This window comes from Protopterus annectens, chromosome 4.part1 (assembly GCF_019279795.1).
Source record: "Protopterus annectens isolate FY-2018-M chromosome 4.part1, PAN1.0, whole genome shotgun sequence".
Taxonomy (NCBI): Eukaryota; Metazoa; Chordata; order Ceratodontiformes; family Protopteridae; genus Protopterus; species Protopterus annectens.
In genome coordinates this window covers 119,720,148-119,792,236 of record NC_056734.1, presented here as the reverse complement: position 1 = coordinate 119,792,236, position 72,089 = coordinate 119,720,148, and positions in this window count along the sequence as shown.

The following is a 72,089-nucleotide window of genomic DNA, read 5'->3' as shown; positions in this document are numbered from 1 at the left end:
CTTCCACAAGAAAGGCATATTCAGCAAAATGGAAAAGATTTCGAACCTGGAGCACCACAAAGGGTCAGGATCGGACAGTGATGAGCATTCCACATATCCTTGAATACTTGGCTGAAATGCTCCATAATGGCCTTTCTTATTCATCCATAAAAATTCATGCTTCAGCTATTTCAGCAGAGTACAACACTGATCCACCTGTATTTTCTCATCCTCTGCTAAGGCAGATGTCCTTCAAGAATGCAACTGCAGTCATAACATGTGGGTTGTCCTGCCTCAGGCAGCCCTCGGTCGGCCGGATTCCAAAGTCTGGGTCCGACATCGGCTGATGTCGCATTTCTCTCCGTCAGAGCGGCTGGAGTACATAAGCATCAGCCGACGCCATTTTCTTCAGTCTTTCTTGCTGCGCGGTGCCCGAAGCAGAAGCAGTTCGCAAGTGCCAGTCGGTCAGCTCCTGTATTCTACGATACCGAAGTCATCAAAAAAGCTAAGTACCCCGTTGGGGACCTTTTCTTGCCTCAGCCGATGTCAGAAATTACTGAAAAAGTTAACAGTTGTCTTTCTTGTGGTAAACAAATACCTCATAAGGATTTCCACTCTTACTGCCTCCCTTGCCTGGGCCCAGACCACGACGTCTCGGCCTGTGTAGCCTGTGCTCGCTTCAACAAGCGCACTCAGGCGCCGGGCGGAGTTCGCTGAAGATTATTTCGGCGATAATTTTGCTTACACCATGCCGTCGGATCTTCCGACATCGCAAACTCCCAAAAAGCGAAAAGACTGGGACCGACATCCTCGGCCTGCGTCTACCACAGACTCCACGCCAAAACCTAGCGCGAGTGCTCCGGTTACCTCTGAGATGGTCTCTCCACCGCTCCGAACCGAAGACACCGCATTACCGACGTCTCCGATTCCAGACATTACTCCGACGCCAGTTATAGATTTTCCTCCGGATACCGAAACCGAGGAAATGCCCGAGACCATTGCTGTAGACAAGGTCACTCCTGCACCTGGAGCTGCCAGGCCCCCTATGGCCATGTCTATTAAGGCCTACACTAGGGCTAAGGCAGCCAGCAAAACAAAGCATATTACTTCTAAATCCTTACCTCAGCCGACTCCAGAGACACAAATTATGTCCATGGCTGCTGATTTGATTTCCATGATTAGAGGTTCACAGGCCCATCCTGACAGAGGATCCCAGCCTCCTCCTGATAAAAGGCCCCGGGTTGAACCCTCTGATCCTACTCCTTCAGATGAAGATTCTGAGGGCTCTGTCCACTCACATAGCCAGGAAGAGCTCTTCCAGACCTATGAGGACTCGAATGCAGAAGATTCCATCCCATCGGCCTCCCCTCCTGAGGATATTTCTTTTGGGGAAGTTCTGCACACCATGAGGGAACATTTCAAGTGGCAAGGTCAGGAATATTCTGATTCTAGAAAGCTTAGGACTTTCCTTAAGAAGCCTCAGCACAGGCCCTTAGCTATTCCTCCTGTACTTGATGTTCTGGATGATTTGTATTCTGACTCTAGTGCTACCCCTGATTCTCTTCCTCCTGCTCCAGCCAAGCCAGACAGGTATTACAGGGTCCCAGAAACTCATTCAAATTTATTCAGGGCCCATACTGCTGATTTGGAAACTATTTCACAGGGGCCTAAAGGAGTTTCAGCCTCCACCTCAAAAAATCCTTTGCCCTCCAACAGGGAAGCTAGGTCATTAGAGAGATGGGGCAAAAAGGTTTACACATCCACTACCTTATCTATGAGAGCTTTAAATTGCCTTTTTCATATGTTACAATATCAGGATTATCTGTTAGAAGATTTACAAAAAACATTAGCCACTCCTGATCCTTTAGACAGGAAGACTTTGCAGGAAGCTGTACATAACACTCAGCAAGTTAAGCAATCACTTCCTGCAGTGTGGATATGATGCACTGGAAGCTTCATGTAGGGCAGCTATGACAGGGGCAGTGATTCGTAGACATGCTTGGTTAAAAGATCAACCTCTACCAGATCATGTAAAAGCAAAACTTCTGGATGCACCTTTGGAAAAGAACAAGCTCTTTGGTGCAAATGCTAAGGATGTGTTAAAGACCATCGAAGAAAAAGCAAAATCAGTTCAGACTGTGAAAGATTTCCTCCAGGTTCAACCGCCCAGATACAGTAAGAATTGGCCTTCAAAAAACTGGCCCGTTCCTACTCCAGAAAAGTTTCAAAGGGGTAAGAACAGGCGTGGCGAGGAAGAGGCCAATACAGAGGCCCTTACAGGGGATGACAATGGCAGCCAGGAAACCAAAGAAGTGGCCTTGGGGTTTCACCTGCCCCACAACCACAATCTCAATGACTTTCCTCTACTACACTACCAGGGAACAACTAGAAGCTCCCTTGGGTGGGAAATTAGCTCTGTTTGCAGAAAACTGGCACAGACTGACAAAGGACAAATGGATTTTGGACATTATAGACCGAGGGTACAGGTTTCATTTTCATACCTTACCAAGAAAACAAGGCATGCCAAACCTACCACAAAATCAGAGGGCAGAGGCTATCAAGCAAATCACTCTGCTGACTCGAATGAAAGCAATAGAAAGAGTTCCACAACAAGAACAAGACCAGGGGTTTTACTCAAGACTGTTCCTTGTTCCAAGAAAAGAATCTCAATGGAGACCAATACTGGACTTGTCCTCATTAAACACCTTTCTCATAGTATCAAAGTTCAAAATGCTGACTCTACAGCAACTCCTTCCCATGCTGGGCAAGGGGTCGTGGCTGATTACTCTGGACCTCAAGGAGGCATACTTGCATGTCCCTATCAGACACAGCTGCAGAGGATACCTCAGATTTCTTGCAGGGCCAGAGCATTACCAATTTTCAGCATTGCCATTTGGCTTATCTACTGCGCCCAGAGTATTTACAAAATGCCCGGCTTCAGTAATTGCTCATTGCAGGCTCCAGGGTATACAAATTTACCCGTACCTGGACGACTGCCTCATACAAGCGGATGACAAATTGATGTTGACAAAAAACCTGGATTATGTCATACGACTACTTCAAGCTCTGGGATACACAGTCAACTTCCAAAAGTCAAGACTGCAGCCATCCCAGCAAATAATCTTCTTAGGAGCCAAACTAGACACAGCCTCTCAGATGGCTTACCTGACAGAAGACAAGCAAGAGAAGTTAACTCATTACTTCAAAGGTTTAGCAAAACTCACCCAGATGACTGCAAGGAGATTCCTACAGGCCCTGGGTTACATGGCATCCTGCATTCTCCTGGTTCCATTAGCAAGACTACACATGAGAAAGCTTCAATGGTACCTAAAAAGCATTTGGTCTCAACACAGCAACAACTTGGAGACAATTATACTACTCATTCCATGCCTACAAAAGGAATTCCTATGGTGGGCCTCGGTGAGCCAGGCAAACACAGGTATGTCATTCAAAAAACCACAGATAACACAGACCATGACTACAGATGCCTCAGACCTTGGATGGGGGGCGCACATGGAAGGCAGGTGTATACAAGGACAATGGTCTCCAAAGAAACACATCTGCATATAAACCAAAAGGAGATGCTGGCAGTAATGCATGCCATCGAGGCTTTATAACACCAACTCCAGCAAGGCCATTTAATGATATGGACAGACAACACCACTGTGATGTGGTACATAAACAAGCAGGGGGCACCCACTCTTACCCCCTTTGCAGACTGACAATGCAGCTTTGGGAGAAATCACTGAGCCTAAACATCCAGTTACGATCCCAGTTTGTTCCAGGAAAAGACAATGTGTTGGCGGACAGCCTAAGCAGGAATTTCACAGATCCTCACGAGTGGAGGTTACATCCGAAGGCCTTCAGACAACTCACTTCGACATGGGGCAAGCCAGAAGTGGACCTATTTGCCTCTCACCTCAACCATCTTCTACCAAAATTTTGCACAAGGACATACCATCCAAAAGCTTGGAAAATAGATGCCCTCTCATTCAACTGGAACTCCCTAGCAATCTATGCATTCCCACCTCTGCCACTGATGACCTCAGTATTACTAAAGATCAAAGCAGAGAAGCCCAAGGGAATCATAATAGCTCCGGACTGGCCAAGACAACACTGGTACCCACTACTACGGATCATATGCCACACCAGGACGTGGGCCCTCCCCCAGTGGCCTCTACTTTTGACTCAACACAATTTCGAAACACTGCATCCAAATCTTCTGACACTGCAGCTAACAGCCTGGGAGATCCCATAAATAACTTCAGCTTATCTCTCTCCAAGGAAGTTCAGCGGATACTAACAGAGGCTCGAAGACCATCCACCAGAAAGGTTTACTTAGCAAAGTGGAAAAGATTCCGCAATTGGAATACCAGCAAGGGACATGATGCATCATTGTTGAACATCCCACTCATCTTGGAATATTTGGCAGATATGTTAAAGAACGGCCTCTCATATTCTTCCATAAAGATACATGCATCTGCTATTTCAGCTAGATACAACACTGATCCTCCTGTTTTTTCTCACCCCTTACTAAGGCAATTCCTCAGGGGAATCAAGAACATTAAGCCGCCAAGAAAGGCCCCAGTGCCAGCCTGGGACCTCAATTTTGTCTTAGAAAAACTGACTTTACCTCCATTTATGCCAGCAGCTTCAGTTGACTTTCAATTTCTCTCATGGAAGACAGCTTTCCTGTTGGCAATTACCTCAGCAAGAAGGGTTTCGGAGCTACAGGCCCTAATGGCAATACCACCCTTTATCATTTTTCAGAGAGACAGGGTTTCATTAAGGACCAACCCTACTTTTATGCCAAAGGTGGTTTCTAGGGTTTCTTTAAATCAAGCCATTCATCTGCCTGCTTTCTTCCCCAATCCTGAGAATAAGGGGGAAAGACTGTTGCATACCTTGGACATTCACAGACAACTTCGATACTACCTGGACAGAACAAAGGCCAGTAGGAAGTCTGAACAACTTTTTGTAGCTTACGCCCTGCAGTCCAAGGAAAAGCAATTTCAAAACAGACTATTTCTAAATGGATTGGACATTGCATCAGATTCTGTTATTCCTTTCATGGAAAGACTGTTCCAGCTAATGTCAGACCACATTCCACCAGAGCTACAGCCACCTCTACAGCATTCTTAAGGGGTGCCTACCAAGGACATTCTAGAAGCTGCTACATGGAGCTCCGTGCATACATTCTCCAAACACTACAATCTCCCTCTATACTCCAGATCCAGAGCAGGCTTTGCTTCGGCAGTCCTGCAGGGTTTGATTGCCACACCATCTTTTTCCTAGAGCATTCCTCCTCCCCCAGCTAAGCTATGGTATTCTACCCACATGTTATGACTGCAGTTGCATTCTTGAAGGACATAGTACAGTTTTGTACCTACCATAAATGTAGATGTCCGATAGACATGCAACTGCAGTCAGATTTTCCCTCCCTCCATAACCCTCTATGCCTAGGATCCACTCCTATCCCTGTTACTCTTAGCTGGGGATATCTGTTATGGTGTATTTGTTTTATTGCTCATTTACTTGTTTGGAATCCTGTTTTTGTCTTACAATTTGTTTACAGCCTTCCTTGGAGGGCACCTGGCGTCTGGGGCAAGAAACACTGAAGAAAATGGTGTCGGCTGATGCTTATGTACTCCAGCCGCTCTGACGTCGGAGAGAAATGCGACATCAGCCGGACCCAGACTTTGGAATCCGGCTGACCGAGGGCTGCCTGAGGCAGGACAACCCACATGTTATGACTGCAGTTGCATGTCTATCGGACATCTACATTTATGGTAGGTACAAAACTGTACTTTTCTAAGAGGGATAAAAAACATCAACCCTCCAAGGAAACCACCAGTGCCTACATGGGACCTTAACTTCATGTTGGAAAAAACTCTACCTCCCTTTGAACCAGCAGCATCTTCAGAACTACAATTCCTGTCTTGGAAGACTGCCTTCCTTCTGGCCATAACCTCAGCAAGAAGAGTATCTGAGTTACAGGCCCTCATGGCAGTACAACCATTTCTCATTTTCCATCAGGACAGAGTCTCTTTGAGAACCAATCCTTCATTCATGCCAAAGGTGGTATCCGGGGTCTCACTGAACCAAGCTATCCACCTGCCTACTTTCTTTCCAAATCCACAAAATAAAGGAGAGAAACTTCTGCATACCCTGGACATTCACAGACAGTTGCGCTACTACTTGGACAGAACTAAGACTTGCAGGAAAACTGACCAGCTGTTTGTAGCATATGCTACTGGTGTACAAGGAAAAGCAATTTCCAAACAAACAATTTCAAAATGGATAGGAAATTGCATTCGATTCTGTTACTCTTTTCATGGAAAAGCTGTGCCAGCTAACATCAGACCTCATTCCACCAGAGCAACAGCCACCTCCACAGCCTTCTTAAGAGGGGTGGCTACAAAGGACATTTTAGAAGCTGCTACATGGAGCTCTGTGCATACATTTTCCAAGCATTACAACTTGCCTTTATATTCCAGAGCCAGAGCAGGCTTTGCTACTGCAGTCCTGCAGGGCATGTTAGCTACACCATCCTTTTCTTAGGTCCTACCACCCCTAGCTTGGCTATGGTATTCTACCCATATGTAAGGACTGCAGATGCATCCTTGAAGGACATAGTACAGTTTTGTACCTACCATAAATTTAGATGTCCGATAGGTATGCATCTGCAGTCAGGTTTTCCCTCCCTCCTACCCCTCTGTGGTATTCTTTGGGTACCTATCCGTCATTTTAGCTAGCCAGGGTTATCTTTTATGGTGTATTTGTTTTTTATTGCTGTGCATGATTGGAATTTATTCATTTCTCCAAAGTTTAGCCTTCTTTAGAGGGCACCTGGCATCTGGGGCAAGAAAAACTGAGGAAGATGGCGCCGACTGACGCTTTTATACCCCAGGCGCTCTGACGTCGGGGAAAGGGGTGACATCAGCCGACGCCGGACCCAGACTTTGGAATCCGTCCGACCGAAGGGCTGCCTGAGGCAGGACAACCCATATGTAAGGACTGCAGATGCATACCTATCGGACATCTACATTTATGGTAGGTACAAAACTGTACTTTTCTCCATTCACACTCATATTTATTAGGAATCCATCAAGACTTTGGGATATAAGGCATCAAGAATCTTCATTCTTCCCCAAATGATACTTTACATAAGGAAAATACAGTGATGCTCCAGATAAGTCTGGATGTGCAGCATCTACACCCTTTGTCCTTTCAGATTCCAGTTCTGATATTTGCAAAGTAGGACATACTATGGTAGGTAGACCAGTTCTTTTGCAATCCATATTCTTTATTCTGCTATCCACACACCCCCTTTACAGTCTGCTACTATGTGTCAGATATGGATTTTGTGGGGGACATTTTCCAGTTGGGTCAAAGTGTGAGCTTGTGGAATCCTTAAGATAGGCAATAACACTTTTCAGTAATATGGACATGTTTGCAGTGATCATGTTTAGAAAATCTAAAATCATCTCTGGTCCCCAGGAACTCTACAAATTTACGCAGACTGTATCAAATTGATGTAGTACTTAAACTAAGAAGGGGTACCAGATATTTGCTTTCTTTGCAGACTTGCTATGATAGCTTGGGGGATAGCAACTCGGCTCATTGACACTTCAGGCTTTATACATTCCATCAGAGCAAACTTGATTGCACATGAGCTTAGTAGCCCCAGGACAGCCCCCTTTGCCACTTAAAATTCTTCACCCTGTTGTCTTCCAAGAATTGTTCCAACTGTGGAGAACACCTCAAGTAGATGCATTTGCCTCCTTTCAGAGCAGACAGCCAAAGAAATTCTGTACCAGGACACTCTGTTAACAGGCTTGGAAGATGGATATTTTTCCCCTTTCCTATGCAGAAGTAGTTTTTGTACGTTTTCCTCCATTCTACTGATATTTGTGTCTTTTTCTAAAGATCCAGAAAGACTCTCCAAAAAAGGGTGGTTGTGACTCCATTTTGAAGCAAGAAACAGTGGTTCTGCCTTCTTTTCAATCTGGCCATGGGCAGTTTCCATAGGCTTCACGAGAGACTGGAATTTCTCACACAAGACAGGGGTTGTTTGAACCACCCCAGCCTGGAAACTCTTCATCTCTTTACCTGAATGATAGATTTTTAATACCCATTAGCACCTTTTTTCTGGGGATGTGCAGCAGGTACTAAAAGAGGCAAAACAAAAATCTGCTACTAGAAAATCCTATATATGTATATATATATGTGTGTGTGTGTATAATAATATGGTTTCCCTTCAGAAGGTCGAATTGCTGAAATCTCGAAATGCATATGGTCGAGACCCATATGCTCGACATTTCAGAAGCTCGACCTTCTGAATGGGGATCGGCATACAGCACAGAACAGGAGATTTCCCTTTCTGCGCTGTAGTATGATCTCAGAGTTGGAATAAATAAGTAGCGGGGGGTGTGGGGGTGAAGTAAAAAACAAAACACAAAATGTTTCTGAGCCCCCCTGCAGAAACATTTTGTGTTTTGTTTTTTACTTCCCTTTCAGAAGGTCGAGCTTCTGAAATCGGAGCAAATGTCTTTGGCCATATGCATTTCGAGATTTCAGCCGTTCGGGGAAAGGGGAAATATATATATATACATACATACACACACACACACACACACACACACACACACACACACACACACACACAAGCATCTATATAATGTATACAATATGCAAGTGGAAAAGATTTTCTAGATGGTGCCAGTCCGAAAAACATGACCCTCATTAGACCTGGCTGTTTTCTGGTTTGTAATTATTTGTGCTAGCTAATGTTCTCTGGCATTTCTTATTTCTCCTTCAAGGTTCGTTTGTCTGACATCTTTGCCTGTCTGCCCTCAAATCCCAGCCCCTTTAACTCTCTTCAAGGTAAACAGTTTTTGAAAGGGATGTTGTATATGCGTCCACCTAGTAAACAGGTGTCTCTACCTTGGGATCTTAACTTTGTGATTGTAAAGCTTAATCATTATCCATTTAAACAGGTCATCAGGCTGAATTGAGGATGTTCTTCGTGTTTCACTGTTGCAGTCGTCACACTTGAGTTATCTTCCTGCAGGTAGCCCACAGTTGTCCCGAATACCAGAGTCTTGGGATTTCTGCGTCTGATGCTGTCGCCTTTTCCATGACGTCAGGTCGTCAGGGGGTATAAAACATGCAGCCGATGCCATTACATAATTTTTCCTGCCATGTGGGAGCCCGAAGCAGAAACAGTTTGCAAGTGCCGGTCGACAGCTACCTGAAATATTCATTTTTCGAAGTTTCAAACCTGAAGTTTTCTAAAGCTCTAAGTACCCCGTTGGGGATCCTTTTTTCTTGCTCTAACTGATGTCCGAAAAAGTTAACAATTGTCTTGCCTGTGGAAAGCAAATACCTCACAGACATTTTCATTCTTACTGTGTTACCTGTTTAGGCCCAGTCCACGACGTCCCTCGCTGTCAGTTTTGTGCCTTGGTCAACCCCCAAACTATTTGTCGTCGGGCTATTTTTGCAGCAAATCATTTTGGTACTCTGTATCAGTACTCCGAAATGGCTTCATTAAGCCATCCGACTACCGATCTTCCTAAAAAACATAAAGATAAAGACAGAGACAGACTGCATAGGTCCAAAACTGCCGACGACACTTCCGTTAAACTAGTCACCAGTCTGCCGGTACTCAGTGAGGTGCTTTCGCAGCCACTGTTACCCGCTTCTACAGATTCGCAAGCCTCTGCTGAGACCCATTCAGAGTCGGGTATGCAGCGAGATGCTTCTTCGACTATGGAACCTGCGGATGTCTCTACCTTGGATCGGTTCGGAGTCACTGTGCAGGCACTGGCTTCTGAGGGTGTATTCAGACCTTCCGATGTTCATATTAAACCAACTACTTCGTTAATGACTAAAACTACTGAATTCCTCAGGCCCAGAGTTTGCACTACGCCTAGGAAACCGATGACCAAAGCGCATTTTCAAGCTTCCATGCCACAGAAAGAAATGCTTAGAATGGCTGAAGACCTTATTACTTTAATTAGGGGAAGCCAGCCTTCCACCTCTAAAAGACAAAGAATTGATTTTCCTTCTGATTCTTCAGACCATGAGTCCAATGATTCTGACCCCTGCGATTACCAGGACATACCCTTATCTACCTGTGAGGATTCAGATGCAGAGGATTCCATTCCCTCTGCCCCCCCCCCCCAAAGGACTTTTCTTTCGGTGAAACCTTGCATACCCTTCTTCTTCCGGCTTTTCCCGGTTAGGGGTCGCCACAACGGATCACCTGTCTGCTCATGATTGGCAGCGGAGTTTTACAGTGTCGAGTTGCCAGCCCGGCACCCAACCTTCCACAAAAGGCATACACTCATGTCTAGTGCCAATTTAGTGTGTCCAGTCCACCTACAGCATGTCTTTGGGATGTGGGAGGAAACCGGAGAACCTGGAGGAAACCGACATGACCACAGGGAGGACATGCAGACTCCGCACAGAAGGCACCCCAGCTGAGGATCGAACCGGAGAACCTCTTGCTGTGAGGCTGCAACGCTAACCACTGCACCACCGAAACTTTGCATACTGTAAGAGACCATTTCTGCTGGGAATGCCAGGACTACCCACAGTCCAAAAAGAGACTGAGGGAATTTTTAGACCTGCCTCAGCATAGGTCTCTAGCTATACCCCCTGTTCTGGATATTGTAGATGATGTCTTCATGGAATCCAGCCTTACCTCTGATACTTTACCACCAGCTCCTAGAAAGCCTGACCGGTACTACAGAGTACCTGACACTCACAAATTTCTCTCTAAAAATCCCACTGCAGATCCAGAGACCATTTCCCAGGGACCTAAAGGTATTAAGGCTTCCACAGCCCAAAACCCTACCCCTTCGGACAGGGATTCTAGGGCTGTAGACAGATGGGGTAAGAAGGTATATACCTCTGCAACCCTTCCATCAGCGCTTTAAAATTGCCAGTTTCACATGCTGAAGTACCAGCAGCATCTTCTGGATCTAATTAAACAAAAAATGTTGTTGATTCCTGATTGTGCAGAAAATAGACTTACAAGACTTAATGCATTCTGCAAAGCAAGTTGATAAACATACTTTGCAGTGTGGTTTTGATGCCTTAGAAGCATCTTGCAGGGCTGCTGTCACTAGGTCTGTTCTGAGAAGGCATGCTTGCCTGAAGGAACAAATCTTGCCAGACCATATCAAGGCAAAATTACTAGATGCTCCCTTAAACCAAGAATGTTTGTTTGGCTCTAAAGCAGAAGTTGTTCTTAAAAAGATGGAGGAAAAAGGTAAATCTATGCAAACTGTTAAAGATATCTTACAGGTACAGCCACCTAGATTCAGTAGGCATTGGCCCTAAACCAATTACTGAACCAATACTCAGCAAACTGTCTGCTCCGCTCATCCAACAAAACCCTTTTCTGTATAACTAATGCCAACAACAGTGCAGGAAAAGCTCTTTTCTCTCATACCATAGCAAAAATGTGGAATAACCTCCCCCAGAATATTTCCTCAGCACCATCTATCTCACTCTTCAAAAAATCACTTAAATCACACCTCTTGCATTCCTGGCTCTGCCCTTGTGTCACACAAATGCTTTCCTGCTCTCCTCAAATACTTCCTACCTTCCTCTCTACTGTGCTTACTGTCTCTGTATTACAGTACTAAGAACTCCTCAAATACTGCCATATACAGGGCCTACCTCTGGATACATTAAACTTGCTTAGTACAAAATATTGTCAATTTAAACTGGCTTATGTGATGTCTCTGCTGACTGTATTGGTACTGTGGAGTTTTTTTTTCTCCCAAGGCTTATAAAACTACCATTCAGGGCCTAATATGTATAAATTAAGCTTGCTTGAACAAACCATTGTAAATGTGCTCTTCTATGAAATATCTTGGATTGTATAAATACCATTGTACATATTGTTTAATTGTGGAGCTTTTCTCCCCGGGACTCTGCTGTAAATGGACCTCGTTCCAGTCAGACTTTCCCGGTCAAAAAATTTAAAATAAAATAATAAAAAAAAAAAACTGGTCCTTTCCAGTCCCTCCCAGACCTTCTCAGCTTGGCAAGCCCAGGGGCAACAGACCACAAATACTACGGTCTCAGGTTATGCACAGATCTAAACAATGGAGTGCTCCCTCCTCAAAAACAGGGAGTGGTAAGCCACCCCCTATGGAAAAACTTCACAATGACTTGTCCTTGATCCTTCCCAGCCATGCCAAAGTACTTGCACCTCTAGGAGGAAAACTCGCCCTGCATGCAAAAAAACTGGGAGTATATTACTCGTGACCAATGACTCTTAAACATTGTAACCCAAGGATACAGATTCTATTTCCACTCTCTGCCAAACCCCAAGCGGATTGCCATACCTTCCTCCAAACCAGTGGAAGGAGGCCCAAAAGCAAGTACTTTCTCTTCTCAGTATCAGGGCTATTCACCATGTTCCAGCAGAGCAAAGGAGGCAAGGTTTCTACTCTAGACTGTTCCTGGTGCCCAAGAAAAAGAATTATTTGCACCCTATTCTGGATCTGTCAACTCTCAACACCTTCCTGGTGGTACCAAAATTCAAAATGATTACACTCCAGCAGCTCCTTCCTATGCTAGCCAAGGACTCCTGGCTAATCACTCTAGACTGAAAAGAAGCTTATCTGCACATCCCCATAAGGGAATCTTTCAGGAAATTCTATGTTTCAGGGCAGTTCTCTGCACTTCCCTTTGGCTTATCTTCTGCACCCAGTGTATTCACAAAGTGCCTGGCTTCAGCCATTGCTTACTGCAGGCAGAGAAATATTCAAATTTACCCATACTTGGATGATTGCCTTAATCAGGCGGACAGTCAGGAATTGCTGCTTCAGCACCTGACATTTGTAGAGAGACTCCTAACTTCTCTGGGGTATACCATCAACAAAAAGAAATCACATCTGATACCCAGCCAAAAGACTGTATTCCTGGGAGCAAGCTTGAACACAACTTTCCAGATGGCATTCCTCACTCCAGAAAAGCAGGTTTATTTGACAACTTACTTCAAACTACTGGCTACCCAAACCCAGCTATCTGCAAGAAAAATACTGCAAGCTCTAGGGTTCATGGCCTTATGTATTCTAATTCCACATGCAAGACTGCATATGAGGAAACTTCAGTGGTACTTAAAAAGTCTCTGGTGTCAACATTCTCAGGACCTGGAAACAGTGATTCCTATCATTCCTTGCCTAAGGACAGAGTTCCTTTGGTGGGCAGAGGCTTGCAACCACAAGGGACTCCCTTTCTCACAAACCCTGACAACATATGCATCGGACTATGCATGGGGGGCTTACATGGCAGGCAAATGCGTTCAAGGCAAATGGAGCCCAGGACAAATTCACCTGCATGTCAATCAAAAAGAAATGTTAGCTGTACAGAGTGCACTGACAGCCTTCAAATACCTTATCCTGCCAGGACAACTCCTGATAAAGAGAGACAACACCACAGTTATGTGGTACATAAACAAGCGGGGTGGGGGGGGACTCGCTTCTACCCACTCTGCAGGTTAGCCATGGCTCTATGAACACAGACTTAAGCAACCAAGTGCACCTGCAAGCTCAATTCCTGCCAGGCAAACAAAATTCACTGGCATACAACTTAAGTAGAAATCTAATGGACCCACACGAGTGGAAACTGGAACCCAACTCATTCAAACTTCTAATACACAGGTGGGGGACACCAAAGGTGGACCTCTTTGCTTCCCCCCAAAACCATCAACTAAACAAATTTTGCACCAGAATTCCCCACAGCCAAGCTTGGATAGTGGATGCCCTATCCTTCACATGGGAAAACCTCTCAATCTATGCCTTTCTCCCTCTGCCCATCCTTCCAAAAGTACTAATCAAGATCAAACAGGACAGGCCAAGGGCAATCCTTATTGCACCAGTTTGGCCACGCCAGCACTGGTACCCACTCCTAGGCAGTGCCACCCTGGCACCTACATCAGACCCGCTCTCTGCTGTCACAGCAGGAGGGACAGATTTTGCATCCTCATCTGCAAACCCTGAACCTGGCAGCCTGGCTTATTCCCTGAATACATCACCTGCAACCCTCAGCAAATAGGTGCTGGCTGTTATCCTTGTGGCCAGGAGGCCTAGTACTAGGAAATCCTATTCAGAAAAGTGGAAAATATTCTGTTCTTGGAGCCAGTCTCAAGGGAAGGACACAGTCGTGCCCACCTTATCTCAAATCCTAGATTACATAGCAGAGCTGCTCCACAAAGGCCTGTCCTTCTCATCAGTTAAGATTCATGCCTCTGCCATCTCAGTTCATTACAATACTGAGCCACCCCTCTTCTCTCACCCTCTAATCAAACAGTTCCTGAGAGGAGCTAACAATTTGACCCCCCCCCCCCAAGGAGAGCTCCCACTCCTGCCTGGGATCTTAACTTTGCACTAGAGAAGCTCATGCTTCCCCCTTTTGAGCCTGCTACTACAGCAAAGTTAAAATTCCTCTCTTGGAAAGCAGCCTTACTGCTAGCCATCACTTCAGCAAGAAAAGTGTCCAAGTTACAGGCCCTTATGGCTGTGGAACCCTTCATTATCTTCCATGCGGACAAGGTTTCCCTTAGGACTAACCATCTTTTATGCCCAAGGTGGTATCCAGTGTGTCTTTAAACCAATCCATTCATTTACCAACCTTTTTTCCTAATCCTCAGAACAAAGGGGAAAGGATCCTGCACTCCTTGGACGTACACAGACAGCTCAGGTCCTACCAGGGTTGCCAGACGTCCCTTTTTGGACGTGACTGTCCCAAGATCAGCAGCCTGATCCCGAGTCCCCCACTGCCGGTTTAAATCCCGGGCAGCCTCCGCATTATTTATTTATTTTTTTTGATTGGCCCTACAAGCCAATCAGAAATCGCTAAACACAGAGCTTCTTGTGTTTAATGCGGAAAATCGCAGTTCCGCGTCAAACAGAAGTAGCTCCGTGTTTAGCGATTTTACAGGCTAGTCAAAAAAATCGCAAAGCGATGTTTCGCATTAAACAGAAGCAGCTCCGTGTTTATTTATTTTTGATTGGCCCGGGCTAATCAAATAAAAAATAAACACAGAGCTACTTTTGTCAGAGGAGCATGCTCTTCAGTAGCAGGAAAAAAAAAAGGTCTTCCACGCTAGGGTCTTTAATGCGGAACATCAGAGTTCCGCATTAAAGACCCTAGCATGGAAGACCTTTTTTTTGGTCTTCACTTTGTTTGTCCCTACTTGGTCAGTCGGAAATCTAGCAACCCTGGGTTCTACCTTGACAGGACTAAACCTTTCAAAAAATCTGACCAGCTGCTAGTCAGCTTTGCTACAAGGGCAGAGGGCAAGGCCATTTCAAAGCAAACCATTTCTAAATGGATAGCACACTGCATCCATTTCTGCTACAAACACCATGGAAAACCTACCCCACAAGGGATCAGACCTCATTCCACTAGGGCTATCTCAACCTCTACAGCTTTTCTCAGGGGAGTCCCTGCCAGGGACATCCTGGAAGCTGCAACCTGGAGTTCTGTACACACCTTCACCAAGCATTACTACTTGTCTATCTTTTCTAAATCCAGAGCTGGATTTGCCACAGCAGTCTTGCAAGGCCTGCTAGCCTGCCTTATACTACTTGACTGCCTCCACCCTTCCTCAGCTGTGGGAATCAACCCAAGTGTGATGACTGCAGCAGTGAAACACGAAGAACATAGTACAGTTGTGTACACTTACCATAAATGTAGATGTTCAAGTGTATTCACTATTGCAGTCCTGGTTACCCTCCCTCCAGCCCCCTGTCTTTTCTATACTTTTCTACCTATCCTCTTTTCTGGCTATATCTTATGGAAATGGTATTTACCTTTTACTGGAGGTGTTCCACACTATGTGATTGCTTCTTATTTTGAGGGCTCCTGACATCTGGGGCAAGAAAAACTGATGTAATGGCGTCAGCTGCATGTTTTATACCCAAGACGACCTGATGTCATGGAAGAGGCGACAGCATCCGACGCAGAAATCCCAAGACTCTGGTATTCGAGCCGACTGAGGGCTACCTGCAGGCAGATAACCCAAGTGTAATGACTGCAACAGTGAATACACTCGAACATCTACATTTATGGCAAGTGTACACAACTGTACTTTCTTAACACGGAAGACTGATGTCCTTCAAGAATGCAACTGCAGTCATAACATGTGGGGTTGTCCTGCCTCAGGCAGCCCTCGGTCGGCCGGATTACAAAGTCTGGGTCCGACGTCGGCTGATGTCGCATTTCTCCCCGACGTCAGAGCGGCTGGAGTATATAAGCATCAGCCAACGCCATTTTTTTCAGTCTTTCTTGCCGCGCGGTGCCCGAAGCAGAAGCAGTTCGCAAGTGCCGGTCGGTCAGCTCCTGTATTCTACAATACCGAAGTCATCAAAAAAGCTAAGTACTCCGTTGGGGACCTTTTCTTGCCTCAGCCGATGTCAGAAATTACTGAAAAAGTTAACAATTGTCTTTTTTGTGGTAAACAAATACCTCATAAGGATTTCCACTCTTACTGCCTCTCTTGCCTAGGCCCAGACCACGACGTCTCGGCCTGTATAACCTGTGCTCGCTTCAACAAGTGCACTCTCAGGCGCCGGGCGGAGTTCGCTGAAGATTTTTTCGGCGACAAATTTGCTTACACCATGCCGTCGGATCTTCCGACATCGCATACTCCCAAAAAGCGAAAAGACCGGGACCGACCTCCTCGGCCCGCGTCTACCACTGACTCCACGCCAAAACCTAGCGCGAGTGCTCTGGTTCCCTCTGAGACGGTCTCTCCACCGCTCCGAACCGAAGACACCGCATTACCGACGACTCCGATTCCAGAAATTACTCCGATGCCAGTTATAGATTTTCCTCCGGATACCAAAACCGAGGAAATGCCTGAGACCATTGCTGTAGACAAGGTCACTCCTGCACGTGGAGCTGCCAGGCCTCCTATGGCCATGTCTATTAAAGCCTACACTAGGGCTAAGGCAGCCAGCAAAACAAGGCATATTACTTCTAAATCCTTACCTCAGCCGACTCCGGAGACACAAATTATGTCCATGGCTGCTGATTTAATTTCCATGATTAGAGGTTCACAGGCCCATCCTGAGAGAGCATCCCAGCCTCCTCCTGACAAAAGGCCCCGGGTTGAACCCTCTGACCCTACTCCTTCAGATGAAGATTCTGAGGGCTCTGTCCACTCTGATAGAAGAGCTCTTCCAGACCTATGAGGACTCGGATGCAGAAGATTCCATCCCTTCGGCCTCCCCTCCTGAGGATATTTCTTTTGGGGAAGTTCTGCACACCATGAGGGAACATTTCAAGTGGCAAGGTCAGGAATATTCTGATTCTAGGAAACGCCTTAGGACTTTCCTTAAGAAGCATCAGCACAGGCCCTTAGCTATTCCTCCTGTACTTGATGTTCTAGATGATTTGTATTCTGACTCTAGTGCTACCCCTGATTCTCTTCCTCCGGCTCCAGCCAAGCCAGACAGGTATTACAGGGTCCCAGAAACTCATTCCCATTTATTCAGGGCCCATACTGCGGATTTGGAAACTATTTCACAGGGGCCTAAAGGAGTTTCAGCCTCCACCTCAAAAAATCCTTTGCCCTCCAACAGGGAAGCAAGGTCATTAGAGAGATGGGGCAAAAAGGTTTACACATCCACTACCTTATCTATGAGAGCTTTAAATTGCCTTTTCCATATGTTACAATATCAGGATTACCTCTTAGAAGATTTACAAAAAACATTAGCTTCTCCTGATCCTTTAGACAGGAAGACTTTGCAGGAAGCTGTACATAATACTCAGCAAGTAAGCAATCACTTCCTGCAGTGTGGATATGATGCACTGGAAGCTTCATGTAGGGCAGCTATGACAGGGGCAGTGATTCGTAGACATGCTTGGTTAAAAGATCAACCTCTACCAGATCATGTAAAAGCAAAACTTCTGGATGCACCTTTGGAAAAGAACAAGCCTTTTGGTGCAAATGCTAAGGATGTGTTAAAGACCATCGAAGAAAAAGCAAAATCAGTTCAGACTGTGAAAGATTTCCTCCAGGTTCAACCCCCAGATTCAGTAGGAATTGGCCTTCAAAAAACTGGTCCTTTCCTAATCCAGAAAAGTTTCAAAGGGGTAAGAACAGACGTGGCCAAGGAAGAGGCCAATACAGAGGCCCTTACAGGGGACGACAATGGCAGCTAGGAAACCAAAGAAGTGACGCAGGGGTTTCACCTGCCCGACAACCAGAAACTCAATGACTTTCCTCTACTACCGCCTACAAGGGAACAACTAGAAGCTCCCTTGGGCGGAAAATTATCTCTGTTTGCAGAAAACTGGCACAGACTGACAAAGGACAAATGGATTTTGGACATTATAGACCGAGGGTACAGGTTTCATTTTCATACCTTACCAAGAAAACAAGGCATGCCAAACCTACCACAAAATCAGAGGGCAGAGGCTATCAAGCAAATCACTCTGCTGACTTGAATGAAAGCAATAGAAAGAGTTCCACAACAAGAACAAGACCAGGGGTTTTACTCAAGACTGTTCCTTGTTCCAAGAAAAGAATCTCAATGGAGACCAATACTGGACTTGTCCGCATTAAACACCTTTCTCATAGTACCAAAGTTCAAATTGCTGACTCTACAGCAACTCCTTCCCATGCTGGGCAAGGAGTCGTGGCTGATTACTCTGGACCTCAAGGAGGCGTACCTGCATGTCCCTATCAGACACAGCTGCAGAAGATACCTCAGATTTCTTGCAGGGCCAGAGCATTATCAATTCTCAGCATTGCCATTTGGCTTATCTACTGCGCCCAGAGTATTTACAAAATGCCTGGCTTCAGTAATTGCTCATTGCAGGCTCCAGGGTATACAAATTTACCCGTACCTGGACGACTGCCTCATACAAGCGGACGACAAATTGATGTTGACAAAAACCTGGATTATGTCATACGATTACTTCAAGCTCTGGGATACACAGTCAACTTCCAAAAGTCAAGACTACAGCCATCCCAGCAAATAATCTTCTTAGGAGCCAAACTAGACACAGCCTCTCAGATGGCTTACCTGACAGAAGACAAGCAAGAGAAGTTAACTCATTACTTCAAAGGTTTAGCAAAACTCACCCAGATGACTGCAAGGAGATTCCTACAGGCCCTGGGTTACATGGCATCCTGCATTCTACTGGTTCCATTAGCAAAACTACACATGAGAAAGCTTCAATGGTACCTAAAAAGCATTTGGTCTCAACACAGCAACAACTTGGAGACAATCATACCACTCATTCCATGCCTACAAAAGGAATTCCTATGGTGGGCCTCGGTGAGCCAGGAAAACACAGGTATGTCATTCAAAAAACCACAGATAACACAGACCATGACTACAGACGCCTCAGACCTGGGATGGGGGGCGCACATGGAAGGCAGGTGTATACAAGGACAATGGTCTCCAAAGGAAACACATCTGCATATAAACCAAAAAGAAATGCTGGCAGTAATGCATGCCATCGAGGCTTTTCAACACCAACTCCAGCAAGGCCATTTAATGATAAGGACAGACAAACACCACTGTGATGTGGTACATAAACAAGCAGGGGGGCACCCACTCTTACCCCCTTTGCAGACTGACAATGCAGCTTTGGGAGAAATCACTGAGCCTAAACATCCAGTTACAATCCCAGTTTGTTCCAGGAAAAGACAATGTGTTGGCGGACAGCCTAAGCAGGAATTTCCCAGATCCACACGAGTGGAGGTTACATCCGAAGGCCTTCAGACAACTCACCTCGACATGGGGCAAGCCAGAAGTGGACCTATTTGCCTCTCACCTCAACCATCTTCTACCAAAATTTTGCACAAGGACTTACCATCCAAAAGCTTGGAAAATAGATGCCCTCTCATTCAACTGGAACTCCTTAGCAATCTATGCATTCCCACCTCTGCCACTGATGACCTCAGTATTACTAAAGATCAAAGCAGAGAAGCCCAAGGGAATCATAATAGCTCCAGACTGGCCAAGACAACACTGGTACCCACTACTACGGAGCATATGTCACACCAGGAGGTGGGCCCTCCCCCAGTGGCCTCTACTTTTGACTCAACACAATTTCGAAACACTGCATCCAAATCTTCAGACACTGCAGCTTACAGCCTGGGAGATCCCATAAATAACTTCAGCTTATCTCTCTCCAAGGAAGTTCAGCGGATACTAACTGAGGCTCGAAGACCATCCACCAGAAAGGTTTACTTAGCAAAGTGGAAAAGATTCAGCAATTGGAATTCCAGCAAGGGTCATGATGCATCATTGTTGAACATCCCACTCATCTTGGAATATTTGGCAGATATGTTAAAGAATGGCCTCTCATATTCTTCCATAAAGATACATGCATCTGCTATTTCAGCTAGATACAACACTGGTCCTCCTGTTTTCTCTCACCCCTTACTAAGACAATTCCTCAGGGAATCGAGAACATTAAGCCACCAAGAAAGGCCCCAGTGCCAGCCTGGGACCTCAATTTTGTCTTAGAAAAACTGACTCTACCTCCATTTGAGCCAGCAGCTTCAGTTGACTTGCAATTTCTCTCATGGAAGACAGATTTCCTGTTGGCAATTACCTCGGCAAGAAGGGTTTCGGAGCTACAGGCCCTAATGGCAATACCACCCTTTATTATTTTTCATAGAGACAGGGTTTCATTAAGGACCAACCCTACTTTTATGCCAAAGGTGGTATCTAGGGTTTCTTTAAATCAAGCCATTCATCTGCCTGCTTTCTTCCCCAATCCTGAGAATAAGGGGGAAAGACTGTTGCATACCTTGGACATTCACAGACAACTTCGATACTACCTGGACAGAACCAAGGCAAGTAGGAAGTCTGAACAACTTTTTGTACCTTACGCCCCTGCAGTCCAAGGAAAAGCAATTTCAAAACAGACCATTTCTAAATGGATTGGACATTGCATCAGATTCTGTTATTCCTTTCATGGAAAGACTGTTCCAGCCAATGTCAGACCACATTCCACCAGAGCTACAGCCACCTCTACAGCATTCTTAAGAGGGGTGCCTACCAAGGACATTCTAGAAGCTGCTACATGGAGCTCCGTGCATACATTCTCCAAACACTACAGTCTCCCTCTATACTCCAGATCCAGAGCAGGCTTTGCTTCGGCAGTCCTGCAGGGTTTGATTGCCACACCATCTCTGTCCTAGAGCATACCTCCTCCCCCAGCTAAGCTATGGTATTCTACCCACATGTTATGACTGCAGTTGCATTCTTGAAGGACAGTACAGTTTTGTACCTACCATAAATGTAGATGTCCGATAGACATGCAACTGCAGTCGGATTTTCCCTCCCTCCCTCCATACCCCTCTATGCCTAGGGTCCACTCCTATCCCTGCTACTCTTAGCTGGGGATATCTGTTATGGTGTATTTGTTTTATTGCTCATTTATTTGTTTGGAATCCTGTTTTTGTCTTCCAATTTGATTACAGCCTTCCTTGGAGGGCACCTGGCATCTGGGGCAAGAAACACTGAAGAAAATGGCGTCGGCTGATGCTTATATACTCCAGACGCTCTGACGTCGGGGAGAAATGCGACATCAGCCGACGTCGGACCCAGACTTTGGAATCCGGCCGACCGAGGGCTGCCTGAGGCAGGACAACCCCACATGTTATGACTGCAGTTGCATGTCTGTCGGACATCTACATTTATGGTAGGTACAAAACTGTACTTTTTACATATTTCTTCTGGTAGGAGAGTTTCTAACACTTATGGTGAGTAAATACTTCCACATTTTTCACAAGGATGCATTCTATAAGAACTGATCTTTAATGCCTAAATTAGTCTTAGAGTTTGCTTTAAGAGTTTGATGGTCTCCCGGTCTTCTTTCCTGAAACCAAAAACAAAAGAGGAAAGACTCTCATTATAGATGTCCAAAGGCAGTTCAGGTACTACCTACACAAAATGCACGCCTCTTTTGTCTCCTATGGAGGTAAGAGGAAAGGACAACCAGTTGACTATTTCCAGATGTTTGGTTGAGGCTGTTGCCTTTTGTTGTTCTTCATAGGAGGATACTAGGCTAATGGCCTTGAGGCCCTTACAAGCCTAGCCAAGAGACTATCCCAAAAAAGAAATCTCAGTCGGCACCTGTCGTCCCTGTCAATGAGGGACAAAGGTGGAACCCCTGGGACAAATTTGTGGTTTCCCATAAACTCATCAAGGTTGCGCTTGAAGAGAGTCAGCGTGTAAAATGATAGTAATTTGAGCCTGTTCACATAGGACAGGTGTTGAAGGCCATGGATTTTCTTTGTGAGGTATTTCTGTGGTATTTCCAGTTGGTGCAGGTGTTTGGAGAGGTATATATCAAACTCAGTTATGGGTCTAATGAGGGAGGAGTACACAGAGGTAATAACCTGCTTTTTTTCTGGATGCAATCCCCTTTACTTATAAGATGAACCAAGTAAAAGGCTTTTCTGACCACTGCCACCACATGATGGTCGAATGTAAGATTGTTGTCAATCTGAGTACCCAGGTCTCTCACCACAGGTTGTGTTCTTAGAGGGTTGCCATTGATGTGGTAATTAGTAGGGGCCATGTTTTTGCATAGTGGTATGATAATACATTTTTTTGCGTTTAACTTAAGGCCATGACTTTGGCACCAGTTATTTGTAGCTGTGAGACCCTCTTGCAGTATGTTAACATAATTTGGGGAGTCAGTGACAGCACCCAACTTACAATCATCCGTAAACTTGGTCAGCCACAGGCCCTTTTTGTTTGCCTGAACCTCTGAATAGTAGATGCGAAACAGTAGGGGTCCCAGAACAGATCCCTGGGGGAATAACACTAGTGACAAGTCTGCTGTCGGAGGTGGTGGCAGCTATTTTGACTTTGCGGTTCCTATCTGTGTGCCAGTTGGCCATCCATCTAATGAGATAGGGATTAACACCAAGTTGTGTTAGCTTTCAGTGATATCCGAGTGGGGGATTGTGTCAAAGGCCTTGGCCAGGTCGAGGTAAGCTGTATGTACTGATGTTCCCTCATCCAGGGCCTTGTTAGCAGTTTCAAAGAAATCAACTAGGTTCAATGCGCAAGATATGCCCCTGATGAATCCGAATTGGGTGGGGTCAAGTGTTAGGCGTCCTTGTTTATAAGATCCATAATAATACGCTCCATGGCTTTACAGATCAGACTTGTCAAGCTAATGGAACAATAGTTTCCTGGATCAGTAGTGGCACCACCTTTGTGCAAGGGGATGACAATGGCCCTTCTCCCCTCTGCTGGAATGAAGCCTGTAATTAGGCTGTGATTGAATAGGGTGCTCAGTAGCACAGCTAGTTCTTGCTGGAGATGGTACAGAATACAGCCTGGGATATTATCAGGTCCCATGGAAGCTGTGTTCTTTGCCTTCGGTAGGGCCTTTAACATTTGATCTATGGAGATGTGAGGTGGGGGGCAAGTATCGGGGATGTCGACTGGGCCTTTGGGGGGGCAGTAAGGGGGTGAAGTTTGCGCTGAACCTATCAGCTAGCAGGTTGGCTAAGTCAGCAGGATCAGCGTAAGTGGTACCATTAAGTACTAATTCGGAACAAATTTGGATTTTGCCATAATAAGCCACTTCCAGGGAGGTTTAGAACCCATTTCACAAAGACTTTGGCCTCTTTGGAGGCTTTCTGGAAAGGTGTGGGATCTAAAACTATTCTGAAGGCTACAACTTGGTTCTCTGTACATACTTTAACAAAGCACTGCCAACTGGATTCCTTCTTGAGGTCCAAAACAGGCTTTGCTAGAACCAATCTTCCGGGGCTTTTGGAGTCTTAATCTTAATACTCTTTTGCCTGTAGTTTACTGTTAATTTGGTTTCCTAGCATTATTATTATTTCAGGACCATTAATTCCCTTTATTCTAAGAAAAAGGTCTGAAGAGATTTGTGTTCTATTTTAATGATCTCTCTTAAATTCTATACAATTAGAGTGCATGGGATATGTCCAAAAGCTTTGAAAGCTTATGGCAGGTAGTGACAGGGAGTAGGATCCAAATAGCTTAGGCTATTGCAACAGTGACATATTAGAACATCTGCTGTTGTGGTAAGGTTACTTACTTGCACAACTGTGTTTTCCTAAGCAAGAGACAATGAATGGTTTCTTTCCCAATTTTCTTCTAAGTCCTAAAATGATTGAACATATATATTTTTTATGTTGTATTCATTCTCAGCTTCCATATTTACCCTTGATAGGCTTGGCTGGTAATTCTGGATCTGAAGAAAGTCCATTTTGCATGATTCCAAAAGAAGATATCACAGAAAAAAAATCCTTGGATGTCTTGTTGGAAGTCAGAATTTTAAGTGTGGTTTCTTCATTGACCTTGCTGCTTTTTTACTAAAATGCCATGTTTCATTGTTTTGGATCTTTCTGTCAACTTAAGAAATTCACATTTATCACTGGGGCAGGAAACTGCACTGTACAAACAGACTGTATTCATTATAAGCATTCTAGTGTCAAGATACTGGTTCTTTCCAGCAGTCTTAAGTTTACCTGTCATTTAAAAAAAAAGCCAGGATTGCAGCCATTTCAGAAGAAAATAATATTTAGGTGTCTGACTGTATTGTCTTAACTTTTTTTTCTTTCACAGGTCCAAACAGGTTAGTGTTAACTTCTGTTCTTTCCTGTAGATACTTTTGCAGGTAATTCTGTGTCAACAGCTTTGAAATTTGCTTAGCAAAACAAAATGTGGTTGTATGCAAAAATAATATAGAAAAAAATTATGTTTTTAAATCACCTCATTTATAATTATGTTGCCTGTTTTCAGGTACATTTAGCATTAAGAATGCTGGATAAGTTCTTTGTTCTGAATCTTGTTACATGTAACTAGATGTATCATTGCCGTAATTGTGCGATACCTTGCTTATCCTCCTATATGACTGTGGTTTCAGTGTGGAACTGGTTTCATTAGTCAGAGTTATTTGACCTTTCTCTTGGTTATTTGACAAATAAATATCTTTTGTTCTCATTCTTTGTTTGGTATTTGGCTTACCTGTGGTATATTTAAATATGACAGCATGTTATGTCTTCTTTTGCTTCATGCTGTAGGTCAGTACGCTTTAATAGAGGGTATTCACCTGTAAGTCAGAGTATGGAAGAAACTCTAGTCTGCTTAGATTCTGACAGGTAAGTTCCTCATCTTTAATGATTCTGTTTAGTGCTTTTGCACTTCTTGACTGTAGGATCATAATAAGCTACTCTTGAATTTATTGTTAATCATGTAAGCTCACTTGATTTGAGTTTGCTAAAGCGTTGTTTGGGTTTAGCAAGCAAGAGGGAGGTCTGAAGGAAAAGGAAGTGGGGTTTATAATATATATTCAACATCTGGAAGATGATGCACTAAGGAAGGTTATGGGAAAAAAAGAAAGTGAAGACAGATAAGAAAAGGAGGGAATCCATGGTGGTTACGTATGGACTGCAAACCGCCAGACAAAAGAATGATGGCGTACTGAAAAGTATAATTTTGTAGAGGTTCAAAGAGGAAGATGGGTATCGTCATGGAAGATTTTAACCTTTAGGCAGTAAACTCTGTGATACTCATGTCTAGATTAAAGAGGGATAGGAAACTGATAGTTTTTGGAAGGTGATCATGAACCAAGATGTGGTCCTTCAAAAAGAAGAAATGGACTTGTCCTATCTAATGCAGAAAGAATGACAGAGCTTAATGTTGGAGGGGCTCTTGTCAGCAGTAGTTGGGTGCCAGCAGCACTTGTATCAAATGCTGAATGATCAAACAAAAAAGGAAACAACTTATGCCAGCAGTGATGTTTTTTTTTTTCTCCACTGCTGTGCAAACTCATAGTAGGTATAATTTTGGGGTGTGGGTTTGCCCCCCACATGGAGGTGCAGGGGGACTTGCTGCCTACAAAACGTTACCTCAGAGGTGTAGCAGAATTTGTTTCACACTCTTTCTTTCGATCATCTAGCACTCAAAGAAAGTGCTAACATTTTTACATGTATCCCATTGATCATACCATTGTGTGATTTACCGTTGTGGGAATGATGAAATAGGGATTGCATAAATATAAACTTCAATTTGTGGGGAAGCAGAGTGATGTGTAATGCAGAAAGGTGGAATGAACCTGCTAAAATGGAACAGTGTAAGTACTTCATTGAGAAGTGTTGCAAAGAATGAAACTGTATCAGGAAAAAAAGTTGAAAAGAAGAGAGCTGATCTTGACAAAGGGAAATATGTGAGCAATGATCATTGAAAAGAAGAAAGCACAAAGAGAAGTTAGATTGCAAGGTGAAAACAGTGTCTGAAAATGTAGACAAAGGGCAGCAAAGCTTCTGTGCTAGGCCATGTTGGCTGTGTAGAGAACTCTGTGTGTGGGGGGTATGGTTTAGACAAAGTCAATTGTTTGGATATTTTGGAGAATATAGGAAGAAATCTGTAAGCAATATGATGGTGGGGCAGTATTACATGACAGAAATAGTAAATGACTTCCTTATATATATATATATATATATATATATATATATATATATATATATATATATATACATACATATACACTTGTATATGCACAATTGAGGCAGCAGGTTGTATCAGCACAGGAAAGTAGAATAGGTGTGGTTCGACATGCATGGAAGGATCTACTTCGGTAAACCAAAATTTCAGTTGCCTGAATTCCATATCACAGAGATGAAAAGGCTGACGGCACCAGAACACCGACATCCCACATTGGCAGGTTTGCTTTCCTTCGGTTTATGAGTTTTTTTTTTTGTTTTTTTCAGGATGGCCAAGCATTTACTTATCTGGAGTGGTAAGCCGGTGTTCCGGGACGTCTGTGTTCTGGTGCTGTCGGCATTTTCGTCTCAGTGACATGGATTTTGGGTAAGTGAAATTTCGGTCTATCGAAGTAGACCCGCATGGAAAAGAGACTAGTGCAATTGTAGGCAAAATAATTGTGGAGTTAACTTGCAAGGTCTGGTGTGATACCTTAGGGTGCTAAAAAGTTATACTTAGTGACCTACGACTTTGTGTAGTATTCAGTGCTGCAGTCCTGTCATTTAGGATTCCTGCCTACAGGTAGTCCAACTGGCTTGTGTGATTTTCAGAACTTTACATTTCCCCAGGGATTCAGCCAAGGCCCTCCCCATCATGGTGTAAGATGTTTATTAGCCAATGCCATCTTCAGATCTTTCTTGTAGTGCATTATTGCATAGCTGTATGTCCCATGGCAGTGTTTAGTCATCAGCCAGCTTGCTTCCAGGAGCCCGATAATTACTCTGTAGAGGAGTTTTTTTCTCTCTCATGTCAGTAAGAGTATAAACTAGTTAATGTATGACACTGACAACAATTCTGTCACTGAAGTTATTGTTTAATGTCATCAATTGTATCATGTGCAGGAAGCAGATTCCCTGCAGTGATTTCTTCAATATGTGCTTATTCTACTGTGATCACAGCATTACTGTTTCACCCTAAGAACATCTGAATGTGTTGGTCTCTGCAGGAGTTAGCAGCAACAAGGGGGTGAATACCTGGTTCTGTGCTGCCATGGCATTAGCAAACACTTCAAGAACCCTTCTGCTAAAAAAAGCAACACTCCAGTAAGAGACTGGGGACATCTCTTTGAATAACTTGTCTTCTTTGGTCTGGTGACTTCAGGAGTAGATAGGTGCTTTTTTCTGCCTCTGTCCTTGGTTATTCTTGGCCAAGGCCTCTGGCATGACCAGTTTGCAGACTGACATGCCCTTAGCAATGATCTCTCATGTCTTGCATGACTGATGTCACTGCTGCACTGAGACCAAAAGCCCTTTGGTTTTGTAGGCCTGAATTCTTATTATAGGAGGGAAAAAGCAGACCTGTCAGGAATTGGGTCTGTGGGAAGGTCCCAGAGATTGGTTGGAAGGTTGTCTCTCCTTTCCGTTATCCAAGGCTTCTATGACAGTTGTTCCTGAAGCCACAAGGCAAAAGATACAGAAAACCAAACTGCTGTCTGTGCGCTTGACTTGGCTTGAATCAGGCAGTGCCTCAGCCTGCTCAACTTCCCAGTTCAATGGTTGCACTTGCAGAGGTATTCATGTCTTTTCTGAAAACTAAAAGGCCAAAATTAGAAATACCAGAGGTGTCTGTGGCACCTAAGAACAGAAGAGTGAAATATCCACCTGAGGAGATTCCAAGGCAGAACAAAATGGCTAATGTGTGCCAGACCCCTTTTGCTGAAGCTTGTGAATCGGACACTAAGGATACCTTTTCCTCTAGTTTTCCATGAGAGGATTTCTCTTTTTCCGACACCTTTCATAGATTGAAGGAAGTTTTTTAATGGGAAACTAAGAAATACACAGAGGCCCACCTTTGACACAAGAGCTTACATGGACTTGAGTGAGTCTGGAGCACTAGCTGTTGATCCAGCACTTGATGTCCTGGAGGATGTGTTTACAAATTCATCTATGGAATTGGACTTCCCTTCCTCTTCTGGGAAACCTTGCCATTTGTATAGGGTCACTGATTCCCACAGGTTGCTTTATTAAGTCAACCAAAGTAAAAAAAAAAAAAAAAAAAAAATCTGTGTTGTCCCTGAATTCTAGCAAAAAAAAGCAGCAGTGGCTCCATCCAGGAACCCTATTCCCAGTAATAGAGAGAGAGTAGAATACTCAACATGTTTGTGACAAAGTGTATACTTCTGCTTCCTTTCTTTCAGGGCCTTGACTATTAAGTCCTGCATGCTTTCCTAGCAATTCCTGTTGGAGAAGATGAGGGATAAGATAAGGGGGAGGTGGTACAGAATAAAGATATAAAGCAGGAGATGCTTGTTCTTTGTGACCTTTTTTGCTAGGTTGTTGGGTACTCCATGAAATGTAGCTGTGATGGACTGGATGTGTCATGCATGGCAGCTTCTGCAGGATCCATTATTCAGCGATGTTCTTGCTTGAGGTCAGTGCCCTTTCTAAACCATGTAAAAACAGAGATCCATAGTACACCTATAGACGTGATCTCTTTGGACCTCCTGAACCAGGTATTTCCAGGAAAGTGGAGGAAAAGGTAAAACTATGCAGTCTGTAAAGCATCTTTGTCAAGTCCAAGTTTCTAAGTTCAACAAGAATTACCCAATGAAAATCATGCCCTTGCTTCCTAGGAAGGACACTAGCAGGTCTAGCTAAGAGAGCAAAGGGCTAGTTCAAAAGACAATATCCAGCAAGACCTTAAATGAAGCCTGGGGCTGTCAGGATAGAGACACCCAAAGAGATCAGTCATGACTCTGACATGTTGCTTTCTCTGTCCCCAACCCCAAGCGCACCCCAACTCATCCCCCAGCTGCTGTTCTACCTTTCAGAAAAGATTGCTTACATAGTATAAGAATGACACCTAAAGCCATCTGTATGTTCATAGGTTCATAAGTGTGTGTACTAGGCTAATGGCCCTAGAGCCTTTAGAAGCCTAGCCCATAGGATTACCCTGGCATTGTGCCACCCAACCTTAGTTCCCAGTGCCTCTGTCGAGTAGAGCCACTGGAGTGATCCCCAGAGTGAATTTTCTATTTCCCATCCACTTATCAAGCTTTCTCTTGAAGAGAGCCATTGAGGTGCTCTGTTTGACATGTATGGGAAGTCTATTCCATAGCATGGGCAATCTCTGGGTTATGAACCTGTCCCTCCAGCTTGTTCTGTTGATTATGGTAATGAGGTTGAGGTCTCTGGAGCATGTGGTGTGGAGGGATTGGGATTTCTTTAGATGTAGCATTTCTAACAGAGCTGGGTCAGACATAGGCTTTGCAAGTCAAGCAGAGATCACCTCTAAGTAGGTGATATGAGACAGAATAGTTGGTTTTTTGAGTCTGTCCATATAGGACAAGTGTTTAAGGCCTAGGATCCTCTTTGTGAGGTACTTTTGCAGCCTCTCCAGCTATTGCAGGTGTCTAGTGAGGTACATGCCAAAAGGGGCATTGTACTCAATGATTGGCCTAATGAGGGAAGAGTAGAGGGAGACAATGACCTCTTTCTTCCTGGATGCAAAACCCTTAGTAATGAGATGTGCCACATAGAAGGGCTTTTCTTACCACAGTGGCAATATGGTGGTCAAAAGAGAGGTTGCTGTCAGCCTGTGTTCCCAGATCTCTTATAACGCCTTCTGTGTTCAGTGGACTACCATTGATGTGGTAATTCATGGGAACTGGGTTTTTTTCCAAACAGGATGACACATTTTTTGGCATTGAGCTTAAGGCCATGGTTCTGACACCATTTGTTGGTTTCAGTGAGGCCTTTCTGTAGGATGTCAACATCACTTGGGGAGTTAATAATAGCTCCCAACTCGCAGTCATCTGCGAACTTTGTCAGCCAGAGTCCCTTTGTGTCGGCTTGGACTTCAGAGAAATGGATACCAAACAGGAGAGGACCCAGGACCGACGTGACTGGTCGGCAGTCTGACTTGGAGTCAGCTACTTTCACACTGTGGGTTCTATCTGTGAGCCAGTTTGCAACTCACCTAGGGATATAAGGGTTGATGCCCAGCTTAGTGAGTTTTTCTATGATTCCTGAGTGGGGAATGGTATCAAAGGCCTTGGCCAGATCAAGGTAGGCTGTATGAACCGCCTTGCCTTCATCCACAGCTCTGGTGACTGACTCAAAGAAGTCTACCAGGTTGAGCAGGCATGATCTACCCTTCACAAAACCAAACTGTGTGGGATCCAGAGTTTGGAGATTCCCTATATCCTTGTTTATTAGGTCCATGATGATACGTTCCATAGCTTTGCCTATCGGGCATCAGGCTAATGGGGCAATAGTTCCCAGGGTCTGCAGTCGCTCCTCCTTTGTGGAGAGGGATGACTGTAGCAGTGCGCCATTCCGTAGGGATAAAGCCTGAAGTGAAGCTGTTATTGAACAGGGCACATAGGTGAGGTGCCAGTTCACTCTGTAGTTCATGTAGAACACAGCCAGGGATATTGCCAAGTCCCATAGAAGCTGTATTCTTGGCCTTGGACAGTACTGTTTTAACCTATGCACCAGTAATACTGGGTGCCTGGCAATCTGCTAGTATTGTGCTTGGTCCTTTGGTGGGAGAGAGAGGGGTAAAGTTGGCATTGAATGTGTTTGCCAGTATATTGGCAATATCTGTTGGCTTGGTATAGGAGGTGCCATTGTGCAGTAGCTCAGAGCAAATCTGGGTATTGCCTTGGAGATTCTTTATGTAACTATAGAAGACCTTGTGGTTGTCTTTACTATCTGCTGCAATTCTGTTTTCATAGTTAGCTTTAGAGGATTTAATGAGGGATCTCAACTTTTTGTTGTGACCGATAAGGGAGTTTTTCCAGTCTTGGGACTTCACCTTATTTCACATCAGTTTTCTCCTTCTGTTGCAGAGTTTGTTTATGATAGGGGACCACCAGATTGGCTTCCGCTTTTTGAGGTGAGCGTCTTGGTTCTACTGGGTATGGCGAGATGTTTTTCAGCATGTTACTCATTCAGTGTAAATATTACTGCTAAATGCAGTACATATGTATTGTATGTCTCCTCATTCTGTATAAAAGTTGCTACTAAGCACTTCATAGATGTAGTGACTGTTTACAAACATTTTTTGGAGTTTCTTCCTGGGCTTCTACTAAAAAGGGTTGTTGTATCTGTCAGACTTTCCTAGTAAATAAAAGCAAGCAAACAAATAGGTAAATAAACAAATGAAGATGGAGACTGCCTAGGTTTTCTTGCAAAATGTTTGGAAGGCATTACTCAAGTTCACTGTGTTTTTACACTTCCTTCAAAAAGACTACAAATTAAAATCCCAAAAGATTCCAAAGTGCAGAGACATTCTAGGATCATTTGCCTGTCATTCCTGCAGAACAAGTAATGCAATCTGGGGCTATAGTGAGGATCCCAGCTGGAAAGTAAGGTCCAGGTTTTTACTCAAGGCTCTTCTAGTCTCAAAAAGAAAAGAAGGCACATGAAAACCCACCCTAAATTTTGCCTTTCAAAACAAGTTCCTCAGAGTGCCTCAGTTCAGAATGTTAACTCTCCAAAGTCTGTTATCACAGGCTGGCATGGTCACTGTGGACATAAATGACACTTACCTTTACATTTCCATTGGCAGACATCACAAAATTCCTCAGATCTGCAGCAGGGGTCTGTCATGAATTGTGCAAAATCAGACAGGACACCCTCAACGGACATTGTCTTCTTGGGGCTTATCTAGGCATCACTCTCAACAGGGAATTCCTGTTACAGGACAGAGTGGTTCATCTGACATTTTACTTCCAAAACATTTTGCAGCAAAATGGAATTTCATCCAGGTTAATTTTCTCATCTTATTGGTATACATCCCATCCTGCATCATAATGGTGACAAGTGCCTTATATACATGAAGCTACAGTGATCTGTGAGAAACCGATGGTGAGGGCATATTCATTCATTAGAAGCCAAAGTTCCATTTCTCCCATGTTTCAGAAAAGAGATGTCATTGTGGATACAACAATGCAGTCAGAACTAGTGGATGCCAAAGCACCTCTGCCCACAGTGACCTTCACCAGAGATTCCTCGGAACTCTCTTGGGGTGGCTCATATAAGAGTGTTGTTGAAGTACAGAGTATTTAGGCAGGCAAGATGAGGGGAAAATGCTTAAACATAAATATGACCATGGTGATCATTCTAGAAGGAGCGTCTCTCAGTAAATACTGACACCACCACAGTCATAATACGTAAACGAGCAAGGAAGAGCCTAGTCATACCTGCTGTGCAGATTGGTCATGCAGACCTGGGAGATGAGCAGACATGACACTGACTGCAGCCTACATTTCCTCTCAACAAATTACTCTGTCAGAGAGGCTGAGTAGATCTCTATTAGACCCCTCAAATGGATGCTAAATAGGGATGTCTTTCTAGATCTCACCTGAATGTGGGGTGTGCCAGAGACAGACTTGTTTGCATCTCATCTGAGCTGGCAACTGAAGCAGTTCTGCAGCAGAATGGCAATTCCAGGAGCTTGGGAAATAGATGCTGTCTGCTTGATCTGGATAGGTCTGTTTGCTTATACATTTCTTCAGTTACCCTTGATTACTCAAAATAAAGGAGGGAAAAGCCAGTAGTAGTTTGGCATCCTTTTGGCCAAAGCAGAACTGATCACCTTTACAGAGCAGTCTGGCAAACTGAGAATGGAAAGCTCTGTCTCAGCAGGAAAACCTTCTGACATGAAACAAAGAACCCCTCTTACACCTCAGCCTGACCACTAGGCCAATAGCTAGGATTATTTTACAATTATTCCCGGTAGGTACATGTATTCTGTGGATGTTTTATATCGATCTACTTAAAATATGCATGTACGCACATGTGAGCACACAAATGTACACTTGTAGGTATAGTTGTATCTGTGTGTGTCTGTGTGTGTCTGTGTGTGTCTGTGTGTGTCTGTGTGTGTGTGTCTGTGTGTGTATATATATATATATATATATATATATATATATATATATATATATATATATATATATATATGCATATATGCACATACATACGCATATTTTGTGTATATACTTATACACACACACGGGGTGTATGTCTGTATACACACACACACACACACACACACACACATATATACATAAGCGTGCTTACTTGTTGGCCAGGGTAGAGTGCTGATCTCTGTGGACCATTCAGGCTCAACCGAGGAAATAGAACAATGAGTGAAAAGACACAGAAATGAGGGAGGCCAGGAAACCAGATACAAGGAAATCCTACTTCTCTAAATGGAGAGATCCTCCCTTGGGTGCCAGTCCTTGAATTTTGACTCCAACAAGGCAAACTTGGTTACAATTCTGAAATCTATTAGACATTTACAGAACTTATATAGCTTGTATGTGTCAGTCTGCATGCTTCTACCATTTTAGCCTGTTTTCCCATGGAGCTACCCTTGTACTTCAGTCTTTCTTTTAAGCATTTTCTAAAAGGGGTCCTCCTCCTTAGACAATCAAGGAAGAAAATTGCTCCACCATGAGATCTCAGTACATATTAATACAAAAATTGACCCTGGGCTCTTTTGAACCAGCTGCTTCAAAACTTGTCCAATTTCTAGCTTGGAAAACACTGGATCTGATTATGTCCATTTTCATTCTTTCCTCAACTTATGGGTTCGGATCCAATCCTCTGATCAGATACTGCCATTACTAAAGCTCATGTTAACCAAAATAGCTCCTGAGCTTCTCCCTTACCCATAACTCACCAACCCTAAGCTACTTCAGATCTTGTTTGCTGTTTTTTGTGAAAAGACATAGTCAGCCAAGCTCTCAAGCTTTTTCAGATAAGTGATAGTTTTGTTCAGTCTGCATCTTTAAAACTTTATATTTTCTAATATCTAATATTTTCTCATATTACTCATTCATTATCTTTGTACATTTTTCATCTCTCTTTACTTATTGTTGGTAACTTCTTCCTGTCTCTATTTGTCATACAGTTTGTCATTAACATTTTTGTATCCTTTTACCATGTACACTTTTGTGTAGTCCTTAGTCCTTGGTTGGTATTTTTTCTCTGCCTTCTTTTTTTCTTAAAAAAAAAAAAAAAAAAAAAAAAAAAAGCCCGTATTACTTGACTTTTACTATTTTGTAGTTTCTACTCTAATGCTGGAGAAAGGCCCCTCTGGATTTCAGAAGTATGTCAAGTGGGAGTACAAGCTACCACTATCATATGCCCACACATTGTGTTTATTGTCTAGGGCCACAACATTTACAAGATGATTACTTGATATACCATGCTGTCACCTCTAGAGCTCTAGTCGAGAGAAAAGACAAGTTAATGTTAAAAGGTTTGTTGCCTTCTTTCTTTGGAGAAGTGATATCTGGGGCGCAGTCACCAAGGGTAAAGTTAAAGAAACTAAGCTGTCATCTCCAAAGCCTTCCACCTCGTCTTCGGAGCCATCTAGAAAGAGACGTAAGTTGGATCCTAAAAGGTCTCAAAGTTCTTCTCCCTCAGATAGGAAGAAGAAGAAGAAAAAAAGTGATGGATCTGCCAAAAAAGGAATCTGATCAGACTGCCTCAAGTCGTATAGTTCTTCCCAGGACCAGATACTCACCTTCCATTGATCCTGTACATTCTAGGGTGCCTTCACCCTTTTTGAACGACACTGATCCAGGTTACCTCTAGCTTTGACTCATTCGTCCAGAAGTCTGACTGAGGAAGATATGGAAAGAATGATGCGGAAATTCTTCAGCCACCTTCGCTGTGAGGTCACTGAATTATCTGGCATATTTTACAAGGTTACAGAAGGATTTGATCAAAGAACTTTCAAATACCTTCTCAGGATTCATTTCTACATAGGTACAATCATCTGTAACTTTTAAGTTGGCTATCCTACAGTTTATTTCGAATTCTTCCATGAAGCTTATTTTGCATGTAGCTGAAGGCACCGCAAGGGCAACTGGTTCAGGCATTTCCATCAGGAGACATGCCTGGATGCGCTTATGTAATTTTGCGGAGCCCTTCCAAGTCATCGCTCGTCAGTGTTCCTGTTGACTGCACTTCCTTGTTCAGCCTCACAGTGAAAAAAAGTTTATCCGGGTGTGAGAAGGATGGAAAGACCCTGTCTGCAGTGGACTTAGGTTTTTCGACCTTTCAGCGATCATTCTCAAGAAATCAGCGAGGTAGTTGAAAGATGTGGCTCAGGAAATCCCATGGTCCTTTTCAGGACACACGTGGAGGAAGTTCCCCCAGGGGCAGAGGAGGGGACTCTGACGCTGCCTCCGTGTCAGAGCAGGCCCGCAAAAATAGGGGTCCAGGGATTCTTTCTTGGATAGGCCCTACCAGCACTCCTGAGAAGAGGCCCTGATTGCCTAAATCTGGAGGCAATTGAAGGTCAATTATCCCTGCACCAGAGAGCCTGGCTAGTCATAACAAAAGATAGGATTATATCCAGAGGCTGTATAATCCCCTTTTCCCTTCCGCTGCCAATCTCAAGGATAATCCCCAGTGTTCCACCCAGTCAGTGGGAAGAAGCAGCAATTCAAATACAAAAGCTGTTAGAAAAAATTATCCAAGAGGTTCCACCAGACCAGATAAAATCTGGAACTTATTCAAGGTTGTTTTTAGTGCCAAAGAAAACTGGGGACTGGAGACCAATTTTGGATCTTAGCAATTTTAACAAGTCATTTGGACACACCAAATTTCAGATTGCCATGGTTCAGTCCATTTTCCCTTTTCTGGGCAAGGACGACTGGATGTACAGGATGGGTACTATCGCATAAAGATGAACAGAGAATCCAGAAGGTACTTGGCTTCCGGCTGGGAGCCAGTCGTTACCAGTTCTGGGTTCTGCTCTTTGGTCTCACTACAGCCCCCAAGATGTTCAAATGCATGGCAGTAGTAACAGGTCACTTGAGACTGCAGGGATTCCAGATGTTTCCATATCTAGACAACTGGCTCATTACTGCCTTGACCAGGCATCATTTGATAAGGGCAAAAAGTCAGATTCTCCAGTCTTGTTCTCTTCTAGGAATAACCATAAACTAAAACAAGTCTCAACTGAAACCAGCTCGAAATTTGGAATTCATAGGAGCAGTTTTCAACACAGTCAATGATAGCTTCACTGCCTTCCTCAAGAGTAAAAACTGTCAGATCACAGGTCAGAAAAATAATTTACAGTACCAAGATTTCAGCCCGCTTGATCCTTCAAGCTCTAGGATCAATTTCAGTGGCAGCAACCTTTAGCCAGAATTTATATGAGGATTCTCCAATGAATGCTAGCAGCACAGTTATTGATACTTTACCAACCCATGTCAACTCTGATATGAGTCACTCAGACATGCAAGAGAGATCTAAGGTGGTGGATTCAGTCAGATCAGGTTCTGCAAGGCTGTCCATTCATTTCTCTCAGCCCAAGGCCATAGTGACCACAGACGCTTCCCAGTTGGGGTGGATGGGGCATTTTCTGTGGAAACCAGTCCAAAGCACTTGGTCCCCTGAAGAGGCCAACTTGCATATCAGTGTCCTAGAGATGAGAGCAGTGCTTATGGTGTTGCAGGCCTTCCAGGATGCTCTCCCTTTGGAGACGATTGCAGTTCAGATGGACAAAATGTCAGTAGTTTGGTGCATCAACAAACAAGGAAGGACCAGATCATGCCACTTGTCGAGAAACACTGAAGAGTGTGGCAATGGGCGATCGCATCCAACTGATTTCTTATAGCAGTGCACATTCTGGGGAAGTCCAGTGTGATTGCAGATAAACTGAGCAGGTGCATTCTTCTACCTCACGAGTGGTCTCCCAACAAGAATGTGACGGAAATTATTTTTCGTCAGTGGGACCAGCCTTGCTGAGATTTTTTTGCTTCTTCCCTAAATAACAACTGCAGCAGCTACTTTGCCCTAATCCCCCTACAGGGGGAATCACCAAGGGATGCTGTACTTCACGATTGACCCCCCCCCCAGTCTACTTTATGCTTACTCACCAATCTCATTAATTCTGAAATTTCTGCAGAAAGCTGCCATGTTAAAGAGCAAGTCATCCTCATTGCACCTTACTGGCCTCAGCAGATTTGGTTTCTCTTCCTGTGTCCTCGCTTACTTCACCAGGCTTGGATTCTGGATCTGACTCCAGACCTCCAGTTTCAAAAGATGGGCATGATTCATCCCATCTCAAACCTCAGGCTAACGGCCTGGTTTCTCCAATTCCATTAATAGCCAGACAACCAGTGCTGTCTTCCCCTGTCGATGTATACTTTTATCTTTCCATAAACCTTCAGCACGAAAATTCTGTGTAAGTAAATGGAAAATATTTGTTTACTGGGCACATCAAAATCATGTAGCCCTGGTACGTAACATACTTGAGTTTTTAGCTGTGCTTTTTAAAGAAGGGGCTAGTTCCTGAACCATCAAAGTTTATTTGGCAGCAATATCAGATTTTCACATTGGATTTGAAGGTTCTTCAGTAGCCTGTTGTAAATTGTCAGAGCTTTCTTGCGAGGCATTCTTCTTTTGAGACCTCTGTTTAAGGACCCTCCTCCCCCATGGGATCTCAGTCTGGTACTGCAGGCACTAATACATTCCACCTTTGAACCAGCATCTAAATGTGGCCTTAAATATCTTACTTGGAAAACTGTTTTTCTTAGTAGCCATTACCTCTGCTAGGCAAATTTCAGAGATTCAAGTCTAGTCTTCAAAACCTCCATACTTGATCTTTCAAAGGATAGAGTGACGCTACAAACAAATGCCTCCTCCTTTCCCAAAGTGGTGTCAGAATCTAATATCAATCACTTCATTAATTTTCCAGTATTCTTCCCTAATTTTGCAAACAAGGGCAAATACATGATGTTATGTAGTCCAGTCTTGCCTACATTCTTACTCACGGGTTCGGAGCCGAATATTGGCTCCAACTCGGCCAACTTTATTTTTTGGCACAAAGTCTCTTATTGGCTGGACTAAACAGGTATCCCATGTTGCACTGCTCCATAGCCCCAGATCTCGTTTGCCGCTCGTCTAGCTAGGATGTGGTCTCGCTTGGCTGTGGCTAAGTACCTCTAAATTTCTATTTTCTCTTCAGAAAATTGTTGCTAGTCTAACAAAAGCTATTTTCATAACTATTTCTTCTGGTTTACTATTTAAATTTTGTTGAAGTGTTGTCTGTGTGTGAGTGGTATCCCTAACTGTTCCGGTGGGCTAGGTCCATTTAAATTAGAGACCTAGTCCTCCTTTTTGTGTAGTGTTTTACCTTAAACTTTCCTGGTTTTAGTGAGTATTTTTTCCGGGTTGCGTTGTGTGTTGTAGGTTTTCAAAGAACCGTTTAACTTAGAGGTTCTTTGAAGGTTTTTGTGTGTAGTGATAGATGTTAAGTTGTCAATCTCGCCTTCATTCTTGCTGGATGGGTTCGGAGCCGATCCTTGGCTCCGACTCGGCACTTGCTATAGCTCGAGAACTCCTTTTACCAGCTCAAGGCAACCCTATATCCCATGATGCAAGGCGGAACTACCTCAGATCTCGTTTGCCGCTTAGCGAAAGAGGTCTCCTTTGCCAGCTGAGGTAAGTTTTTTCTTAGTCAAGTAAGAAAAAGTGTAGTTAGGGGTTTATTTTCCCTGTTAGTGTTAGTGTAGTCTGTAATTAGTTACAGCCCACCCTATTCCCTATTTTTCAACCTTTTATAAACTTTTTATAAGTTTTGTCTAAAGTAGTTTAGTCAGGCCTAGTCCCTTTCTGTTATCCCTTCCTGTGTGCTTGTCTAAGGGATTAATTTGTGTGTTTGTTGGGACTGTTTGTGTTCTATCCTTCTAGGATGTCTAAAGAAGGCAAGGTCTCAGGCTTCAAGAAGTGTGACCAGTGCTGTCAGAAAATGTCTCTGACAGACGGTCACACTTCTTGTGTTTATTGCCTGGGGCCTTTGCACCTGCAGGACTCCTGTGCTGTGTCATGCTTTTAGCCAGAGAGTCCTGCAGGAAAGGAGGAACAAACTAATCCTCCGAGGTTTACTTAAACCTGAAGGTTCTCCTCCTAAATCAGGGTCAGGAAAACCTCTTAAGCCACCGGGTTCAGGCTACAGTGTCCAAGCCTCCTCCGGTGGCTCCGGCTCCGTCGGAGCCGATATCGCCTCTGGCTGGAGTCGATACTTCTTCTACTGAGTAGTGGGTTCGGTGCCGGCCGGCTCCGATACCCTGACTACTGTGGCCTTGTCGGCTCCGGCTGGAGCCGACACTTTATCCAGCATTGGAGCCGAGAAATCCTCGGCTCCATCTGGAGTTCTAGGGACTTCGCCCCCGATGGCTTCGACCCGTAAGAGATCTCTGTCCCCCTCTATTATGAGTATCCATTCGGCTCCGGGATCTCCTCTTTTGTCGGAGCGGAGCCATCGGAGCCGATCTTCGAGATCTTCCAGGCTGTCTGACCACGACTTGGAGAGGGTGGTAAGCAGGCTGTTGAAGTCTCAGGCACTGGCCCAAATGCTCCATAGCCCGTCTCAACAGACTTCGTCTATAGCCCCAATTCTTGAACTTCCTCCTCCGACTCCACACCAGAGTTCGGAGCTGGAGCTTCTTGGGACAGCGACTGTTTCGATGCCGGAGCCGATACATCCTTCGGCTCCGTCGTCCTCGGCTCCGATCTCCTCCTTGAGACCTTCCTTGGAGGGATCCGGTCGTCGGGTTTCCACTGTCTGCTCCGAGGGGGCTAGTGGCATCGGACCCTTGTCCGACCCCTCTCCCTCTCGGGGCTTCGGCTTTGGTAAGCTCTGCTCCGACATCGGCCTCGGAGCCTTCTCTCTCCTTGGAGCCGACCATTCCTGTTTCTTCGGAGCGGGTGTGTTCCGGTCTCCCGGGGAGAGGAGCCTTTGAGGTGATGAGGAGTGTCCTGGCCTCTGAGCCTGGTCAATGGTCTATCCCTCTAGCTCCTCCCTCATCAGTGCCTGCAGATGCCTCTTGCCAGCCTCTTGCTCTCAGGCCCAGGGATCCATCGCCCCAGGTTTCCCCACTGGGAATTTCCTCCTCTTCCAAGGTTTCTCCTGACCCTGCAGGGGAACCCCCTCAGAAGAGGACGTGTAAGAGGAAACACACAGACTCCCCTGAGTCTACTACATCTGATACCGACTTAGATGAGACGGAGGCTTCCTCACGGTCCCGCTCTGAGGATGTCTCCTTTTCAGACATCCTTGAGCTCCTCAAACAGAGGGGGAATTGGCCCTCCATTGACCCCTCCGAGGATGAGTCGGTATACCTGGAGGCTTTTGGATCCCGCCCCTCCACCTCCTGGGTGTCTCCGCCTTCGCCCACTCATGCAGGTAGTGGCTCGAAGGCGTGGCTCCAGATTCTGTGGAACCTGACCCCAGGAGACCATCCAAGTTCATTACAGCCCCGACGGATAAACAGTTCCTTTCCAAAGGTGTCTCTGTGGATGCTATGGTGGCGGCGGCCACTAAGAAGGAACTGGCGGATCCTTCAGTACCTGTCCATCCTCCTAATAAGGATTCTAGGACCATGGACAGGTATGGAAAGCGGATGTTTTCTTCAGCGACCTTTGCTATGCGTTCGCTGAATTACCTTTGTCACTTCACCAGGCTTCAACGAGATATTCTCAAAGAACTGGGTGAAGTAGTCCAGGATCCTTCTGCTGCGGGGCTCAGGAAAAGATTGCCTCACAGCTTGCTATCCTGAATTCCATATCTAACTCCTCTATGCGGCTCATATCTTATGCAGCCGATGGAGCGAGCAGGGCTGCAGGCACAGGAGTTGCTCTTAGACGCCAAGCCTGGATGCGGCTGTGTAATTTTGCGGACCCCTTTAAGGCGTCCTTCACTAATACCCCCTTTGACGGTTCGGCTTTGTTCGGGCCTCAAGTGAAGGATACCTTGACCAGGTGTGAGCAGGACGGTAAGACTCTTTCTGCCGTTGGAGTCCAGTTTTCCACTCCTTCTAGACCATATCCCAAGGGTCAGAAAGGGGGGAAGATGTGGTTCCGTAAAGCCCAAGGAGCTACACCGGACACACGTGGTCAGTTTACCCCCAGAGGCAGAGGGGGTAACAATAATAGACGCCGCCCTAGAGGCAGGGGGGGGTCCTCAGAACCAGGACAACAGGGAGTCTCTTCCTGAGAAGCCCTTTCAGCATCCCTGAGGTGTTGCCCGACTGTCCACCCTTGGAGGCAGTCGGGGGAAGGATTTCACTGTACCCAGTAGCCTAGCAATCCCTATCCCAAGAGAAGTGGGTACAGTCGATTATATCCGAGGGTTACATGATCCCCTTCGTAAGGTTTCCGACCTCTACAATCCCTTCCAGACATCTCACCCGGTCAAAGGGATTTGGCAAAACAGGAGGTTTCAAAACTCCTAGAAAAGAGCCGTCCAGACAGTGCCGGCAGAACAAGTAGGATCCGGCCTACTCAAGATTCTTTTGGTCCCCAAAAGGACGGAGAGTGGAGACCAATATTAGACCTCAGCAATCTGAACAGATTTGTCAAAAGGCAAGATTCGAATGGTCACGCTTCAGTCCATTCTGCCCTTTCTGGGCAAGGACAACTGGATGTGCTCTATAGACCTTCAGGATGCGTACTATCACATAAAGATTCACAGGCGCTCCAGGAGGTTTCTCCGCTTTCGGCTAGGGACCAGTCATTACCAATTCAGAGCCCTGCCCTTTGGCCTCACTTCAGCCCCCAGAGTGTTTACCAAATGCATGGCAGTGGTCACAGCTCACCTGAGACGACGAGGATTCCAGGTGTTTCCTTATTTGGACGACTGGCTCCTCTCCGCCACCACCAAGTGTCAGCTTCTTCAGTCCAGAGACTACACCCTACAGCTTTGCAAGAATCTGGGAATTTCAGTAAATTTCAAAATCTTCTCTGCTGCCTTGCCAATCTATCACCTTTATAGGCAGAGTTAAATACCATCAAAATGTTAGCCAGACTAACAGATCAAAGAATTCTGGGCATCCAAAAATTTGTTCGGCTTCTGTTACAAAGCAAAAAGATCAAAGCCAGGTTTGTCCTGAAAGTTCTAGGTCTAATGGCTGCGGCCATTGTTCTTCTACCACTGGCTCGCTTTCACATGTGTCTCCTACAGTGGATGCTTTTCACACAGTGGTCATATCACGATCTTCCGATGAGACACGAGATCTTAGTGACACAGTCTTGCAGGGCTCATCTGGGCTGGTGGATATCCTCCCCTCTTCTTCATCAGGGCCGACCCTTTGTTCCCCCTCCTCCAGTTGCCACAGTCACCACGGATGCCTCCCTGATCGGGTGGGGGGGGCATTATCAGGGCAGGATGGTCCCAGGGACGTGGCAACCCATAGAATACCATCTGCACATAAATGTCCTAGAGATGAGAGCAGTGCTTTTAACGTTGCAAGCCCTCTACGACTTTCTTCCCACGGGGACTATTGCAGTACAGACGGACAACATGTCAGTGGTCTGGTACATCAACAAACAGGGCAGAACCAGGTCCTATCCCTTATGTCGAGAAGCTCTCAGACTTTGGCAATGGGCGATCTCTTCTCAGCGGTTTCTGATAGCAACGCACATCCCCGGCAGGTCCAACCTATTGGCGGACAGGCTAAGCAGATGTAGTCTGATGCCTCACGAGTGGTCTCTCAATCAATCTGTAGTGGATCAGATTTTTCTGAAGTGGGGCACTCCTTGTTGCGATCTTTTCGCTACCCCTCAAAACAACAAGTGCCCAGACTATTTCACTCTATTTCCCCTTCCAGGCCAACCCCTGAGAGACTCTCTAACCCAGGATTGGCCGCGGGGACTTCTTTATGCTTTTCCTCCTTTTCCATTGATTCCACAAGTCATTCAGAAAGCCACCGCTTTGAGAGCCAAATTGATCCTCATTGCTCCCTTTTGGCCTCGACAGATTTGGTTTCCGTCTCTGCATCGTCACCTTCTGGTGCAGCCCTGGCATCTGGACCCAGTTCCTGATCTTTTGATCCACCAGTCGGGTCAGCAGCACCGGGCCGTTCATTCTCTCAACCTCACTGCTTGGTTGCTCCACTTCCTTCCCTAGCCAGGCTACCAATGATTTCTGACTCAGTCAGAGACATTTTAGTGTCTTCTTTGAAGTCGTCCACTAGGACTATATATGCTAGCAAGTGGCGACTGTTTTCGATTTGGGCAAACTCCAGAAATATTGATCCTTTTACTGCTCCCGTACATTCTGTTTTAGATTTCCTAGCGGAGGTTTTTCATTCGGGATCCTCGTCATCTACAGTCAAAGTACAACTGGCTGCCATTTCCAAATATCATGTTGGCTTGCATGACAATAACATCATGTCTCATAGATTATGCAAGGCCTTTTTGAGAGGAGTTTTTCTCCTAAAACCACCTATAAAGCATCCTCCTCCGCAATGGGATCTAAACTTAATGTTAGCATCCTTGATACTACCTCCTTTCAAACCGTCTGCTTCATGTTCTTTGAAGTTATTGACATGGAAAACTATATTTTTACTGGCTGTCACTTCTGCTAGAAGGGTTTCCGAGATTCAAGCTCTCTGTATTCGTTCACCTTATTTGGTTTTCATAAGGACAGGGTATCGTTAAGAACTAACCCTTCCTTTCTCCCCAAGGTTGTATCTCAAACCAATATTAACCAATCTATAGAATTACCAGTCTTTTTCCCTGACTATTCTGACAGAGCTGAACAGAAATTGCATTTTTTGGATGTCCATCGTCAGCTCAGGTACTACTTGCATAGGACTAAACAAATCAGAAAATCGGACCAATTGTTTGTCTCTTATGCAGAAAACAGGTTAGGTCTTCCAGTTTCTAAAGTGACCTTATCCAGATGGTTGACTTCCACCATTTCCTATGTGTACTCTCTCAGAGGCAAACTACCACCTTCTAAGCCAAAAGCACACTCGACCAGGAGTCTATCCACTTCTGCAGCTTTTCAGGATAGACTTCCCATTGATACCATTTGTGCAGCAGCTACTTGGGCCACGCCTCATACCTTTGTTTCTCATTACAAGTTGGATTTGGCCTCCAGAGATAGGGCCAGTTTTGGTTCCACAGTTCTCAAGAGTCTGTTCCATTGAGCCACCCGGGATACAGGTGCTAGGACGGTCCCATCCAGCAAGAATGAAGGCGAGATTGACAAATTAACATTTAGAAGTTATGTACCTACCATAACGTTCCATGTTAGTTGTCTTCTCTGCCTTCTTTCTTGGCCCCTCCCTCCTTCCCCCTGGCCTGGACAGATCTTGAAGAGTTCCTATTAGTTTGTTTCCTCTGGATCTTTGTTATGAGGACTTCTTTTAGGAAACTTTGTTCCTATTTTGGTTAGGATAACCTTTAGCAGGGTAAGTTAGCTGCCAAACGAGATCTGAGGTAGTTCCGCCTTGCATCATGGGATATAGGGTTGCCTCGAGCTGGTAAAAGGAGTTCTCGAGCTATAGCAAGTGCCGAGTTGGAGCCGAGGATCGGCTCCGAACCCATCCAGCAAGAAAGAAGGCGAGAGAAGACAACTAACATGGAACGTTATGGTAGGTACATAACTTCTAATTTCCCGCCTTGCTGTTTTCCGGCCTTTACTGTTTTCGGCTAAGTCGTCTCCTTGGTCTTGGTGTTGAGTAGTTTAGTTAAGATGTCTAAGGATCAAAAGGAACCTAAACCTTCGGGTTTTAAGAAATGTTCCAAATGTAACTACAAGATGTCCATCACGGATGGACATTCCGTATGTGTGTATTGCCTAGGAGCAATTCATTTGCAAGAATCCTGTAGCTTCTGCCACGCCTTCAGTCCAAGGGTGCTACAGGAAAGAAAAAAATAAACTTATATTGAAGGGACTCCTAAAACCTTTGTTTGAGGAGTCTTTAGACTCGACTTCTAGTACCCAGTCTAAGGCTTCGAAGGCGAAGAAAAGGTCTCCGGCTCAGTCTGTCTCCTCGGAGCCACCGGAGAAAACTTCTAAATTGGACTCTACCTCCTCAGCTCCTCTGTCCTCGGGGCCGCAGGAGGTATCTGTTGTGCTGGAATCGACCTCTGCTCCAATTTTATTGGAACCCATTCGGAGCCGGTCTCCCAGTGTTGGACATGGATGTCCTTCAGGGATGCATCTGCAGTCCTAACATATGGGTTGTCCTGCCTCAGGCAGCCCTTCGGTCGGCCGGATTCCAAAGTCTGGATCTGGCCTCGGTTGATGTCGCACTTCACCCGACGTCATAGCTGCTGTGAATTGGGTATAAAGGCATCAGCCGACGCCATTTTCCTCAGTCTTTCTTGCCGCGTGGTGCCCGAAGCAGAAGCTGTTCGCAAGTGCCGGTCGGTCAGACCCAGAGATTTCTACTACCGAAGACTTCTAAAAAGCTAAGTACCCCGTTGGGGACTCTTTCTTGCCTCAGCCGATGTCAGAAAAAGTAAATAATTGTTTAACTTGTGGGAAACAAATACCTCATAAGGATTTCCACTCTTACTGCCTTCCTTGTTTAGGCCCAGACCACGACGTATCAGCTTGTTTAGCCTGTGCTTCCTTCAACTGACGGACGCTTAGACGTCGGTCGGAGTTTGCAGAGGAGTTTTTTGGTCCCGCTTTTGCATACAAAATGCCGTCTGAGACTCCGACTACACAATTAGCTAAAAAGCGTAAGGAAAAGGACCGACTCCTCGGTTCTTCCTTCGGCCGAAAGCATGCCTCCGATAGCCGAGGCCTCTCAGAGCATGGCTGAATCTGCTACTGAAATTACCCCTGCTGAAGCAGGCACCCAGGATTTATCAGATACTGTTCCTTTAGACATATCTACCCCTGCACGTGGAGCTGCTAGACCCCCTGCATCTATGTCTATCAAGGCTTTTTCCAGGGCTAAAGCAGCTAAATCTTCTAAGGCCTTACCTGCTAAAGCTCCCTCACACAGGCCTACCTCTAGTTCCCAAATGCTAAGCCTGGCTGAGGATCTTATTTCTTTGATCAGGGGATCCCAACCTCACCCAGACAGGGCCTCTCAACCCCCTCCAGATAAGAGGCCTAGAACTGAACCCCCGGACCCTGTTTCTACAGACTATTCCTCGGATGACTCAGATATTTCAGACCCTCCGGAAGGCTCATATTCTCCTTATGAGGATTCTGATGCAGAAGACTCCATTCCGTCTGCCTCTCCTCCAGAAGAATTTTCTTTTGGGGAAACCTTACATGCTATGAGGGAACATTTTCAATGGCAGGGCCAGGATTTTTCAGATTCAAGGAAAAGGCTAAGGACCTTTTTACATTTACCACAGCATAGGCCTTTAGCCATTCCTCCAGTACTAACAGTTGTTGATGATGCATATAATGATGCCTGTACTGCCCCTGATTCTCTCCCTCCGGCCCCTGCCAAGCCTGACAGATATTACAGGGTCCCGGACACACACTACCATTTGTATAAGGCTCCTTTTGCAGATCCTGAAACCATTTCACAGGGCCCCAAAGCTGTTACAGCTGCCTCTGCCAAAAACCCTCTCCCCTCTGAAAGGGAATCTAGAGCATTAGAGAGATGGGGGTAAAAAGGTTTATACTTCTGCTACTCTTTCGGCCAGGGCCTTAAACTGTCAATTTCACATGATTCAGTACCAGGAATTCTTGTTAGACCAGCTAAATAAAAAACTGTCCTCTCCTGAACCTATAGACCGTAAGTCCCTTCAGGATTTGGTACATAACTCTCAGCAGGTCAGTAACCATTTCTTAAAATGTGGCTATGATGCACTGGAGGCTTCCTTTAGATCAGCTATGACTGGAACAGTGATTAGAAGGCATGCCTGGTTAAAAGAACAATCCTTACCAGACCATGTTAAGTCAAAACTCCTAGATGCTCCTATGGAGAAACAAAGTTTGTTTGGCTCCCCTGCACAGCAGGTACTAAAGAAGGTGGAAGAAAAAGCAAAATCGGTCCAAACAGTCAAGGATTTCTTACAGGTCCAGCCTCCGAGGTTTAGCAGAAATTGGCCTTCGAAGAATTGGTCCTTTCCAGACACCTCCAGAGCACAGAGAGGCAGAAATAGACGCCCAAGAGGCAGAGGTCAATCCAGGGGTGCCTACAGGGGACGTCAGTGGCAGCCTAACAACCAGAGAAGCACTGCCACAGATTCAGCTACAACCACTTCCACAGGACAGACACAATGACTTGGCTCTGATTCCGCCTACCAGGGAACAACTGGAAGCCCCCTTGGGCGGAAAACTAGCCTTATTTTCCGTAAACTGGCATTACATTACAGGAGACAAATGGACTTTACAAACAATAGACAAAGGCTACAGGTTTCACTTCCACACTCTACCAAAAAAGAGAGGAATGCCAAACCTACCACCAAGCCAAAAAACAAACGCTCCAAGACAAATCAACAACCTACTAAGGATGAGAGCTATAGAAAAGGTACCGCCTACGGAACAAGGACAAGGATTTTACTCCAGACTTTTCCTTGTACCAAGAAAAGAAAATCAATGGAGGCCTATTCTCGACCTGTCCGCTCTGAACACACACCTCATTGTTCCAAAATTCAAAATGCTGACCCTACAGCAACTTCTTCCCATGCTGGGCAAGGAGTCTTGGCTGGTGACTCTAGATCTCAAGGAGGCATACCTGCACGTCCCTATACGACCAGATTGCAGAAGACACCTCAGATTTCTTGCAAGATCAGAGCATTATCAATTCTCAGCATTGCCCTTTGGCTTATCTACTGCGCCCAGAGTATTCACAAAATGCCTGGCATCAGTAATTGCTCATTGCAGGCTTCAGGGAATTCAAATTTACCCATACCTGGATGACTGCCTAATACAAGTGGACAACAAGACAAAATTAACACAAGATTTGGAAAAGGTTATACAACTGCTGCAAGCCTTGGGATACACAGTCAACATGCAAAAGTCAAGGCTGGTACCATCCCAAAGGATAACATTCTTGGGTGCAGAACTGGACACATCAACTCGGATGGCATTTCTCACAGAAGAAAAACAAAAGCAACTACCACTCTATTTCATGACATTAACAACACAGACCCAGCTTACTGCAAGGAAAGTCCTGCAAGCCCTGGGTTACATGGCATCCTGCATAATATTGATTCCACATGCCAGACTGCATATGAGAAAGTTGCAATGGTACCTAAGGAATGTATGGTCTCAACACAAGCACAGTCTAGAAGCCCAGATTCCAATAATTCCATGCCTGAAGAAAGAATTCCTGTGGTGGGCTCAGGCCTGTCAGTTGAACAGAGGATTGCCTTTCCACAAACCTCATCCAAGCCAGACCATCACCACGGACGCCTCAGACCTAGGCTGGGGGCGCACATGATGGACAAGTGTATACAAGGCCTATGGACACAAGACCAGCTGAATCTACACATAAATCAAAAGGAGATGCTGGCAGTGAAACATGCAATCCAGGCATTCAGACCATTTCTTCAACAAGGTCACCTGCTGATAAGGACGGACAACACCACAGTCATGTGGTACATCAACAAACAGGGAGGTACACACTCATATCCTCTATGCCGGATGGCAATGGATCTGTGGACCGTGGCCCTGAACCTCAACATTCAACTCCAGGCCAGATTTGTACCAGGAAAAGAAAATTCACTAGCAGACACCTTAAGCAGAACTACCACGGATGCTCACGAATGGATGCTGCATCCAGATATCTTCAAAAACATCATAAAGAAATGGGGACTACCAGAAATAGACCTGTTCGCCTCCCCATACAACCACCAATTGAAGAAAGTCTGCACAAGAGCATACCACCCACTTGCTTGGAGGGTGGATTCCCTATCCTTCAGCTGGAAAAACCTGACAGCATATGCATTCCCACCTCTTCCTTTGATGTACAAAGTCCTACTGAAGATCAAAGAGGATCAGCCAAGGATAATCCTGATAGCTCCAGACTGGCCGAGGCAACATTGGTACCCGCTACTGAAAAGCATGTCTCGGACACACGCATGGCCTCTACCTCTATGTCCTTTACTTCTAACACAGAACAACTACAAGATCTTACATCCAAACTTGAAAAAACTACAGCTAGCTGCCTGGAATATTGCATAAAACAAAATAACCCAGATTTATCTCAGAGGGTTAAGGACATTATCCTGGAGGCTCGCAGACCCTCCACAAGGAAGACTTATTCAGCCAAATGGAAAAGATACCTCATTTGGAGTGCAGCAAAAGGAGAAAATGTATCATTAGCAAACATCCTGGAATACTTAGCAGAACTCTTCCACAAGGGCCTGTCCTACTCCTCCATTAAGATTCATGCATCAGCAATTTCAGCAGAATACAACATGGATCCTCCAGTCTTCTCTCATCCTCTACTCAGGCAGTTCCTCAGAGGAATTAAAAATGTAAAGCCTCCAAGGAAACCACCTTTGCCTACATGGGATCTTAACTTTGTGCTGGAAAAGTTAACACTTCCCCCTTTTGAACCAGCAGCAACAGCAGAATTACAGTTCTTATCTTGGAAAACTGCTTTCTTGCTTGCAATCACTTCAGCAAGAAGGGCATCTGAGTTACAGGCATTAATGGCAGTACAGCCCTTCCTTATCTTCCATCAGGATAGAGTGTCTCTGAGAACTAACCCTACTTTTATGCCAAAAGTGGTCTCCAGAGTATCATTGAACCAAGCGATTCACTTACCTACATTCTTCCCCAACCCACAGAACAGGGGGGAAAGACTACTACATACCTTGGATGTGCACAGACAATTACGCTACTATCTGGACAGAACTAAGACCAACAGAAAAACTGACCAGCTTCTGGTAGCATATACAACAGGAATGCAAGGAAAAGCAATCTCAAAACAGACAATCTCAAAATGGATAGGAAATTGCATTAGATTTTGCTACTCTTTTCATGGAAAGACAACTCCAGAAAATATCAGGCCTCATTCCACAAGAGCTACAGCCACCACTACAGCTTTCCTACGAGGAGTGGCTACCAAAGACATTTTAGAAGCTGCTACTTGGAGCTCCGTGCATACATTTGCCAAGCATTATAATCTTCCTTTATACTCCAGATCCCGAGCAGGGTTTGCAACTACTGTGATGCAAGGGATCTTAACTACACCATCTTTATCTTAGTACCTCCTCCCCCAGTTTGGCTATGGTATTCTACCCATATGTTAGGACTGCAGATGCATCCCTGAAGGACATAGTACAGTTTTGTACCTACCATAAATGTAGATGTCCGATGGGTATGCATCTGCAGTCAGGATTACCCACCCTCCTTGCCCTCAGTGGTATTCCTAGGGTATTTACCCCTCTTGTAGCTAGCTGGGGGACTCTATTATGGTGCATTTGTTTGTATATATGTATATACATTCTTATATTGTTTGCTCTCTACTGTTTGGAATTATTTGCATTTATCCAAATTTAGCCTTCCTAGAGGGCACCTGGCATCTGGGGCAAGAAACACTGAGGAAAATGGCGTCGGCTGATGCCTTTATACCCAATTCACAGCAGCTATGACGTCGGGTGAAGTGCGACATCAGCCGAGGCCAGACCCAGACTTTGGAATCCGGCCGACCGAAGGGCTGCCTGAGGCAGGACAACCCATATGTTAGGACTGCAGATGCATACCCATCGGACATCTACATTTATGGTAGGTACAAAACTGTACTTTCTCCTGATAGGAGATCCCAATCCCCCTCTCTAAATCCTTCAGGCTTTCCGATTTGGATGTCAGTAGGGTGGTTCAGAGGCTCCTGCAGTCGCCGGTGTTGGCTAAATTATTTTCGGCTCCGGAGCCCATCCCGATGCTTGTGTCGATGGTTCCTCCTACGAGCACTCCCTTGTCTTCAGAGCCGGAGTGCTCCGCTCTGAGTGATGTTCCTGTGCCGGCTCTGATCCCCCCCAAGGGTTTATCGGTGCCGACGTCTGCTCCAACCATGTTGGCTCCGTCCACAGGTTTCAGTACTCTGGTTTCCTCTGTTGGGCCCAAGGGGGATACTTTGGGACATCTGTCAGTTCCGAGCCTCCCCCTCGGTGCTTCAGCTTGGAGAACCTCGACCCCGATCATGGCCTCTGAGACCGGTCGGTCCTCGGATTTGGGGGGATCCGCCTTCGAGGCCATGAGGAGCGCACTGGCCAGATCTTCAGTTACATCACCCGGATCGGTCATTCCGTCCCCTTCCACCCCAGCTAGAGCTTCTGATGCCCGCCTATCAGTAGATGGCAGAGCCCAAAGGTCTGGGGATACCCCCATGAGTGGTCCCCAACTTTCTGAGGGTCCCTCAGAGTCCGTGCCTGAGGAGCCCCCCAAAAAGAAGTTGTGCAAGAGGAAGCACATAGACTCCCAGGACGAGTCTCTCACTTCTGATACCGACCTCTAGGAGTCAGAGGGGTCCCCCCAAGTTGTCCTCTGATGTCTCTTTCTCCGACATCCTGGAGATATTGAGACAGAGAGGTGACTGGCCGTCCAAACCCCCCTCTGAGGAGGAGTCGGTATTCCTCAAAGCCTTTGGGGCTCAACCCTCCACCTCCTGGGTGTCTCCACCCTTTGACGAACTCCTGGATTTAATTTAACGAAGGGTGTGGGAGATTCCTGATTCAGTGGAACCTGTGCCCAGAAGGTCCAATAAATTTCTTCCCCCCCCCCCGGGGGAAAGAGTTTCTGTCCAAAGGGGTTTCTGTCGATGCCATGGTGAGGGCGGCGGCCACACAGCAGGAAGTAGCAGAGTCTTCTTCCTCCGTCCATCCTCCTAACAAGGAGTCCACGAGCATGGACCGGTACGGGAAGCGTACCCTCTCATCAGCGACCTTCACCCTGCGCTCGCTGAACTATCTTTGTCATTTTACTCTGCTCCAGAGAGATCTCCTCAAGGAGTTAAGAGATACTGTAGCGGATAACGTACCTGAAGCGTTAGCGCACACGGTTAACGTCCAGGTGTCTACCCTCAATTAAATTGTCAACTTGTCCATGAGGCTCATTTCGTATGCTGCTGAAGGGGCGAGTAGGGCAGCTAGTTCGGGAGTAGCCCTCAGGAAGCAAGCCTGGATGCGCCTGTGTCACTTCGCGGAGGCCTTCACGTCTTCCTTCACTGACACCCTGTTTGATGGGTCCTCACTCTGTGGGACCAAAGTGAAAGACACCCTCAGCAGATGCGAGCAAGAGGGAAAGACCCTGTCTGCCGTAGGGGTCCATTTTTCCCTTCCCTCTAGGCCTTACCCCAAGGCTCAGAGAGGAGGGAAGATGTGGTTCAAGAAATCACAGAAGTCTTTCCCTGCTGCATAAGGTGAGTCCCCCTCCAGAGGCAGAGGAGGGGGAGGTTATTCTGGAAGATGCCGCCCTAGAGGCAGAGGAGACCCCCGCAACTCGGGAGACCGTGATTCCTTTTGCGGTTCCTCTTACCATCGTTTCTGATGTGTTGCCCGACTGTGCTATTCCGGAGCCAGTTGGGGGGCCGCATTTCGTTGTACCCGGAAGCCTGGGAAAGCATCACCCAGGATTGATGGGTGTTACGAATAGTTTCCAGAGGTTATACCATTCCCTTTGTGTCAGATCCCCCTCCAGTCAGGAGAATCCCGGACGTTCCACCCAGTCAAAGGGATCACGCAGCACTAGAAGTCTCAAAGCTGCTAAAGAAAGGAGTCATCCAACCTGCCCCCTCAGACCAAATCGGATTAGGGACTTGCTCAAGACTCTCTTTGGTGCTGAAAAGAACAGTGGACCTGAGACTCATTCTAGATCTCAGCCGATTAAACCACTATGTTCTGAAGTCCAAGTTCCGAATGGTCACCCTTCAGTCCATTTTCCCGCTGCTGGGAAAAGGTGTGGATGTGCTCCATTGACCTCAAGGATGCTTACTACCATATCAAAATGGACAGGGCATCCAGGAGTCACTTACGCTTCCGGCTGGGAGCCAGTCATTTTCAGTTTTGTACCCTGCCCTTTGGTCTCACCACAGCCCCCAGAGTGTTCACCAAGTGCTTGGCGGTGGTGACAGCTCACTTGAGATGTCAAGGATTCCAAGTATTTCCATACCTGGATGACTGCCGCCTCACCACCTCCACCAGGCATCTTCCAATCTGGGCCAGGGACACTACCATTAACCTCTGTCAAAAACTAGGAATTACCTTGAACTGGGAAAAGTCTGCCTTGCTGTCCTCACAGCGTGTCACATTTATAGGCGCAGAGCTAGACACCGGCCAAATGCGAGCCTTCCTGCCCCAAGAAAGGATCTGAGTGTTGCAGAATCAGGTTCATGCTTTATTACTCCTCAGGAAAGTACAAGCGAGATGGGTGCTTCAGCTTCTGGGATCCATGGCAGCTACCATTATGTTAGTGCCTCTAGCGAGATTACACATGAGGCTTCTTCAGTGGCTCCTCTTTGTCCAATGGTCCTTTCAGAAACTCCCCCTTTCCCACCAGATCCTACTCACGGACCGATGCAAGCAGGAACTCCGTTGGTGGCTATGCTCCACCAATCTGGACGAGGGAAAAACGTTTGTCCCTTCGTCACCTGTCGCCACGGTGACCACTGACGCCTCCCAGATTGGGGGGGGGGGCATTATCTTGGCAGGACAGTCCAAGGCATGTGGCAAGATCACCAGGTACATTTGCACATCAGTGTTTTAGAGATGAGAGCGGTGTTATTGGCGTTGCGGGTACTTCAGAGCTCTCTTCCTCTGGGAACGATTGCACTTCACTCGGACAACATGTCCGTTGTGTGGTACCTAAACAAGCAAGGAGGAACCAGATCTTACCCCTTGTGCAGAGAGGCCATGCGAGTGTGGCAGTGGGCAGCATCTTCCCAACGGTTTCTAGTGGCAATGCACATTCCGGGGAAGGCCAGTGTGATAGCAGACAGGCTGAGCAAAGCTATTCTGATGCCTTATGAGTGGTCCCTGAACCTTCTGGTTGCAGAACAGGTTTTCAGCAGGTAGGGTCAGCCTTGCTGCAATCTTTTTGTCAGCCCCCTCAATGCCAAATGCAGCAGCTACTTCACCCTGATCCCCCCACATGGGGAGTCACCCAGGGACGCTCTAGTCCAGGATTGGCCCTCCGGTCTGCTCTATGCTTTCCCTCCGTTCCCACTGTTACCAAGAGTGATTTAGAAAGCCATATCCTTGGGAAGCAAGATGATTCTAATTGCCCCACACTGGGCTCGCCAAGTCTGGTTCTCCTTTCTTCATCAATTCGCGGTGGACAGTCCTTGGATTCTGGACCCAGTACCAGACCTACTGACGCACATGGGGCAGTTCCACCCCTCCCTGCAGACCCTCAGGCTGACAGCCTGGCTACTCCACTTCCGTCGTTAAGTCAGACTTCATCGTTTTTCTCCTGAGGTGGTACACATTCTATCCTCTGCTCATAAGTCTTCCACCAGGAAGATTTATTCCAGCAAATGGAAGAGGTTTTCCATTTGGGCTCAGGCCCAAGGACTTTGCCCTTACACAGCCCCAATACCTGCTGTTTTGGATTTTTTGTCCATGCTCTTTCGACAAGGTTCTGCCCCTGCTACCATTAAAGTGCAGATGGCTGCCATTTCTAATTTTCATACCTCCTACGAGCCTTCCCTTATGGCACATAAACTATGTAAAGCCTTTCTGAAGGGCACCTTGTTATTCTGGCCTCCTGTGTCAGAACCCATCATGCCCTGGGATCTAAACTTTGTTTTGCAAGCCTTAACTTCCCCCACCTTTCGAACCGGCTGCCTCCTGTGAGTTAAAGTTCCTGTCTTGGAAGACTGCTTTCCTAATAGCCATCACATCAGCTAGACGGGTGTCAGAGATTCAAGCTCTGTCCATCAACCCCCTGTATTTAATCTTCCATAAGGATAGGGTTTCTCTTAGACCCAATCCGTCTTTTCTTCCTAAAGTATCATCTACTGCTAATCTCAATCAGTCTGTCGAGCTGCCAGTTTTCTTCCCTCAATTCTTGAACAAAGCAGAGTTTAGATTTCATCAATTGGACGTGCACAGGCAATTACGATTCTGCTTACACAGGACAAAACTACGAAAAACTGATCAATTGTTTGTGTCGTTTTCAGAAAGTAGAGCAGGATCCCCCATTTCCAAGGTTACAATCTCCAGATGGATTTCAAGTTGTATTTCCTTTATTTACTCCTCTGCAGGCAGAAATCTACCTTTCCCAGTCAAGACTCACTCTACTAGTTCTGTTTCTGTGTCAATAGCTTACCATGCTAGACTTTCTTTGGATGATATTTGTGCTGCAGCCACGTGGGCTTCCCTACACACCTTTATTACTCATTACAAACTGGACGTGGCTTTTAGGGGACGAGCATCCTTTGGTTCCACAGTCCTCAGGAGTATCTTCCTTTGAGCCTCCCAGGATAGAGGTGCTGGGGATGCTGTCCCGTGAGTAAGAATGTAGGCGAGATTGGACTACATAACATCAAGAAGTTATGTACTCACCATAACGTTCGATGTATGTAGTCCATCTCGCCTCACATTCTTACGTTTCCTCCCACCTGCCCCCTTCCTGGAGGATTTGGAGGCTGGAATTGGCTGAGTACCCTTCAATGGTAGTTGTTTTTCTTATTCCCCTTGATAGTGTTCTACTGTAGTGGGTTATTGTTATGCATGAGGTGTGATTGTGAGTTTGCAGCAACATGGGATACCTGTTTAGCCCAGCCAATAAGAGACTTCATGCTAGAAAATAAAAGTTGGTGGAGTCGGAGCTGATATTCGGCTCCGAACCCGTGAGTAAGAATGTGAGGCGAGATGGACTACATACATCGAACGTTATGGTGAGTACATAACTTCTTGTTTTTCATTTATTGCATGTTCACAGACAATTATTTTTTTACCTGCGTAGAACAAAAGACGTCAGAAAAACAGACAAATGTTTTGTTTCATTTGCAAATTTGAAATTAGCCAGACAGTCACAAAAGTAAATTTAGGCAGATGGTTAACTGATTGATTGTATTTCATTTGTCTGTAGAAAATTGGGTTTTATCTTACCACAGCCGGTACAAGCTTATTCAGCTAGGTCCATGGCAGCAACTTCAAATTTTGTTTCCAGAACATCCATGGACAATGTATGTGCAGCAGCAACTTGGTCTACTCCCCATACTTTTATTACTTTTTACAAATTGGATCTGGTCTCCAGGGGTAGAGCATCTTTAGGTTCAACGGTGCTCAGGATATCCTTCCTTAGAGTCCACCCAGAATTATTGGTAACTGGGGACTCTGTCCCATCAGTTGAGGATAGAATGAAAATGGACAACATCAGGTAGAAGTTATGTACTTACCATAATGTTCCATCTTTGTTGTTCATTTTCACTCTTCCTCAGCTTCCTGACCACCAGCCCCATATTTCCTGTTCACAAAGTTCTGGATGAATGAGCTGTTAGAGAAACATCATTGTCCTTTATACTTGAGCTCCCGATATAGTTTTCTTCTATGTTGAGCACATGCAATTCTATGTCTCCTATCTTTATGCATGTTAAACGTTCCTTTCTAGTAAAAATCAGCAAACAAGATCTGAAGTAGTTTAAAGTTGGCGCATTATGGGTAGGGGAGAAGCTCAAGAGCTTTTTGGTTACCACTTGCTTTAGTAACATCTGAGCCTATCAGTTGAGGAAGAATGAAAATGGGCAACACAGATGGAGCATTTTGGCAAGTACTTAACTTTTCCTGGTGGATCTTACTTCTGCTTGTAGAATTCTAAAGTTAAGGCCTTAATGTGCAAAGAGCCCTTCTTTTTTCAGTGGGACAGAATATCCCTTTGTACCAACATTTCTTTCCTGCCTAAGGTGGTTTCTGAGCTAAGCCATTCATTCCTTTTATGTGCATAGACATCTGAGAGTTTATTTTCTTTACACAGACCGAAGAACTCAGTCTAATCAGTTTTGTCTCCTGTGTGAAGGGAAAAGAAAGCAGACCCTTTCCAGGTGGCTTGCTTAGTGCATTTCTTTTTGTTGCTCAGTTCATTGTAAAACTGTTCTAGGGTATATTGCAGCCTACTTCACTAGAGCCACCACAGCCTCCCTCAGGGTTGTTACACCACAGGCTGTTCATGAAGCAGAAACTTGGAATTCTATTCTCACATTCTGTAAATACCACAGTTAAGATATAGCCTCCAGGACTTAGGGCAGGATTCATCTCTACCATCCTGTAGGGTCTTGCCTCTTAGTGACTTTTTTACCCCCTCCTAACTCACTGTGCTTTGGGAATCTTCACAAATGTGAGGACTGAAATGGTCAATACTATGATGAACATATTACAGTTGTATTATGAACCTGACGTGTAGATATATTTGAGTAGATTCAGTACTACAGTCCTGATACCTTCTCTGTTGTACCTTTTCTAACTAGTTGTTCTTGCTATATGGGTTGGCTGGTACCCTAGTCCCTTTTATATACCTTCCCTTTCATCTTCCTACCAAGCCCCCTCCATCATATATTTGTATGCACTTCCTGGTGATGGAAATTGGGACCTCTGGAGTGGACCTGGGGCATCCAGGGCATATTCCATCTTGTCCAGATGGGGCTTTGACATGGAGATTTTCTATTTGTTAATTGCTGTGACAAGAAAAATCAGAAGACGGGTGGTGGCTCAACTTATAATCATGCTTTTCTTTCACTTAACCCAAACAATTAACTCATCACCATGGTTGGTTTCACTGTCTCAGCATAACAGCCCAGAGAATATTAGTTTGGTATCAAATGACAGTAATGTAGTTTTTGAACTATTTATTGTAAAAGCATCCTAGCTGCAAGACACACTACACTTCTTGCAGAGATCCTGCTCAACTGGTGGGCAGTTGGTGGTAGACACTGACATTGTTTTTATCTAAACAAGTTGTTGTTCCTTATTTCATACAGTGCCAGGATATGGAATGGCAAGCCGTGTCATGCTGTTTTTTGTTTCGCTTGGTATCGAGACATGATGTTTCACTTCTGAGGCCCAGTTGGCCTTTTTTTTTTTTTTTTTTCATGTTTAAATTGGCTCATGGCGATTATTTTATTAACACATTAACTGTGCTAATGAAGTATTCAACCTTAAACCTATTTAAGGGTGGAAAGTTGTTAAAGCTAAATGCCCTTTTTTTTTTTTTTTTCTCTCCAAGTCTTTTGGGTTTCTAATACCATGACTGGAATGGACCCCATTCCTAAGTCAAAAGTATGATTAAAGTTCAAGAAATTAGTATTGTTTCAGTCTTTGAGTGTGCCTAGTATATGACTCATGCAATTCATACGGAGTTAAATGTATCGCTAACATATGCAAGTAAGATTGCAATTTCTTTTTTTTTTTTTTTTTTTTTTAACAACACCCGTTGCTACCACTACTATTGAAACTGTCTGGATAACCTTCTTCCACATTGCCATTGTTTCTGCTTGAAAATCCTGGTATTTTATGACTGTGTCTGTGTAAGACACTATAGTCACTGGGTGCAGCAGTTTCAATGATCAATGCTACTTTTGTCTTCTTTTCATGGACTACTATAGCGGTTTTTCTTGCATCTGTTTTTTCACTGTTAGTAATGGGTGATCCCATGTGATATAAACTTCATTTTCTGTAATGCTTTGTGATGTGACTGTTTCCAGTTTTTTTCACCTACTTCAATATTAATGTTTGCACAATCTCCAGTGCAATAGTCTTGACACATTATTATACCTTTCAGTCCTTCTGCCATTAGTATATCACAACCAGTAACAAGATGTGTGACTGTATCCAATTCTGTTTTATAAAACCTACAGTTGTCTGTTTCTACCACATGTTCAATGGACTTTGAAAACTGGCATGCACGTAGTCCACTATATTGGGAGGCCAGCATTAACCTTTCGTCTTTTGGTTTAAATTCACCTCTTCTTAACCATTCTTGCATTCGATCCTGATCAACATGAGGTTGTTCCAGGGTTTTTTATACTTGCAATTTTATTCATGCATTTTCCACATTTCTTGTCTTCTCATCTGATCCTTCACCTTATATTCTTTCTTTTTTGGCAGATTCACTTTCTGCATGAGATGTTCTTCGTGTTTCACTGTTGCAGTCATCACATTTGGTTTATCTGCCTGCAGGTAGCCCTCAGCCGGCCTGAATACCAGAGTCTTGAATTCCTGCGTCAGATGCCGTCTCTTCTTCCATGATGTCAGGTCGTCAGGGGTATAAAACATGCAGCCGACGCCATTACATCAGTGTTTCTTGCTGTGCGGTGCCCGAAGCAGAAGCGGTTCGCAACTGCCAGTCGGCTGACTCCTGAAACTTTCATTTTCGAGTTTCACAACCGAAGTCTTCAAAAAAAGAGAACTACCCCATTGGGGATATATATTTTTTTTGCTCCAACCAGTGTCAGTAAAAGTTAATTGCCTTACCTGTAGAAAGCAAATACCGCATAAAGATTTTCATTCGTACTGCATTCCTTGCTTAGGCCCAGACCACTACGTACCTCACTGTTGGTTTTGTGCCTTGTTTCAACCCCAGAACTATTCATCGTCGGGCTATTTTTGCAGCAGATTATTTTGGTACTCTGTATCAGTACTCCAAAATGGCTTCATTAAGCCATCCGACTACCTATCTTCCTAAAAAACGTAAAGATAAAGACAGGCCGCATAGGTCCAAAACAGTCGACGATGATTCCGTTAAGCTAGTCACCAGTCTGTCGGTACTCAGTGAGGTGCTTTCGCAGTCTCTGATACCAGCTTCTTCAGATTTGCAGGCCTCTACCGAGACCCATTCGTAGTCCAGTACGCCGTGAGATGCTTCTTCACCTATGGAACCTGCGGATGTCTCTACCTTGGATGGGTCCGGAGCTGCTGTGCAGGCACCAGCTTCTGAGGGTGTATTCAGGCCCACAGACTTGCATTTTAAACCGATGCCATCTTCATCATCCAGGCCTAAAACTCGCACCACGCCCAGAAAACTGACGTCCAAACCGCATGCTCAGGCCCATATGCCTAAAAAGCAAATGCTTAGAATGGCTGAAGACCTTATTACCTTAATTAGGGGAAGCCAGCCTTCCCCCTCTGAGACCTAGAACTGATTTTTCTTCTGATCAGGAATCTGATATTTCTGTTCCTTCTGATTATCAGGATTTGCCCTTATCTACCTATGAGGATTCTGATGCAGAGGATTCCATTCCCTCTGCTTGCCCTCCAGAAGATTTTTCTTTTGGTGAAACCTTGCACACACTTAGGGAGCATTTCCACAGGGCAAGCCAGGAATTTGAAGTAGTTAATCTTCCTATTCATCACTGATGGGTTTGATTCCGAGCCCCCGGAACCAAGTCGGCCTTATAACAAGTTTGTGTGCACCAAAAAAACTCTTGAGCTAAGCTGCTACCCACAACGCCCTTTGTCAGTTACCTCAGATCTCATTTGCCGCGCAGCCATATAGCAGCGTTTCACCAAGCTCTCCAGCTAAGTGATTTTTCTGATTTATTTACAAGTTTTTGTAAAAGTTTTTTCATGTTTATAGTCTGTCCTTGATCTCTATATTGTTTCAGCTCTACCCATAGGTATCTCTTTCTTACCATTGTTGGTATTTTCTGACTTTCTACCCTTGTGGTATTGTGTTACCATTGTTGGTATTTCCTCTCTTTCTTCATTTCCTCCACTTTCCTCACTCTTTCCCTTTTGCGTGAGAGTGTGTTCTGGGATGTCTGAAAAGAAGGGAACTACGGGGGTTTAAAGGGACAATCCCAGAGATTTTTTGTTTTGATTCAGCCTTTGTTTACATTTCAGGTTTGCCTTGCTGAGCATGCTCACTTTTGGCTGAGGGGGTTGGGGGAAGATTGCCTGCAGGAAGCTTCAAAGGTGTTAGCCAAATTCCATCTCAAATTGCAGATGTCCTTCATGGATGCATCTGCAGTCATAACAACTGGGTTGTCCTGTCGTCAGGCAGCCCTTCAGTCGGCCGGATTCCAAAGTCCGGGTCCGGCTTCGGCTGATGTCGCACTTCACCCGACGTCATCTCTGTTGGACTTCGGGTATAAAAGCATCAGCCGACGCCATTTTCTTCAGTCTTTCTTGCAGCAGAAGCTGTTCGCAAGTGCCGGTCGGTCGGATCCAGAGATTACTTCTACCGAATACTACCAAGACTTCTAAAGCTAAGTACCCGTTGGGGACTCTTTCTTGCCTCAGCCGATGTCAGAAGAAGTTAATAATTGTTTAACCTGTGGGAAACAAATACCTCATAAAGATTTCCACTCTTACTGCCTGCCTTGCTTAGGCCCAGCCCACGTAGCAGCCTGTTCGTCCTGTGCTTCTTTCAACCGACGAACGCTTAGACGCCGGTCGGAGTTTGCAGAACAGTTTTTCGGTTCTGATTTTGCGTACATTATGCCGCCGGATCCTCCGACTACGCATTCTGCCAAAAACGCAAAGAAAAGACCGACACTGTGGTCCGCGGTTTCGCCGAAACCATGGTTAAGCAAACATGAGTGTCTCGGTTTCGCCGAAACCGAGAAAACTGATCAAAATACAGCTGAATCTATCTCTACAACTGAGGTCCCTGCTAACACTCTTAAATCGGCCTCAGAAATTTTACCCACTACGGTGCTTACCACTGACTTATCAGACACTATTCCCTTGGATGTCTCTACCCCAGCACGTGGTGCTGCTAGGCCTCCAGCAGCCATGTCCATTAAGGCCTTCGCCAGGGCTAAAGCAGCCAAGACTACTAAAACAGTGCCTGTTAAACCCCCCTCAACCAGGCCCTCTTCCAGTTCCCAAATGCTTACTTTGGCAGAAGATTTAATTTCATTAATTAGAGGATCTCAATCTCACCCAGACAGGGCCTCTCAGCCCCCAGAGAAGAGACCTAGGGCAGAGCCCCATGAGCCAGTGTCCTCTGATGATTCTGCTGATGAATCAGACATAACTGACCAGCCAGAGGCTCCTTTCTCCAATTTTGAAGATTCTGATGCTGAAGAATCCATTCCAGCTGCTTCCCCACCAGAAGAATTCTCCTTTGGGGAAACCTTGCATGCCATGCGAGAACAGCTCCAATGGCAGCAACAGGATTTTTCAGACTCCAGGAAAAGACTTAGGACCTTTTTGCACCTTCCACAGCACAGGCCCTTAGCTATACCTCCTGTTCTCTCTGTGGTGGATGATGCTTTCAATGATGTCTGCTCCTCCAGATTCTTTACCCCAGCCCCTGCCAAACCAGACAGATTTTACAGGGTGCCAGATACTCATCACCACCTTTACAAGGCCCCTCTTGCAGACCCGAAACTATTTCCCAGGGTCCCAAGGCAGTAGCGACCATAGCTAAAACCCTGTTCCTTCTGAAAGGGAAGCAAGGTCATTAGACAGATGGGGTAAAAGGTTTACACTTCAGCCACTCTCTCAGCTAGAGCTTTAAACTGTCAGTTTCACATGATACAATACCAAGAGTTTATGCTTGAACAGTTAACTAAAAAGCTAACCACTGATGAATCTCTTGATAAGAAATATGTATTAGAAATGGTAAATAACATACAGCAAGTTAGTAACCATTCTTTAAAATGTGGCTATGATGCACTGGAGGCTTCATTTAGATCAGCCATGACTGGCACTGTAATTAGAAGGCATGCATGGCTAAAGGAGCAAGCTTTACCGGATCATGTTAAATCTAAATTACTAGATGCTCCTATGGATAAAACAAGTTTGTTTGGTACACCTGCCCAGCAGGTTATGAAGAAAATGGAAGAAAAGGCAAAATCAGTCCAGACAGTTAAAGATTTCTTGCAGGTTCAACCCTAAGGTTTAGCAGGAACTGGCCTGCCAAAAATTGGTCCTTTCCTGACTCCACAAGACCTCAAAGGGGCAGGAATAGACGTTCCAGAGGCAGAAATCAATCCAGAGGAGGTGCCTACAGAGGACGACAGTGGCAAGGTAACAACAGAGGCACAGACTCCACACCTGCCACTACATCAACACAGCCACAGTGACTTAATCCTAAACCCGCCTACCAGGGAACAAACAGCAGCTCCTCTAGGCGGAAAGCTAACTTTATTTTCAAAAAACTGGCACCACATACCAAAGGACAAGTGGATTTTACGAACCATAGATCAAGGTTACCGGTTCCACTTCCACACTTTACCAGACAAAAGAGGAATGCCAAATCTACCTCCAAATCAAAAGACAGAGGCTCTACAACAGATAATGGAGTTAGCAAACATGAGAGCTGTGGAGAAAGTGCCAACAGCAGAGCAAGGAAAGGGGTTCTACTCCAGACTATTCCTAGTTCCAAGAAAGGAAAAAAGTTGGAGACCAATTCTAGACCTGTCCACCCTGAATACTTACATCATTGTCCCAAAATTCAAAATGCTGACCCTACAGCAACTTCTTCCCATGCTGGGCAAGGAGTGTTGGCTGTTAACTCTAGATCTCAAGGAGGCATACCTGCACGTCCCCATTCGACCAATCTGCAGAAGATACCTCAGATTTCTTGCAGGATCAGAGCACTATCAATTCTCAGCATTGCCCTTTGGCTTATCTACTGCCCAGAGTATTCACAAAATGCCTGGCATCAGTAATCGCCCATTGCAGACTACAGGGAATTCAAATTTATCCATACCTGGACGACTGCCTGATACAAGGAGACAACAAAAGCAAGCTGACAACAGATTTACAAAGGGTCATTTACTTGCTTCAAGCACTGGGATACACAGTCAATTTACAAAAGTCAAGACTGATACCATCCCAGACAAGCACTTTCCTGGGCGGAATTGGACACAGTAAGACAAATGGCATTCCTAACTACAGAAAAACAAAAGGAACTCCCTCTTTACTTCTTGGCACTAACAAAACTGAACAAGTTAACAGCAAGAAAGGTACTGCAGGCCTTGGGTTTCATGGCATCATGCATAATCCTGGTTCCATTTGCCAGACTACATATGAGAAAACTACAGTGGTACCTAAAGAATGTATGGTCCCAACACAGACACAGCCTAGAAACGGAAATCCCACTAATACCATGCTTAAAACAGGAGTTCCTATGGTGGGCTCAGGCATGCCAGTCAAACCCAGGCCTGCCTTTTCGCAAGGGTCAAGCAAGCCAGACCATCACAACAGATGCTTCAGACCTAGGATGGGGGCATATGCTGGACAAATGCGCAAGGATTGTGGACACAGGACCAACTTCACCTGCACATCAACCTAAAAGAAATGCTGGCAGTAAAACTGGCAATCCAAAAGTTCAGACCATTTCTCAAGGAGGACCACTTGATGATAAGGACAGACAACACCACAGTCATGTGGTACATCAACAAACAGGGAGGCACTCATTCTTACCCCTATGCAGAATGACTTTGGAGCTGTGGACCCTGGCACTCAGCTACAACATCCAGTTACAGGCAATATTTGTGCCAGGAAAAGAAAACTCTCTAGCAGATATGTTAAGCAGGACCACATCGGATGCCCACGAATGGCAACTGCACCGGATATCTTCAAGACCATCTCGAAGAAATGGGGAATGCCTCAGATAGATCTATTCGCATCACCTCTCAATCACCAGCTCAAAAAATTCTGCACAAGGACATTCCACCCACTAGCATGGAAAGTGGACTCGCTCTCCTTCAGCTGGAAAGGCCTAACAGCATATGCATTCCCACCTCTTCCCTTGATACACAAAGTACTACTAAAAATCAAGGAGGAACGTCCAAGGATAATCCTGATAGCTCCAAACTGGCCAAGACAGCATTGGTACCCACTTCTGAGGAGCATGTCTCGAACAATATGTGGCCAATTCCCTGATGCCTTTGATGCTAACTCAGAACAACTTCAGCACCATGCATCCAAACCTAAAACGCTGCAACTGACTGCATGGAACATCACATAGCAGCTGCTAATACAGAACTTTCACAAAGAGTTAAAGACATTATTCTTGAAGCACGCAGGCCTTCAACTAGAAGGAATTATGCTGGGAAATGGAAAAGGTTTGTCATTTGGAGTTCTGAAAGAGGAAAAGATGCATCAAACATAGATATGCGTAACATTCTGGAGTATCTGGCAACTACTTCATTCAGGCCTGTCCTACTCCTCCATCAAGATTCATGCATCAGCTATTTCAGCAGAATACAGCTTTGATCCACCTGTTTTTCACACCCTTTGCTCAGGCAGTTCCTCAGAGGAATCAAGAATGTAAAACCTCCAAGGAAACCACCATTGCCAGCTTGGGACTTGAACTTTGTGCTAGAAAAATTGACACTATCACCTTTTGAACCAGCAGCAACAGCAGACCTACAACACCTGTCATGGAAAACTGCTTTCCTACTGGCAATTACTTCAGCAAGGAGGGTTTCAGAACTACAGGCCTTAATGGCAGTGCAACCCTTTCTAATCTTCCACCAAGATAGAGTGTCCATGAGGACTAATCCTACATTTATGCCTAAGGTGGTATCCAGAGTGTCTTTAAACCAGGCAATCCACCTGCCTACCTTCTTTCCCAACCCACAAAACAAAGGGGAAAGAATACTGCATACCTTGGATGTACATAGACAGCTACGCTACTACTTGGACAGAACAAAACATAGCAGAAAGACTGACCAACTTTCGTAGCCTATGCAACAGGAAGGGAAGGAAAAGCTATTTCCAAACAGACAATCTCCAAATGGATAGGAAATTGCATACGATTCTGTTATTCCTTCCATGGAAAGCCAATTCCACAGAACATAAGACCTCATTCTACAAGGGCAACAGCCACTACCACAGCCTTCTTACGAGTGGCTACCAAAGACATTATTGAGGCGGCTACTTGGACCTCCGTGCATACATTTGCCAAGCATTATAATTTACCTCTATATTCCAGATCCCGAGCAGGGTTTGCCACTGCTGTTCTGCAAGGGATCCTAAACACACCATAATTTACTTTTATCCTCCTCCCCTAGTTGGCTATGGTATTCTACCCAGTTGTTATGACTGCAGATGCATCCATGAAGGACATAGTACAGTTTTGTACCTACCATAAATGTAGATGTCCGAATTGGATAGCATCTGCAGTCAGGATTACCCTCCCTCCTTCCCCTCTGTGGTATTCCTAGGGTGTTTACCCTCCTAATAGCTAGCTAGTGGGGGGATTTCTTTCATGGTGTATTTGTTTGTATTTATGTACATACATGCTTATTTTTGTGTTTACCTCTATCTTTTGGAAACATTGGCATCTATCCAAAATTTTTAGCCTTCTATAGGGCTTCTGGCATCTGGGGCAAGAAACACTGAAGAAAATGGCGTCGGCTGATGCTTTTATACCCGAAGTCCAACAGAGATGACGTCGGGTGAAGTGTGACATCAGCCGAAGCCGGACCCGGACTTTGGAATCCGGCCGACTGAAGGGCTGCCTGACGACAGGACAACCCAGTTGTTATGACTGCAGATGCTATCCAATTCGGACATCTACATTTATGGTAGGTACAAAACTGTACTTTCTACTGACAACAGTCTCAGTGTCACCCATTCATTAGTTTAATCTATGCATTTACCCATTGGGAAAAGTAGCCTTTCAGGCATTTAATGACCTAACTACTGCTGCTGATACTATAGAAAACACAGCAGTAATGCAATACTTTTAAATGGGCATTATTTTGTTTCTAAAATCAGTTACTTGCTAGAGTACTTTGTTTATCTTTTAGTGCAGTGTAAGTCATATATTTACACAGAGACAGGATTTTCATAGCAGGCTGTTAGCATACTGCAGGATAGATGTCACTAGGCTTGCCACCCCTCCGTTTTTTTTCTTGACTATCAGGAAATCAAACTGATTCTCCGGTAGTCCGGAAAACACTGTACAAACTCCGGTATTCTGTTTCAAAAAGGAAAGACTATCAGAGTTTGTAAATCGGCTGATTTACTATGCTTTTTTTTACAGAAAAGCATAGCAAATCAGCTAAAAGCAGGCGGCGGGAACAAAAAAAGAGGGCGTTCCCGTTGATCGGCTGATTTACTATGCTTTTTTTACAGAAAAGCATAGCAAATCAGCCAAAAGCAGGCAGCGGGAACGAAAAAAGAGGGCGTTCCCATTGAGTGATGCTGTCGTGACATCACAAAATAGGCGGTATGTTGGCGGGAGAGGGGGTGGGGCGGGCGGGGTTACTGGTGTCACGAGGGGGCGTGGCGTGGCTCCGGTTTTAGCCGTGAACGAAGGTGGCAACCCTAGATGTCACAAACTTCAGTGTGGTTTGGTTGTTATTAGGAAATGCTAAGACTTTACTGTTTGTTCTTTTGTATTTCCCTTCCCCCACCCACAGGCCATTAGATTAGTTAATCTAGTCACACTCAAAACTGCATCCTTTGCAGCACTGAAGTTACATCTTTAGTATGCACTTGTTTTGGTAAAACTTAGTGGAATGATTATCCCAGCCTGAACAGTTGTATTTTTTTCATGCTTGTTGCAACATGCTTTCTTTTTTCCTTTACAGATAATTATTTTTCATATGTTCAGCAATTGTGTTGCTTATTAGTGGATGTACTTATACAATAGTTTCCCCTCAGTTCCAGACAGCATTGCTTTGAGCATTTGGATTCTTGCAAACAAACCCACTGAGTTGCAAATGTCCTAACAGAAGAATAAAATCTCATAACATTTCAATAATAATAATGTCAGACAACAATGAAACTGAATCTTGCTACTTTTACCAAAAGTATTTTCCCTTAGCTGACATCTTTCAGGAATCACACAGTAACTGTATGCATAATAGTGATTCCATCCAACTCAATTTATTTATTTTTTCCCTGTGCTGCAATAAAATGTTTGGATATTTCATTCTTTCCCTGAATATTTGACTGCAAGAGAGTTACAGCAGTCATCATTTGAAAGTTGAGGCAAATGTAGTCTCTATATTTCCCTATATTTTCATGTATGTGTGCATGTATTCATGTGGTTGTAAAACCATAGCCTTGCTATGTCTTACCGTGACCGGCTTGCAATTCAAGGCATTCCTGAATGTCTGTCAAATTTGTATATGCTGGATATATAGCAATGCATGTATTTTATTAAAAATTTTTGTATGCAGTGCACCTAATTGTTTTAGTGGTATACTTCACTGTTAATACTAGAATTCTCATAACTTTTCTCAAACTTGCTTCTTTTGTGACTCAGATGGCTGTGTTGATGAGACCACTTACCCCTTATCAAGATGGAAATAGATAATTTAAATAACTAAATGCATTTGTCATGTGTCATTGTGTGTTTATCATATGCATTGCTTTGGTTGTTTAAAATGTATTTGCTGTATATCTTTGTCATTATAGATCCACTATACACACACACACACACACACACACACACACATACACACACACATCTATGAACTTGTGTCTTTTCTTATGTATATAGATGTACCCACACCTATATGTGTGGTGTGATAGTGGATCTGTACATGTACACATTCCTACACTAGCATGCAGGAGGTATTTGTATGCTTCTAACAGCATTCGTGTCACTGATTCTTTATTGCTAGTTGTACAAGTAAGATTTTTTTTTTTCCATTTGTCATATGCCACTTGACAAGAATATTAAAAGTGTGACTCAAACTACAGAAACTACAGACCCATAAGCTTAACTAGCCTTATCTGTAAGGCCATGGAACAAATCATCATGGACCCTATAAATAAGGACATAGGTGATCTCCAAACCCTTGATCCGACAATTTTGGTGTTGTCAAAGACAGGTCATGGCTGTTAAACCTGGTAGACTTCTTGAAAAACATCACCAGAGCCATAAAAAAGGCAAATGCGTGCATACAGCCTACCTTAAATAAACAAAGGCCTTCGACACAGTCCCACATTTGGGCATCATTGATAAACTCTCCCAGTTGAATATCAACCCTTATGTTGTCAGGTGGGTTGCTAACTGGCTCTTCTTCAGATCATACTCAAAGTTGGGGACTTTACCTTGACAGGCAGACCTGCCAGCAGTGTAGTTCCACAGGATACAGTGCTGGGCCCCCTGTTGTTTGGAATATACTTCTCAGAAGGTCATGCCAAAATTGACCGGCTGTGGCTGACTAAGTTTGCTGATGACTGCAAATTAGGTGCAATCATTTAATCCCCAAACAATGTCAATATACTTCGAGGGATTTACACAAATGAATGATTGGTGCCAAAGCTGTGGACTCAAACTCCATGCTAAAAAATGCATTATCATCCCATTTTGTAAAAATCATATCCCTGCAGACTACCACATAACTAATAATACCCTACCCTACATTAACAACTCAGTAGTGAGAGAATTGGGAAAACAAGTTGACTGTAGCCTAAACGTTGACCACAGTGTGTCTACTGTGGTAAGGAAGGCATTCTATGTTGCTCACCTTATTAGCAAAGGCATTACCTCAAGAGTGAAACCGGTCATAACTCCCCTGTACTCACCCCTCATCAGGCCAATACTTGAGTACAATGCTCTCTTTGTATGTACCTTACCTGGCACCTGCAGCCACTTGAGAGACCTCAGAGATGTCTAACTAAGAAAATTACATGGTCTCCACCCCTTCATACATTGACAGACTGAAGTCACTGTCACTGTACTCAGTAGTATACAGACTACTTAGAGGAGATCTGTGTCTGGCCTACACAGCAGTCTCATACCCACACCTAATAGAAATGCTGCACATCCACATGAAAACTGGGATAAGGGTCACTTGTCCCAGGAACCTTAACCTGGCCTGCGACATAAATAGGACCTGCTGGAGAGACAGATATGTCTCTCAGAGGTTGCCACTCCTCAGGAATAAGATGCCAATTCACATCAAACAGAGCCCCTCTATGACACTGTTTAACTGTAGCCTGGATGAATGGATGGGATACCATAAATTCCTTGCCGGGGATTTCACCTAAGACCCTCCTAGATATAAGATTTTGAGTTTAGGCTAGATCCTTTATATTGGGTTTCTCTAGTATTATATTGGGTACACATGGTTAGGTTTATATAAACCTTTGAGTCAGTAGCCTAGTAACCACCTATGAACCTGTCAAGTAACAAGAGTATTCTTGCTTTCAGTCATCTAAATTTTTAGAGATGATAATCTTACTTGAGTTAGCACACACAAACTCCACTGCATTTTTTTTTCAGGATAACTGTTGCCATGTCTCTGAGAATTTGGTTTGGTGAGGTACTTAAGAAGAAGCAAGCTCAGCTGCAAGTGGCCAAGAGAAATTATATGTAAACATTAATTTGCCATTACATAGTTGTAGTTCTTCTTGGATATACAAACAGAAGGCAAACAAGGTACTCCCAACTCAAAATCAGACAATGGTAAGTATAGTTCAGGCAGGGAGCAATCAGCAGGGAGCAATCAGCAAAAAGTGTGCAGTGAAGAATAACTGGACATTTTACACTATGTTGCTTTCCCAGTGGGCTAAAATCAACAGCGTGGCATTGGAAACGGCACCAGTACCCATGTGGGTACAAATTCATTCACAGTATCAATGCACGTATGACAATAACAGATAATAAATTATTAGGTGGCTTACAAACTGGCACTACAGCAGTTGAGACACGAGAAAGGTGCAAGATTGTCTAGTTGTATGGCTCATAGCAGTAAAACAATATAGGCCACACACCCTGCTACTGTTAGACGCTGATTACAACAAGTTGAAGGCAGCATTACACCTGGCAAGCTATCAGCTGGCTGCACAAGGCCATGGGGAGGCAGTGCGAGACTTATGAGACAAGCTCAAAAATATATGCCATCAGTAATACAACAGATTGTTTTTCATAGATTCATAGATTCATAGGTTCATACTAGGCTATCTGCCCGAGGGCATTTACAAGCCTAGCCCATCGTTTTGTGGCTTACGCCACCCCTTTAGTATGGGGAACTATACCCATTATTTTGCTGTGCCTCTGTCGAGCAGTGACACTGAGGTAATCCCTGGGGTATATCTGCGATCTCCCATCCATTGGTCAAGATTTCTCTTGAACAAGGCCAGCGAGGTGCTCTGCCTCACATGTACCGGGATTTTGTTCCACAGCATAGGGAGTCTTTGGGTGATGAATCTATCCCTCCAGCACGTCCTATTAATAGCCATGTCGAGGTTTAAGTCTCCCGCCCTTGTGGCTCTGATGGATCTAGATTTTTGAGGTGAAGCATATTCATCAAATCTGGGTTTGACATGGCCTTGTATGTTAGGCAAAGGTCACCTCTGAGCAAGCGTGCGACTGAATAGAGCTGGAGTTCTTTCAGTCGGGCAGCATAGGACAGATTTTTGAGACCCTTTATCCTTTTGGTGAGGAACTTTTGTGGCCTCTCCAGCTGCTGCAAGTGTCGGGTCAGATACATCCCGAATGGGGCATTGTACTCAATCATTGGTCTGATGAGTGATGAGTAAAGGGAGACTATGACCTCCCTTGATCTAGATGAGAATCCCTTCATGATAAGGTGGGCAATGTAGAAGGTCTTCCTAACTACTTTGGCTACATGGGTGTCGAATGACAGACTACTATCAACCTGGGTCCCCAAGTCCCTGATAACTTTTTCTGCACTCAGTGGATTGCCACCTATTTGGTAGCTAGGGGTAACCTTGTTTTTCCCAAAGGGTATGACTATGCATTTTTTGGCATTTAACTTCAGGCCTTGGCTCTGGCACCAGTTATCCGTTTCTGTGAGACCCTTCTGAAGGATATCTGTGTCAGATGTGTTTTCTACTATGGCGCCCAGTTTGCAGTCATCTGCAAACTTTGTCAGCCATAACCCTCCTGTGTTTGCTTGTACTTCGGAAAAGTAGATGCCATACAAGAGTGGGCCCAGGACTGAGCCCTGTGGGACACCACTTGTGACAGGCTTTGAGTCTGACATGGCGCCAGCAATTCTGACCCTGTGGGTTCTGTCACTCAGCCAGTTTGCAACCCATCTTGTGATGTATG